This window comes from Oryx dammah, unplaced genomic scaffold, assembly GCF_014754425.2.
Source record: "Oryx dammah isolate SB20612 unplaced genomic scaffold, SCBI_Odam_1.1 HiC_scaffold_3, whole genome shotgun sequence".
Lineage (NCBI taxonomy): Eukaryota > Metazoa > Chordata > Mammalia > Artiodactyla > Bovidae > Oryx > Oryx dammah.
In genome coordinates this window covers 24,702,930-24,773,080 of record NW_024070187.1, presented here as the reverse complement: position 1 = coordinate 24,773,080, position 70,151 = coordinate 24,702,930, and the positions used below count along the sequence as shown (strand labels likewise).

Below are 70,151 nucleotides of genomic sequence, written 5' to 3'. Positions count from 1 at the left end.
ATATATAGAAACAACTATATATATAGAAACAACAACTATTAAAGATACTATCCCATCCACATTATATACACTTTTTACAAATTTACAACAAGTGATTAGACACCGACAGTTTCCATTCTACATTATCCATATTTGGGCTCATACTAACTTACCAGAACCTTTAACAAAAAATAATGCTCAAGCCTTTTACTTCCAACCTTTACAGAGACATCAGCTTTTCATGATCTAACACATTGTAATTCAAAATATTTTAAAAACCAAGTTTCATATCACTTGGACTCAAGCTAAACAGATTATATAGACTTGTTCTACATGTCAGACTGTTGTGATAACCACATCTACAACAAAAGCCAGGGAAATTAATCCCCATGGCCTAAAGCCAAATCAGATCTGGCAGATAGATGTAACTCACATTCCATCCTTTGAAAAGTTTGCTTATATACCTATCACAGTTGATACTAACTCTAAATTTATCTAGACAACTGCTTGCTCTAGAAAATCTACAAAACATGTGATTTCACATTTGCATAGCTGCTTTGCTACTATGGGCCTCCCACAAAATATTAAAACAGACAATGGCCCAGCTTACACTAGTACTGCTTTTAGAGATTTTTTTAAAGTCTTGGTCTGCAAAACATCATGCAAAAATCCCCTATAATCCCCAAGGACAAGCTATTGTAAAATGAGCTAACAGATCTCAAAAAAATATTACAAAAACAAAAAGGGGGAGATGGAATGTCAGCAAAAGTTACATAAAGCATTATTTACTTAAAAATATTTGCATGGAGATAATGATGTCACTGCAGCAGAATGACATTTTACAGAGGAACAAAAAGAAATTCACCCCAAACCATCTGTTAGATGTTATGATCCAGTAACACACTCGTGGCGTAGGAGGGAATCTGATAACCTGGGGAAGGGGTTTCACTTGTGTTTCCCCAGGTGATCCAGAAACATTTGTATTCCCTCACCACCATCTGAAACCGTATCATGAGTGAACTCCCGCAGAAGAGACGCTTTCCATGGGACAGAGAGCACCCAGTAATGAGTTTCAAAGGCCTGAGTCTGAAACAAAGATAACGATTTCCCTCCCTTCGACACATCAGAACAAGATCCCCAATTGGGGACAAATTAAAAGATTAACACAGAAGTCAGAGGAGATCTTAGAAAGTGAAGGGAAAGCTGTCACTCCTAACAATCTGGCTCTTCCCACGTCTGCCATTAGCACCACCACAGTGAGTGTACCCCTAGCAACAGCTGAATCTAAAAATTATACTGACTGGGCATCTATACCTAACCCCCCATTACTAAAACCCGTTGACTGGGGGGATTCTATGATCCCCGTTGATGTTAATGATTCTTCCTGGATACCAGGACCTGAAGATACACACCTTCCTCTTTTTAAACAAGAGGAAGGGACTCCCTTCAATGTTACTTATGGCTATGTATCCTGGCCAATTTGTGTAGGACCAGCTACAGAATGTCTTAAATTATCTACGCAAGCCTGGCTGTTCACTAATTCTCTAAATAGTAACTATACTAAGGTTCAGTTACATCTTCTTTCTGGTCTGAGTTTTGCTTATAACAACTCAGAACCCAATAATGACACCAACTCAGACAGACCTTTATACGAGCATCACAAGCTGTGGACTGAAAAACAAGATCGTATTCAGTGGGATCATTGCCGTGGGACTGAGGGAGTGATTTTGATTAATGGTTTCTATGGAATTGGAAAGGACTGGTGCCCTATTGGGTATGCATTCTCTAACCGCTATCATCAAAATCAGCACTGCAATCCTCACAAAAGCCTGTGTTGGCAGGCACATAAGGTCTTTAACCATACTAATATTACCACTCATTCAAATCATCCAATTATATGACATGGTAATGGCATGTCATCCCCCCTTTACACAACTGGATCAAGAAAGAGGGCCAACAGAGATTTGGAAATTGGCTTTAAGTCTTAAAAAATTCCAAATTTGGGATGGACATTATTCCAATAAAACTAATTATTCATTAACATTTAATACCAGTTCAGTTCAGTTCAGTCACTCAGTCGTGTCCGACTCTTTGCGACCCCATGAATCGCAGCACGCCAGGTCTCCCTGTCCATCACCAACTCCCAGAGTTCACTCAGATTCAAGTCCATCGAGTCAGTGATGCCATCCAGCCATCTCATCCTCTGTCGTCCCCTTCTCCTCCTGCCCCCAATCTCTCCCAGCATCAGAGTCTTTTCCAATGAGTCAACTCTTCACATGAGGTAGCCAAAGTACTGGAGTTTCAGCTTTAGCATCATTCCTTCCAAAGAACACCCAGGGCTTATCTCCTTTAGGATGGACTGGTTGGATCTCCTTGCAGTCCAAGGGACTCTCAAGAGTCTTCTCCAACACCACAGTTCAAAAGCATCAATTCTTCGGCGCTCAACTTTATTCACAGTCCAACTCTCACATCCATACATGACCACTGGAAAAACCAAAGCCTTGTCTAGATGGGTCTCTGTTGGCAAAGTAATGCCTCTGCTTTTTAATATGCTATCTAGGTTGGTCATAACTTTCCTTCCAAGGAGCAAGCGTCTTTTAATTTCATAGCTACAATCACCATCTGCAGTGATTTTGGAGCCCAGAAAAATAAAGCCTGACACTGTTTCTACTGTTTCCCCATCTATTTCCTATGAAGTGATGGGACCAGATGCCATGATCTTCATTTTCTGAATGTTGAGCTTTAAGCCAACTTTTTCAATCTCCTCTTTCACTTTCATTCCTCTTCACTTTCTGCCATAAGGGTGGTGTCATCTGCATATCTGAGGTTATTGATATTTCTCCTGGCAATCTTGATTCCAGCTTGTGCTTCATCCAGCCCAGCATTTCTCATGATGTACCCTGCATAGAAGTTAAAGAAGCTGGGTGACAACATACAGCCTTGACGTACTCCTTTTCCTATTTGGAACCAGTCTGTTGTTCCATGTCCAGTTCTAACTGCTGCTTCCTGACCTGCATATAGGTTTCTCAAGAGGCAGGTCAGGTGGTCTGGTATTCCCATCTCTTGAAGAATTTTCCACAGTTTATTGTGATCCACATAGTCAAAGGCTTTGGCATAGGCAATAAAGCAGAAATAGATGTTTTACTGGAACTCTCTTGCTTTTTCCATGATCCAGCAGATGTTGGCAATTTGATCTCTGGTTCCTCTGCCTTTTCTAAAACCAGCTTAAACATCTGGAAGTTCACGGTTCACGTATTGCTGAAGCCTGGCTTGGAGAATTTTGAGCATTACTTTACTAGTGTGTGAGATGAGTGCAATTGTGCAGTAGTTTGAGCATTCTTTGGCATTGCCTTTCTTTGGGATTGGAATGAAAACGGACCTTTTGCAGTCCTGTGGCCACTGCTGAGTTTTCCAAATTTGCTGGCATATTGAGTGCAGCACTTTCACAGCATCATCTTCCAGGATTTGAAAGAACTCAACTGGAATTCCATCATCTCCACTAGCTTTGTTCATAGTGATGCTTTCTAAGGCCCACTTGACTTCCCATTCCAGGATTTCTGGCTCTAGGTGAGTGATCACACCATCATGATTTAATACCAGTACAAAATATTATTTTCAGGCTTGCATAAGAGATCCTTATGCACTCTTGAAAGGCACAATTTGTATCAATGAGAGTGTACAAGAAGTTTCTTGCCAAGACTGCAAATTATATACCTGTTTAAATTGGTCACTTTATAGTTCTAATCACTCATTTGTTATATTAAGAAGGAGATTGGGAATATGGCTTCTAGTAAATCAAACCAGACTTTGGGAAAACTCTCCTGAAACACATGGTCTTTTAAAGGTTATAAAGAAAGTACTGCAATATTCCAAAAGGTTTATTGGGCTGCTTATAGCAGCTATTGTGGAAATTATTGCTATAGCCATGACTCCAGAAGTAACCGGGGTGGCACTGCATCAAACTATACAAACGACTACATTTATACAGCAGTGGCACCAAAGTGCAAATTCTGCCTGGGGAAGTCAAACCCACATAGACCAAGAAATTAATAAACGATTGATTTAGAAGATGCAGTTCTCCTACTAGGAGATAAAGTAAAAAGATTTAAATTACAAATTCATCTTAAGTATGATTGGAATATCTTCATTTTGTGTCACACCTCATAAGTATAATCAAAGTACATATACTTGGGATCAATTATCTGAACATCTGAGAGGATATTTTCATAATAATCTTTTCTTTGATATTTCCCAATTACAGGCTGCTATTTCTAATATGCAGATTGCTCACTTACAATTACTCCCAGAAACTGATTCATTTGAAAAAATTGAGGAAAGCTTACATAAACTTAACCTCATGGTGTGGATTAAAACTTTAAGAAGAGGATTGCTTGGTACTATAATATCAGGATGTATATGTTTAATTGTTTTATGTCTAGTCCTCAGACACACAAGAGAAACCATCTGAGAATTGATGAAGAAAGAAGTTGTTCAGATAGCATATCAATTCCTGCAAAAACAGAAAGGGGGCTATGTAGTGGGAATTCCTAACAATGTACTTTCACAGCCTTGAGAAATTCCACAGAAATAACACCTGGAAAAACAGCATATATTAAGAAACTATGTTAATGATTATCTTTCATGTTTTTCGTAAGAATAATTGCCTTGTTACAAACCCCAAGGCCAGACCCAGAAGGTAATATGACTAGGATCATAAAAGCATGGACCTTGAAACACTGGGTCGGCATCAGGCATGAACACTGCTTACGCACTTGCTGATTGTTCCCGAGACTACCCCAGAAGGGAATGGACAGTGGTAAAAACAAGGAGATCTAGACTATGTCATTGTAGTCCCTGACATTTAGTAGTACGTGATTAACATAACAGGTGTGTTCAGAAAGATAAGGCCAAAGAAACTCTTGTAGTCTGCAATTAGGAATAAAAGCTGGACTCAGAATGGACTCTGCACCTCAGTCCAATAGAGGCTACAGGTCCCCTGACCCATTGCACCAGATTTCGTGTTCTGTCTTCATTCTCATCACTCGCTCCCAGACCATTAGAGTAACAATATGGCACAACTATGCTATGGAAAACAGTGTGGCAATTCCTCAAAAAATTAAAAACAGAACTATCGTATGAGCCAGCAATCTCATTTCTGGGTATATACCCAAAAGAATGTAAAAGATCGAAAGCACGATCTCAAAGAAAAAAACACGTCCGTGTTTATAGGAGCACTATCTGCAGTAGCCGAGAGGTAGAAGCAATTCAAATGCCTATTGATAGATAAGTGGATAAACAAGTTGTGGTACATACATACAAAGGAATACTATGTAGCTTTTAAAAGGAATGAAATTCTGTCACATACTACAACATAGATGAACCATGAGGATACTTTGCTAAGTTAAACGGTAACAAAAAGAGAAATGCCATTTGATTCCACTTATATGAGGTATCTTAGTAATCAAATTCATATAAATAAAAAGTAAGGTGATAGTTATGGGGAGAGAGGAGTTGTTACTCAATGGATATAGAGTTTCACAATTGCAAAGTGAAAGAGATCTGAACATCTGTTTTACAATAATGTGTATATACTTAACACTACCGACCAGTACATTTAAAAATGGTTAAAATGGTAAATTTTGTGATATGTGCTTTTTAGCACAATGAAGAAGATACAGCTTTTGTCCCATTGAACTTTTAGATGTCTGGGGTAAAAAATAAACTGGATGAGATTAACAACAGATTAGATGTTGCAGGAAAAAAGATTGGTGAATTTTTAAAAACCAGTAAATAAGAGAAACTATCCAAAATTAAAAACAGAAAAAGAATTAAGAAAGCATTGGTGATATGTGAGATAACTTCAGGGGGACTAATACATGTGCAATTTTAGCTCTAGAGGGGAAAAAAAACAGGGAAAGATATTATATTTGAAGACATAGTTGGTTGACAATATTCTATATTTGGTGAAAATTATAAACCCACAGATCCAAGAAGTTCAGTAAACCCCAGGTACAAGATACATAAACTATGCCAAGGCAAATCAGTCACATTGCTCAAAACCGGTGATAAAGAGAAAATTTTAAAAAGAGCCAGAGAATAAAGACTGATGCACAGCTCTTTTTTGGGGTTACAGATGTGTTTTTATCTTGACAGCAAACATATGTAAAGTGTATCAATTGTACATTTTATATTTGTGCAGTTTATTTTTTGTCAACTATAACTCCAAAGAACTTTAGAAAAAGTCGACTGGTTGATCAAAGAAATCTGTCTTCATTACTTCTCTAATAGTTATTGGGCTGGCTTTATCTTCCTTTTATTCAGCTGTGTTCATGGCCCCATAGTAGGGAAATATTTTTTTAAAAAACTGAAACTTCAGATTGCAGTAGGAATGCCTTTGATTAAAGGCATAAAATCATAAATTCATCTTTTTAAAACATAAAATTAAACATTAAAAGACAATCTCTCCTATTTCCTTTACAAAGGAAAAAAATATTTATTTTCCCACATGAATATTTAAAATTTCCCTGGGAGAGGAATTTTTTAAAAAAATTCTCTATTTTTTTAAATTGTAGTATAGTTGATTTACAATGTTGTAGGATTTTACTGAACAGCAAAGTGACTCAGTTATATATACATGTATGTATGCATTCTTTTAAAACATTCTTTTCCATTATGGTTTATCTCAGGAGACTGGGTATAGTTGTATGCCATGCCATAGGGCCTTGTTCTTTATCCGTTCTAAATGTAACGTTAGCATTTACACTCTAAACTCCCAGTCCATCTCTCTCTTTCTTCCTCCCTCCCTCTTGGCAACCATGAATCTGTTCTCTATGTCTGTGAGTCTGTTTCTGTTTCCAAGATAGATTCAGTACTGTCATATTTTAGATTCCACATATAGGAGATATCATATGGTATTTCTTTTTCTGACTTATTTCACTTAGTATGATAATCTCTAGTTGCATCCATGTTGCTGCAAATGGCATTATTTTATTCCTTTTATGGCTGAGTAGTATTTCATTGGATATACATACCACATCTTTCTTATCTATTCATCTGTAGACCTTTATCCATAGTTTGGCTACTCTGAATAGTGCTGCTATGAACATACAGATGAAGGTGAAAGTTTAGTTGCTCAGTCGTGTCCGACTCTTTGTGACCCCATAGATTGTAAACTATCAGGCTCCTCCGTCCACGGGATTTTCCAGGCAAGAGTACTGGAGTGGGTTGTCATTGCCTTCTCCAGGGGGTCTTCCCGAGCCAGGGATGGAACCTGGGCCTCCCACATTGTAGGCAGACGCTTTACCGTCTGAGACACCAGGGAAGTCATGCAGATACATGTATCTTTTTGAATTATAGTTTTGTCTGGGTATTTGTCCAGGAGTGGCGTTGCTGGATCACATGGCAACTCTATTGTAAGGAGCCTCCATACTGTTTTCCACAGTGGCTGTACAAATTTACATTCCCACCAACCCTGTAGGAGCGTTCCCTTTTCTCCACAGTCTCTCTAGCGTTTGTTGTTTGTAGATGTTTTAAAGATGGCTGTTCTGACTTTACTATAACTCTGACTTACCTCTATCTGCTAACTAGTGATGCTGGTCATCTTTTAATGCGTCTCCTGGCATCCGTATGTCTGCTTTGGAGAAATGTCTCTCAAGGTCTTCTGCCCATGTTTTGATTGGGCTGTTTGTTTCTTTGTTGTTGAGTTGTACAAGCTGTTTATCTATTTTGGAGATTAATCCCTTGTCATTCTCATCATTTGCAAATATTTTCTCCCATTCTGTAGGTTGTCTTTTTTTTTTTTTAATGGTTCCCTTTGCTGTACAAAAGCTTGTAAGTTTGATTAAGTATCAATTTGTTTATTTTTGCTTTTCATTCTTTTGCTTTGGGAGACTGACCTACAAAGAAAGCAGTCTGATTAATGTGGAGACATAAGTGACTGATATAAAACACTTTGTAAGAACAACTCTTTAAGGGAGGAGAGAGAGAGTGAAAAGCTAAAGGCAGGGTGACTATATGTTTCAGTTTTTCTGGGACCCTATTGGTTTGTGCTTTTTGTCACAACATAATTATTAATAATACTGCCATTTTTTTCTTAAGATGATATTAGTTTAAATAATAAATTATATGGTCATCTACCAAGTCTGGCTAAGATGTAGGAGATGGGAAAAAGAGGCAGAAGTACATGGAGAAGACAAGTTAAATTTTTCTGCATCTCATAGTTGCCTAAATCCTCTGCTTCCATATCAAGCTATTAAGAGGGCATGAATCAGTGGTAGGAATGGTACTAATCCAAGTATATGGAGAAAACCAGACTTTAGTAAGGGAAAAAGAAGTCAACACACAAATAGAAACAGATAAAATGACAAAAGGAAGTCTGGGCTGAGGCCAAATTCCATTTCTGAGTTCCATTATTGCTGAGGGAGTCCAGCTGTCTTCATATCCTGTTTATTGCTTAGTTGTTTATTCTTCTTTGGATTACATAAGTTAACACATTCTTAATTTGTCAGGGACATCTGCTTTATTTAGTCTGGAACATTCCATTATTTCTTCTTCAGTTAAAAAAATTTTTTTGACTGCTCTGGGTCTTTATTGCTGCATGTGGGCTTTCTCTAATTTTCAGGATTGGTGGCTACTCTCTCCTTGTGGTGAACGGGTTTTTCATTGCAGTGGCTTCTCTTGTTGCAGAGTTGGGTTCTAGAGCACAGACTCAGTAGTTGTGAAAAACGGGCTTAGTGGTCCCACACCATGTGGAATCTTCCGGGACCAGGGATCAAACCCATGTCCCCTGCACTGGCAGGCAGATAATAACCACTGGATCACCAGAGAAGTTCTCCATTGTTTCTTCTTTTGAAGTTAAATCCTTTTTCCTTTGGGAATTACCCTTTCCTGACTCCATGTTTTTCCAGTGGAGCTGCCTCTGCAACATCCTTATTGTGGGGATAAGCTCAAGGCCCAGACCAGGCCAATCATAGCATCTCACCCTTCCGACCAAAGACAGTGACCCTGGGATGGGCTCAGGAACCCTGCCCCACTTGTTTGAGCTTTTCTTTGGGATTTTTGAGTGAGGATCCTTAGAGAGGAAAGTTTTCTTTCTTCTGGGATCTCTATGCTGGGATAACTTGAGCTCTGAGCTGTTCACAGAGAGAGTTGTCATGTGTAAACCAAAGTAAAAATGGACTCAATTAAAATGAAAATAAACATTCAAATCAGCATCACTGATTTCACTTTTTTCTCTCCTCTTGTAGCGCCTGTGGAGGTTTTAGTTAAGGTTACAGGATGTGTGTTAGAATGATTTTACCACTTAGTGACACAGCCTGTGGCTGAGCCTGTGATCTCATTGAGGCTGCGCTTTTATTGCAGAGGTTTTATTGGAGGGCTCTTCAGGTAAAGAGCTAAAGAAGGAAGTACCATCCCTCTTAAAGTCCTTCTCCTCACAGCCTCCTAATAGTGTCTCTGCAGTTCTCCTTTATCCTCTCAAGGGATTTATTGCCTGCTTTTGACCATAAGTTGTATCCACTGATTATCCTCTGTCACTTCACTGCATCCCACCATTACCTCAGCAAGGAGATGGGGTGGTGTTGGAGCTCTGACTAGCAGGCGAATTGGGAGCTTCCAGGGGGAGGCAACTCCCTTCCAGCAGTAGAGGCAATCACCTGCTCTGGTCTCCCCAGGTCTTTGTCAGGGAGCCTCCAAAATCTCAAGGGAGGGGGCTCTGGGTTACTCCATGGGCATAGCAGCTGAGGGCAGGGCGTGATGAGGTCTCCTAGTGTGCATTTGTGCTTTGGAGGATTCTAAATCCTTCCAAAGGAGATGCTCTTCTATACCTAAAGGCTTTTTTATTTTGGTGACTGTTCTTATGCTCATGTAGTTTAAAATATGTAGGATGGAACTAGAAATGCTTTACAGGTAGAACTGGGGTGAAGCCCTTTGAAATATTTATTCACCCAAAAGGGCCTCTTGAGGGCTGAATGCTCCCTGGTCTATATCCTAAGCATACAATAAACAAGGCAGGTTCTCCTACCTTCTCTTGCCCCAGCTCCCAGGGCTGCACTGATCAGCCCTCACCTCACTCACAGTAATAATGAACACATATTGAGATCAGCCAGGATGCAGTCTCACTCTCTTTCTCCATTGCTACACAGGGGCATCAAAGTAAGAAGCATTCAAAAGCTCAAAGGCCAATGGAAAGGGTCCTTCACCCTGACGCAGAGTTGTGTGTGTATCTCCTGTGTGCCCCTGTGTTCTCAGAAGGGCAATGCCTCCCCCAGTTCCTTCCTCCCCCAACCCAGGGAACTCTTCCTTACTTAATGAAATCCATGTTCTCAGCCAGGAGAAGGCTAACTTGTTTGTTGTGTACAAGTCTATTCCAAAAAAAGAGGCCAATTTGGATTTTTATCACAGTCTCTTTTTGCCACATGGTAGGCAGCTGAAGCCAGAAAGGACCCAAGACACCCATATACACAGTGAGCACGTGTCACTTTTCCACTGTGACCAAGCAAAGGGACCCCTTTGGCCCTCCTGAGACCAAGGCCACTTCAATGGAGACTATTGCAGTCACTTCTAGGACACTTCTTTCACTATTCCTGAACTATAACATGACTTCAGTTCTGTACAGTTGAAAGGAAAGCTGCTCTTAGGTTTCCTTGAATCCCACATACCCCTAGGGAATACTCAATCTACAGAGAAGGCCCTTCTTTCAAAGGATCTCTGACTGGCAGGCTTCAATTTTCCCTTTGGGAACACTTGCTAAAATTGAGCAAAGTTTGTCCTGGTGATTTCCACTGTATTTCTGAACTTTTGGTAGATGAAAGGTGAATGAATTATACATAGGATTAGCCATTAAAAGTTGATTGTTAATGAAGAGATAGAGAGCAAACTAGTGGTTACCAGTGGGGAGGGTGTAGGAAGGGAAATTTAGGGGTGGGGAAGAGGGAGGTACAAATTACTGGGTGTAAGATAGGATCAAAAATGTTTTGTACAACATGGGGAATATAGCCAATATTTTGTAATAACTGTAAACAGAAAGTGACCTTTAAAGTTATATAATGTTTTTTTAAAAAGTTAATTGTTAATGATGACAATAATTATGTCCTTGATTCTCCCTGAAACTGGTTTTGGTTTCAAAGTTCAAGAGAGAACCCGGGCAATGCTAGCTCTGAAACAGACTGCAAACTCTGTTACTGCATCTTGAGCCTGTGATAGCTAAAGGACACTGATAACTGAGTATAGTCTTTATATCTGCCCAGAATTTCAAAAGTGTCTTATGTGAAAGAACTAGCCTGAGGCTGATACTAAACGTAGTGCTGCTAAATATACAGAGAATTCTAACCTTGGTTTTCAAAGAACAAGATTTTTATTCCCCTTACATAGAGAAAGAAACTGTTACATAAGACGGATCCAGTGACACAATGAATGGTGGGGATGATTGGAGAAGCTGTGGAAGCAGATGTCCTGTTCAGAGACCTAAGTGTGTTTCATAGATTAGTAGATTAACATAGCAGAGAAAACGGATTCTTCTGTCCCAGTACTTTGTCTTGTCAAGACACAAATCTTCTTTTAAGCACTGCATTATTCTATACCTCTGAAAAAACTAAATGTATATATAGAAATACATCATATATTCATATCATAAAAGGGGAGGATGGTGGTCACAAAGTCAATTACAGATTTCATGCTGGCTTTAATTTCTCCCCAGAACACCAGTTTATCAAATTTCAAGACAATCTATTGGCTCTCCATCTTAGAGATCCTGGAACTGTGAGAACGGAGTAATGGGGGTAAATAGCTCCTTAGGATATTAAACACGCATACATCTTTTCTTGATAAGACTGCTAAGAGGTCAAATTGCTTTTCTTTCCGTTGGGCTATGTAAACTCAGTGTGGTAACCTTAGATATCTTATGCTGATCAGAACCTGGTGACAATGTATGGTTTTATTGATAATAACTGCTTTAAAATTACGTTTGGTAGACAAATTGTTGTAAAACCTAAAGCCCATGAGGGGGTTATAATAATGTAAGGGGAACAGGTGTGAATCATCAGAGACACACTAGGAATATGAAGGAGCACTGTAGTCAAGGCATGCAAGTCTTTGGTTTCATCAGAAATTCTCAGTAACTTTTGGATCAGCTCAGGTTGTCTCTGAATAATTCCAGAAGGAGTCATTTATTTACTAAGTATTTATTGGTGAAACCCTATGGTACTTCCCTGCCATGTCCTCAGCCTGCCTTTTGTCTAAAAAATATTTAGCCAAGGAATAAGTTTAGTCAGAGATGTGAGAAAATGCAGAAATAAAGGGAAATAGTCCAACAAGACCAAATAACAATAGTTTACTCATTAAACATAGTTGAGGATCTCCTCAAGGGCTATAGATAATATTCTGAGCCATATCCTGTGACCTGTCTATTAGGTACTGAAACCTCCACCAGGCGGAAGAAGTTAGCTACGTGATGACTAGACTATAGCCATGACATAAGCTGCCACACTTCCAAGAACTGGCCTCAAGAAAATGGGAAAAAGCTGACCATGGAACTGAAGATCAACTCTACTTTAAGCAATCAAGATGATGCTGATCAGACCACTGATGACCAATTTCACAATGACTGTCTGAGATGACTGTGCTGTTTCTGAATGTAGCCGCCCCTTCCCTCTGTCTATAAAAGCTCTTGCCCACTGGTTGGCAATAGAGGGGGGGAATCAGTCTTTGGATAGGAGTCTGCTTCCCCCCCTACCCCCCTGAAATAAAGCAAACTTTCCTTTCCACCAGCCTTGCCTCTTTGTTGGTTTTTGAGTGGAGAGAAGCCAGACTCCACTTTCAGTTACACTGAGACCTAAGTGACAAGCACTGTGCCAAGTACTGGGAAGAGAAAGAAGAGTGAGGTAGATGCCCCATGCTTATGATACCCTGCCTGACCTTCAGATCATTCTCTGTCGTGTTCTGTGCTCTCAAGAGGCTGATCCCAACAGCTGGAACAATAGGCCTCCCTGGCCTATGGATTCTGGCTGGGCCAAGTCAAAGAGGTTACCAGCAGATGATCAAGGGCGAAGGAGAGAAAGATTGGGATGTTTCTTTCCTGTCTTCCTCATCACCCATCCTGGTTAGGCAGGGACTGTTTTTTCTGCTCTTGGCCACTGCTCCTGCCAGGCAGCCCCTCTGCTATGTCTCCAGCTCTTGCTGGATTCTGGTAACTCTTCTCTGCCCTTGCCCTTCAGGCCTGGAAGTGATAACAGTTTCCCACTGTAATAAGACTTTGAATACTTCATCACCCCTTGTTGGAATGACTCATACTGCCTATGGTTCTTAAAAGAAAAAGAAAAAAAAAAAAACCCTTCCTAAACTTTATTCAGTTAAACTCTAATTTGATTAAGTTTACTGTCTCCTGCTAGGTTCCTGACTGACATTGGTCCTGCCCTCAAGTTGATTACCAAACAAGTCAATAAGCAGCAGCTATTCAATGTGAACATGACTGTGATGAAAATTCTAGTTTCTGGCTTCCTGGGTTAGAAATTCATCAACCTGTGGAAGAAAGACCAGAATATAACATGAAAATTATAGCAACAACCAAGGTAAACATTTAGAGATCACTAAACGAAACCGTCATTTCAACCTACGCTTATTGGTTTAGAACCTATCATAGGTGAGGAAATGTAGAGGTAGGAGGTTTGAAGAACATAAAATAGGAGAATGGGGTCAATTCAGTGGGATTAAAAGCTAATGTTAATAAAGGTAAATAAAGTATAAAAGAAAGACTTGGAGTCACAATGGGCATATAAGCATTTCCCCAATAGCTTCCTCAGTTTTCAAAATCATTTGTAAACTGGAAAATTATTTATATAATGATTAACAAATCATTTTCTATACATTCCCCCTTATTTGTGAAGCAATCCCTAAATCAGGCATGATAAACATGGAAATATTGCTTTGTTCAAGTCACATGGTGATCCAGCATTTCATTTTGGTGTTTTCATCAAGCACAAAATATTTAGCTGTTGCTTCATCCTCAGCTCTACTGCAAGAGAGAAATGAAAAAGGCAGTTGAAAAAGTGTCCCAAAGTACATGTAAAAGGGAGCTGTGGTTTCTGATTTTTCTTCCTATTTTAACTATGAACTTGCTCATAACCCTTTGGCCTAGCTAGACAGTGCCAATTTCAGCCTCTTTCCAAGTCCTGCAGAGGAAACCAGTCCTCAGGGGATCTTTTTTATACTTTTATTTAAGAATCTGTATGCATTTATTTAAGAAACACTATTGTATGTCTGTTCTTGTTAGCCTCTCCTTTGGCAGCTGGAGACAGACACAGAGACTTGTGAGGGAACAAACACACACTGAATACGACAATCTAACATGGCACACACAATGACTGACTCACACTTAGGCTATTGAGAGAGCAGAGAGGCGCTGAGGTCAGAGGAAGTGTTCTTGAGGAGTGAAGACTAAAATGAATCCTAAAGGAGATGTAGGAATTTGCTAAGATGAGGGAGCAAATTGGGGGAATAGTCTAGGAATAGGAATCAGTTCAGTTCAGTCGCTCAGTCGTGTCCAACTCTTTGCGACCCCATGAATCGCAGCACGCCAGGCCTCCCTGTCCATCACCATCTCCTGGAGTTCACCCAGACTCAGGTCCATCAAGTCGGTGATGCCATCCAGCCATCTCATCCTCGGTCATCCCCTTCTCCTCCTGCCCCCAATCCCTCCCAGCATCAGAGTCTTTTCCAATGAGTCAACTCTTTGCATGAGGTGGCCGAAGTACTGGAGCTTCAGCTTTAGCATCACTCCTTCCAAAGAAATCCCAGGGCTGATCTCCTTCAGAATGGACTGGTTGGATCTCCTTGCAGTCCAAGGGACTCTCAAGAGTCTTCTCCAACACCACAGTTCAAACGCATCAATTCTTTGGCGCTCAGCCTTCTACACAGTCCAACTCTCACATCCATCCATGACCACTGGAAAAACCATAGCCTTGACTAGACAGACCTTAGTCGGCAAAGTAATGTCTCTGCTTTTGAATATACTATCTAGGTTGGTCATAACTTTTCTTCCAAGGAGTAAGCGTCTTTTAATTTCATGGCTGCAGTCACCATCTGCAGTGATTTTGGAGCCCCTCAAAATAAAGTCTGACACTGTTTCCACTGTTTCCCCATCTATTTGCCATGAAGTGCTGGGACCAGATGCCATGATCTTCGTTTTCCGAATGTTGAGCTTTAAGCCAACATTTTCACTCTCTTCTTTCACTTTCATCACGAGGCTTTTTAGCTCCTCTTCACTTTCTGCCATAAGGGTGGTGTCATCTGCATATCTGAGGTGATTGATATTTCTCCTGGCAATCTTGATTCCAGCTTGTGTTTCTTCCAGTCCAGTGTTTCTCATGATGTACTCTGCATATAAGTTAAATAAGCAGGGTGAGAGTATACAGTCTTGATCCTTTTGCTATTTGGAAGCAGTCTGTTGTTCCATGTCCAGTTCTAACTGTTGCTTCCTGACCTGCATACAGATTTCTCAAGAGGCAGGTTAGGTAGCCTGGTATTCCCATCTCTTTCAGAATTCCAAAGAATAGCAAGAATAAATAAGAAAGCCTTCTTCAGCGATCAATGCAAAGAAATAGAGGAAAACAACAGAATGGGATAGACTAGAGATCTCTTCAAGAAAATTAGAGATACCAAGGGAATATTTCATGCAAAGATGGGCTCGATAAAGGACAGAAATGGTATGGACCTAACAGAAGCAGAAGATATTAAGAAGAGGTGGCAAGAATACACAGAAGAACTGTACAAAAAAGATCTTCATGACCAAGATAATCATGATGATGTGATCACTCATCTAGAGCCAGACATCCTGGAATGTGAAGTCAAGTGGGCCTTAGAAAGCATCACTATGAATAAAGCTAGTGGAGGTGATAGAATTCCAGTAGAGCTGTTTCAAATCCTGAAAGATGATGCTGTGAAAGTGCTGCACTCAATATGCCAGCAAATTTGGAAAACTCAGCAGTGGCCACAGGACTGCAAAAGGTCAGTTTTCATTCCAATCCCAAAGAAAGGCAATGCCAAAGAATGCTCAAACTACTGCACAATTACACTCATCTCACACGCTAGTAAAGTAATGCTCAAAATTCTCCAAGCCAGGCTTCAGCAATACGTGAACTGTGAACTCCCTGAGGTTCAAGCTGGTTTTAGAAAAGGCAGAGGAACCAGAGATCAAATTACCAACATCTGCTGGATCATGGAAAAAGCAAGAGAGTTCTAGAAAAACATCTATTTCTGCTTTATTGACTATGCCAAAGCCTTTGACTGTGTGGATCACAAGGAATAGAAATAGCAAGAGAAAAGCAAGCAGGAAAAAGACACCCAAACATGGTGAGTACAGGAGAACCCCAAGCATTTTAGTGTTGCCAGAGTGTGGTGGGAAGGAGGGCCCTTCAGGAAGGGCCTTAGACTCATGTTCATGTCCAGGAAGCAAAGTGAAGTTCTGGAATCACTTGTAAATAAAGGAGCAGCTTGTTCAGATTTGCTCCTTGGCTGTCTCATTCTGGAGACTGTGGGAAAGACAATTCTGAGGGGAATAAGACAAGAGGCAGGGTATAGGGAATTTCCCAAAGCTCTCTCTGTAATTACCTTAGAGGAAGATAATAGGATTTCAAAACATTTCTCTTTAAGTAGGTAATTTCCCAAAGATTAGGGAAAATGAAGTTACACAGACTGTGTTTTGGTTGAGTACATTCATCCCTTGATATCCATGGGGAATTCGTTCTAGTACCCATTGTGGATGCTCAGATTCCATCATCTTCCTTCCATATCCACATGTTTGACATCCAAGGATATGGAGGGCTGACTCAGAAAACTTACATTTAAAAACTCAGTAAATCAGCAACTTCGCTGGTGGTCCAGTGGTTAAGACTTCACCTTCCAATGCTGGGTGCCAGGGACCTAAGATCCCACATACCTCCTGGCCAAAGAAACCAAAAACATAAAACAGAAATGGTATTAAATGGCTTACAACAAAATAACAACAACAAACCCAAACTCAGTAAATCTAACTAAAACAAAGCCATGATTCCCAAAGTATCACTAAGCTTGTTTTTGGTAAAAGATAAAGCAGTTAAGTCCATGGTATTTAGACTCAGAATCCTCAATCTTGGTTTTCAGGGGAAATAAACCAGTGAAAGATGAATCTACTTTTTAAGAGAAAGGGAGCAATAAGTTCTTGCTCTGATAGGAAGCTCTCACACCAGCGAGGTCTGTCAATCAAGTGCACCTGAGCTCAGCATTGTCCCCTCCCTTTTCAGGTGATGTCCATTCCTCTCACACTCGCCTAACAGGAGTCAACCAGGGCGGAAGCCGAGCTGCTCCACAGTGAACAGGTCTTCAGTGGAGACCCTGCACTTCCTGTCCATGCGGAGGCTGTGAGATATCCTGCTCTGAGCCTCAGGTAAGAGAACGTAGTACAAGGAGGTTGGTGCCATTTTCCTACTTTGCTCTCAAAAGGCTTTTTGGTATTTTAAAGAACAGAAAAAGAGTGCTCATTGTGAGCCTTCCTGTGGATGAACTGGAAGGATCTGGACAAGTCTGTTCAAAGCTGTACTGTAACAGGCAGGGACTCGTGTTGATGTTTGTTGTAGGAATTTGGGCAAGGGATGAGGGAATAAATCACAAACCGGGGAAACTTGGTAGTAGGGAAGAGGGCAAGGGAATTGACTGGTTCATGGTCTTGGAGGTAAAATCAAGAGGTCTTAATAAATCATTTGCTGTGGAAGCTGGTAGAAAGGGAAGATTCCAGCAAGGGGCCTGGCTTTTGAGTTTGAGTGGATGGTAGGGCCACAGACCAAAGTGAGGAACCAGTAGGCAGATCAACTTTGGAGAAAACGAAGGGTTTAGTTTTGGCCATGTTAGTTTGCATTGCCCATGGAGTAGTGAGGTGGTTATTCCCAGGAAGTGGAGAGACAACCCATATGGGTGTGGTCAAATGCCAGGCTAGTCTCTGGGTAAAGTAATCGGGATATAGATGCTCAGGGATATTTCCTTGTGTAAATTTTAAAAAAGAGAAAAATATTCTTGGTTAAAAGGGGAGAGACCTCATGGGGGAGGCCTCCTAAGTGCGGTGTGGAGACTTCTGGGGATGGCTGCTGCTACTGCTGCTGTTAAGTCACTTCAGTAGTGTCCGACTCTGTGCGACCCCATAGACGGCAGCCCACCAGGCTCTGCCATCCCTGGGAATCTCCAGGCAAGAACACTGGAGTGGGTTGCCATTTCCTTCTCCACTGTGTGAAAGTGAAAAGTGAAAGTGAAGTCGCTCAGTCACGTCTGACTCGTAACGACCCCATGGACTGCAGCCTACCAGGCTCCTCCATCCATGGGATTTTCTAGGCAAGAGTACTGGAGTGGCTTTCTATTGCCTTCTCTGCTGGGGATGGTTAGGTGTTTTCTTTCAGGGCCTGTTGCTGTTCCTACAAGCACTGCCTGCTGCACCAACACCAAAGGAATGGGGTTGATCTCTTCTGTGAAAGTCCTAAGTCTGGTGACTGGGGGCCGGTTGATCCTCTGAAATATATGTCCAATGTAGGGAAGTTGCCCAGTTTCTTCATTTTTACTCTGACTATAATTAGAGGAAATCATTTGGATGAACTGAGATATTCAAAGCAACGAGAAGAAAAAGATAGATATTTATATCCTTCACACAAGATAAACTGTAGAATTTGGGGAAATTGGCATTCTTACAAAATGACATGTTATGATGACCATTTGTTTCGAAGGGACAACCCTTTGAACAACAGCCCAGATTAGGCTAGAATTCTGCCATACCAAGCTTCTAGAAGCAGGTAGAGGTGAAATAGGGCCTCTTGGTACTGCCAGGGCTGAGTTCCTGATGAGAAAACTTTGTTCTCTCTTTCTCTGCGTAGTGTTCATTGGGCATAGAATGTTTTACTAGGTACTATTTCAAGAAAAAAAATTTTAGCACAGTTTCTATCTTCTAAAACTTTGCATGTATAGTGGGTTGAATTCTCAGAGAAAAGACATAATTCACTTCTCTGTAGCCTGTTGGGTGACTGGCAATGTCAGAAGAGTGGTGGAAAGGATTACAGTAATCTAAGGCTGATTGGTGAAAGGACTCCAGTTCTATAAGGGAGTCAGAAACAAGAAGATGAATAAAATAGATATGCAAGAAGGAGGTGAATATGGCAAGCTAGTTTACACGGCCTCAGTCAGCTAACTGTTACAGAGGAACAGGAAAACTTTTTGATACAGAGAGGAGTGAGAAATAAAATGCTGATGGGAAGAATTTTGCAGGTTGGAGTTAAGGTCATGGGGGAAAGAGTATTCCTGGGAAAGCTATATCTATCTATCTATAGCCATTTTCTTCTTCTAAGTAAAAATCATTTAATGTTAATCTTGGTAATAGCTAAAGCACGTTCTTTTCTGGACAAGTGCATATAAAAGCTGACTATTGAGATAAATATATAAAAGTCTTCATAAGGAATCAGCATTTAGAATATTATTAGTGTTTTGAGGCCATTTTGACCTGTTCTCAGTTCCCAGTAGGAGATGGTCAATTTTTCCATATTACTGGCCTTTGGATATGTAGTTCCTCCAACTGGGAGAATTCTGCCCCTTTCTTCATGGGGCCTGTTCCAGCTCATCCTTCAGATGTGAGCTTAAATTGTACCTACTCAGAATGGCCTTCTAAGACACCTTATAGAAAGTTGGAAGATTCCTTCCTTTCATTTTTTTTCTCTAACAGTGCTTTAGTCACTGTCCTACTTAACACATCATGTGTTTAAGTGATATATTTGTATGATTATTTACTTTCTTATTAAGTGGGTGTCTTGCTACACTCTATGCTCTGTTAGGGCAGAGGCCACATCTGTTTTACTCACCACCATGAGCTACATGTTTACCTAACTCATTGCTTGGTATGTGGTTGAAATGAAAAGAAAAATTGCATAATAAATTAATACCTTTCACTCATGATTTAAGTAGATAAAATAATAAATTATTTTTTAAACAAGAAGTTGGATATTTATTTAACATTCTTATAGCTATTTCTTTAATCCTCTGATTTAACAGCCAAGAACTCAGTTTGATACTGCTTCATGGCTTTGTTGATTAGAAGTGAAAAATACATAAAAACTATCCATTTCCTGATCTCTCCTTAGGACCAGCATTTTCTGTGATATGAAAAACTGCTCATAGGCAGGTTTCCCTGGGAAGATTGAAGAAGGTCTTTCTGTCCACTGTTTGGTCATGGCGAGCTCAGAAGTGAGAAATGATTTCACAAAGTTTCATAATAAGCACTAAAAATATAAAATTGTGACATATACAACATTTTTAAAAATAAAATTTATAAGAAACTCTAGGCATAAAGTGGAGTTCATTTAAAAGCTGGTCTGAGAGAGATAAAGGTTTATTCCTTTTTAGATTCATTTCTTCTGGTGTAACTATATTTGAATATAACTTTATATATCCTTGCGTAACAAGTTTTCTCAAAATTTGAGGTAGGGTCATAAACATTAATATACTTTATGTACTTTTCTGGTTAAAAATGCTTTGGGGGATCAATTTTCCTTCATTAGGTGTTTGGGTTGTAACTGTAGACATTGCTAATGGATGAGGGAAGTCTCTGAATGATTCTTAGGTGGAGAGTGTTTGTGTGTATTGTGTATATGTATATATTTTCTAATAAATTGTAACTATAAGTACTTTGAGAAGTGCCATAGATGAACAGCTGATGGTGAAGTTACTTCACAAAGGAATTTAATATACCTTTTAAGATATTTCTGCTGTTTTTTGTTTTGCTTTGTTTTTCAAACCTAGATTAAGTGTAGATCAAGAAACTGGCAAAGGAAAGAAATTTTACTCCTTGGGTTTGCCGGGGTCCCTGGTGGATCCAGGGAATTTGAAGAGGAGATGGTGTCAGCGAGGAGAGATTTATTTATTTAGAAATATAGAGAGATTAGGAAAGAATAGTGTGGTAGGAAAATTAGTGGAGAAAAGATGCTGAATAATTTGGTTTACACAGAGAACCAATAAAACTCCAAGACAAGGGGTTTGCAGCGTCTACGTAGGCCACCAGCGCCCACTTGAACAGCAGAGGGTGCCCCGCCTTGGGCTCCCTCTCACATGGGTCTTAGAAGCCAGGGCAAATAAGTAGACACAGTGAGCCTCCATGCTCCAGATGGAAATTCAGCCAGAAAATGGAGAAAAGAACAACATGGGGGAGCCAAGCATCGGTGCCAGACCCATAACTTTATTTTCAAAAGCAGCTTATATACCCCAAGTTGTACATAAAGAAATAATGGAATATGCAGGGGCAGCAGTCCTGACCCTTATTGAGACTAGGTTTGTTTTTTTTTTTTTTTTTTTAACATATCTTCCCGTATACAAAAGGTCTTAGGTGGTTTTACATCATCTTCTGGCCAGGGGGCCTGTTAACATTTTTATGGCTCTTTTCCTAGATAAATGTCTATCAACCAGAAAACTCTTTTTCCCTTGAAGTGTTTTTTCTTTAATCTGCATCACCCTCAAAGTGCTAAATAAAGTTACATTCCTGTAGAACACAGGTGCAGTCTGTTATAACAAAGAAAGTACTTAACTCAAAGATCTAATGTTGCTAATACCAGGGCTACTACCTGTTTTTTCTATATACCAACTATATCAACAAATAAAAGATATGAAAACTTGGCAGCAAGTATTGGCTCAAAAAAATGAAACCCTTAATCAGTCCTATTCTAATGATTTTGACTCCTTGGAAGCCCCTACATTCCTAGGATGTTTTAAGCTTCCTGTGCCTCTGGTGGTCAGGAGGCCGCAAACAATCACATGTGCAGCTGTAAGAATCCGGCAGGCAGGCTAGAAAGCCATCAGAGGGGTTTTTGCATTGAAACACTCTTATTATGCCCAGGAGACTTATTATCTAAAAGCTCTAAATTAACTTTTTCAAGAAAAAGGTGGTGGGGGGACAGCCCCCCGTTGATGTCAGAAGAGTAGGTGGAAAGCATAACACAGTAAAGCAGGCAGACTCTGGTTTTGGAGGTAGATGCTCGAGAAAATCCAGGGGGGACCCCTGAGGCCTGATCCTGCCTTTGCATTTTGTCAGTCCCCCTTCCTCATGACCTTTTCCATGGGCAGGAAAAGTAAATACTCTTAAGTACCTAGACTTCTGTGCAATCTCCCAAGGCAGGAATGTACAAGCTGTATTGTAACCTTATATTGAAACTTCCAATTTCTGTTGTACTCACATTACTTACTTTTCTTACAAAGTATTTCATATGTTTCATATAGGTGTCTTAATGCTTTACCCATAGAGAATAAAAGTTTTACAATAAATAGAACTACCCTCTTAAAAAATCACCACAAAACATTTTATAAAATCTTTAAATTTTATTAAGAATTAAGTATATTGTATATATAGATACGGGGCCTCCCCAGTGGCTCAGAGGTAAAGAATCCACCTGCAGTACAGCAGACTTGAGTTCAATCCCTTGGTCAAGAAGATCCCCTGGAGAAGGAAATGACAACCCATTCTTGCCTGGAGACATGGACAGAGAAGCCTGGTGGGCCATGGTGTCACAAACAGTTGGACACGACTTAGCAACTAGACAGCAAAAATGTAAATAGATATAGCAAGCTGTGCCAGTATAGATGTATACAATTAAAAACATTATTTTGTTAAATGGAGTCATTACTAAGCAAATCAGGACTAGGGACTGCTTTATTGAACTGACTATTAAGATATATATGTAATATATATATTACACTGTGATTGTAGCTGAACTTGTTTGCTTAATAGTATCATCAGTTCAGTCCGACTCTTTGTAACCCCATGGACTGCAGCACACCAGGCCTCCCTGTTTATCGCCAACTCCCGGGGTTTACTCAAACTCATGTCCATTGAGTTGGTGATGCCAGCCAACCCCAGCTCCCAACTCATCCTCTGTCATCCCCTTCTCCTCCTGCCTTCAATCTTTCCCAGCATCAGGGTCTTTTCCAAGGAGTCAGTTCTTTGCATCAGGTTGCCAAAGTACTGGAGCTTCAGCTTCAACATCAGTCCTTCCAATGAATATTCAGAACTGGTTTCCTATAGGATAGACTGGTCTGATCTCTTTGCAGTCCAAGGGACTCTCAAGAGTCTTCTCCAACACCACAGTTCAAAAGTATCAATTCTATGGCACTCAGCTTTCTTTATAGCCCAACTCTCACATCCACACATGACTACTGAAAGAACCATAACTTTGACTAGATGGACCAGCAGTGATTTTGGAGTGCAAAATAAAGTCTGTCACTGTTTCCACTGTTTCCCCATCTATTTGCTATGAAGTGATGGGACCAGATGCCATGATCTTTGTTTTCTGAATGTTGAGTTTTAAGCCAACTTTTTCACTCTCCTCTTTCACTTTCCTCAAGAAGCTCTTTAGTTCCTCTTCACTTTCTACCATAAGGGTGGTGTCATCTGCATATCTGAGGTGATTGATATTTCTCCCGGCAATCCTGATTCCAGCTTGTGCTTCATCCAGCCCAGCATTTCTCATGATGTACTCTGCATAGAAGTTAAATAAGCAGGGTGACAATATATAGCCTTGACATATTCCTTTCCCAATTTAGAAATAGTATTATGAAAAGACATATTTTCCTGAAATATTCATGTATGCTAACAAATCTCTTATACTATGCTTTTCAGTTTCATCTAGTTATAAAATGATTCTTAAAGTTAATCACTTAAAATATGCTCCTCCCTTGTATCCTCCCTTTCACTATTTCTTTCCTAATCAAGTAACTTACATTATGCAATGAGCTGTTTTCAAAACCTAATTCAACTTATTTTGTAACAAGTGCTTTTTAAAAATATTTACATTTGAATCCAAAATGAATGGTTACAATGTGTTAAAGGCTATCCATAAAATTAATATTAGTGTAGGAAATACATGGAGAAGGCAATGGCACCCCACTCCAGTACTCTTGCCTGGCAAATCGCATGGATGGAGGAGTCTGGTGGGCTGCAGTCCATGGGGTCGCTGTGGGTCAGACACGGCTGAGCGACTTCACTTTCAGTTTTCACTTTCATGCATTGGAGAAGGAAATGGCAACCCACTCCAGTGTTCTTGCCTGGAGATTCCAGGGATGGGGGAGCCTGTTGGGCTGCCGTCTATGGGGTCACACAGAGTCGGACACGACTGAAGTGACTTAGCAGCAGCAGCAGTAGGAAATACATGTGTCATATCTTTATGGCTAAATCTGCTGGGTAAAATTCTTTTAAAAAGTCTTTATTCCAACATAAAAATCCAAGTATATATATATATATATGTGACTGACTGACTGACTGAAGTCGCTCAGTTGTGTCTGACTCTGCGATCCCATAGACTGTAGCCTATCAGGCTCCTCTGTCCATGGGATTCTCCAGGCAATAGTACTGGAGTGGATTGCCATTTCCTTCTCCAGGGGATCTTCCCAACCCAGGGCTCGAACCCGGGTCTCCCACATTGTAGACAGACGCTTGACCGTCTGAGCCACCAGGGAAGCCCATATATATATATATATATATGTACTTGATATATATTATATATGTACTTATATAAATATTATATATTATATATATACAATCTTAAAATATACAATTTTGGCTTTAGAACGTGTAAGTTAAAATTTTTAATATTGTTGACCTGCTAATTCCCAGGTGCTCATAAGACACTGAATGTTTATTTCATGAAGACTATATATCTTCATATATATATCTGTCTTCAGTCTTGTGCTTCTGCTTGTATTTATGAAACAGATCCATGGTCACAGCAAAGAAAGTGTAAAAAGGGAAGGCCCAGGTCACCATCATACAACACAGACCTTCTGTCACCTAGAACCTCAAAATGTGAGGACAGTTTGAATGCTGAAATGTAAAATGACAGTTTTTAGTGATTTGTTTCTATACCTTCCAAACAAAAACATTTCATGCAATTGTCCTTCCTGCCTGATTTAGGAAACTTCAGGTCAGTTCTGCTATTGGAAATCCTTCCGGGCCTGAGGTCTCCACCATTCATTTTCTTTCTGTGGGTCTCTGATATGAGTATCTAAGCTGATTCTTGAAGCATCAGTACAATTGCAAAAGCTGACAAGAGTAAAGGGATTTCCTGAAGGGAAAGTCTGAAGGAAAAGGATGAATAAGGTTATAAAGATGTGAACAGGAAGGGTTATCCAGTGAGCTTAGACTTCTGGGTGTCTAGGAGAAAAGTAGGTGAGTGCTACTCCCTGGCTTTATCCCCAGAGCCTAGCACAGAGGCTGTGATAGGGTGGGTGCTAAATTCTTAGCTGTTAAATGACTCAATATATTAACAAAAAAAAGTAGGTTGTGGTCTAATAGTAAAGGCTTTCAAAACCATGCTAAGGCATTGATATTTTGGGGCAATTTGAGTTTTAGCAGTTTAGTGAAGTTCTGGCCAATATGGTAAAATATAGTAGGCAGGAGACCTATTATCACATGACTGTGTTAACATAGTCAGTGAGAGATAACTGAATTTAACTAAGGTAACAACTGTGCGAAATGAGAGCGAGCACGCCCGTGTTCACAGCAGCACTGTTTACAATAGTCAAGAAAAGGAAACAACCTGTGTCCATGAACAGATGAATGAAGTGTGAGTGTGTGAATAGTGGAATATTTAGTTTTAAAAGAATTAAATTTTGCCATTTACAACAAAACGGATGGCCTCAAGGGCATTATGCTAAGTGAATGAGTCAGTCAAAGACAAATGCTATATGATCTCACTTGTATGTGGAATGTGGAATCTAAAATAACAAGAACAACTTCATAGATACAGAGAACAGATTCAGTTCAGTTCAGTTCAGTTGCTCAGTCTGAACTGTCCGACTGTTTGCGACCCCATGAATTGCAGGACGCCAGGCCTCCCTGTCCATCCCAACTCCTGGAGTTCACTCAGACTCACGTCCATCGAGTCCTTGATGCCATCCAGCCATCTCATCCTCTGTCGTCCCCTTCTCCTCCTGCCCCCAATCCCTCCCAGCATCAGAGTCTTTTCCAATGAGTCAACTCTTCACATGAGGTGGCCAAAGTATTGGAGTTTCAGATCACCCAGGACTGATCTCCTTTAGAATGGATTAGTGGTTGCCATAAGCAGGAGTATGGCATGGTAGAAATAGGTGAAAGGAATCAAAAGTTAAAAAAAACAAGTAAGGAAACAAAATCTAATCTTCAAGGATCAGAAGAAAACACACTTTATAAAGCACTTTAAAAACTATAAAGTAAGGAAATTTTGTGGCAATACTTGAAGAAGTGAGGGGGTTTGTGATGAAATAAAAATACCTAAGATGAAATCAATCTATTAAAAAAATCAAAGTACAGAGGTTTTAAAAATTGGTTCTATAGGACAATGACACAATAAGTCTATGAAAAAGACATTCTTTTTGTAAGTCTATACAAATCTTGCTATATAAAATAATATAAAATATGAAGGAAACATACATTTATAAATATTAAATTTAAAAAGTAACCTATGAGGAGAAGACAAGATAACCATAAAAAGGCAAGCACCTTTGTCCTGAGTTGAGCAATTCAAATCTTTTATTGATTTTTTTTAAAAACTAAATCATGTGTTATCAATTGGTCCAGGTCAAATTTCTTTTCCAGGAAATCAGTCACTAGTTTTGGAACATAATCTCTGCTTTCCCAACCTGTAAATAAGCACACGTGTTCTCTTTAGACTTTACTAAATGATTTTTATATTTTATTATCTTATATTTGTTCCTTCTCTCTTTTGCACTGTTACCTTTACCTTGGATGATACTATTCTCAGCAGCACACAACGGAACTGCATTTCTCCCTTCTTAAGGAACAAACGCAGAAACTCCATGAAAAACCTTTCTTGCCCCCACATCTTCTAGCTATCCCATATCTCTTCTCCTTTTAGAGAAAAACTACTTTACAGGAAGAATTGTCTCCAGTTCAGGGTTCTCAGTTCCACTGCCTTTTCTCTTATTTTCTCTTGAGCCCACTCAGTGCCTGGCTGCTATAGCTCTTGTCAAGGTCACCAGAGACATAGAGTGTGGTCAGTGTGAGGCCAAGCCTTTTCTCTTTCCACAGTACCTGGGATACAACAAATGAGAGGCCAGTTGGTACAGATGAGATTCTTCAGAGAGGGCTCCTTAGAGAAAATAAGACTCGTTGAGAAATGAACAATAAGAGATATAAGTTGAGCTTCCTCACTTTGACTATTTGTGTGATGGGGATATTATGGATTACTGATGAGTTCGAAGTAGAATTCACATATTCACTGAATGTCTTTTGAGTATATGCTAAGTGCCAGGTGGCTTCCCTCATGGCTCAGATGGTAAAGAATCCACCTGCAGTGTAGGAGACGTGGGTTCAATCCCTTGGTCGAGAAGATAACCTGGAGAAGAAAATGGCAACCCGCTCCAGTATTCTTCCCTGGAGAATCCCGTGGACAGAGAAGCCTGGCAGGCTACAGTCCACGGGGTTGCAAAGAGTTGGACATGACTGAGTGACTAACACTTTCACTTTAAGTACCATGTACCATTTCAGAGATGGGAACACAATGGGGGCAAAAAATGCCCTGTCCCTGATCTCAGGAAGAACAGGAAGCCCAAGAATCCTCTCCCTTTAGTGCAGGGAGACTGACAGTAAACAAATATTGCAGAGTACATCATCAATGACGAGAACGTAGGAGAAAAAGAGAGTAGGGGCAATAGGTTGTGCAGAGGCCGAGGTTATGCAGGTGGGGAGGGAGTGTGATTTTTTAAAGCTTAGGGAAGGCCAGTCTGAACAAAAACATAAAGAACAGGAACTATCCAGAGATCTTGGGGTAAAGTAGTTTGAGGAGAAGGCAGAGTAATTATAAAGGTGTCGAGGTGAAGTGTTGGCTAATGAGAACGGTGAGGAGGCCAGTGTGTCAAGAATAGAGGGAGAGCAGTAGTAGCCGCTGGGGTCAGAGGGCTGGATCATAGGGGGGCTTTCGGCCATTGCATGCTTGAGATTTTATTCTGAGTGAGAAAGGAAGACATTAGAGGTGTCTGGGAGAAGGGTGACTTGATCGGATTTCCCTTTTAATAGTCTCACTCTCTGGCTGCTCTGTAGGGAATACTCTAGAAGACAAAGGGCAAAAGCAGGGAGACCATTGACCAAGTCACTGATGTCACGCAGGAAGAGGTGATGGTGACTTGGATGAGTGATGGTGCTGGTGAGAAATGATCAATCCTGGGCATACTTTGAAGGTAGAGACAACAGGCTTTGCTGAAATACTCATGGTACAAGAGAAAAAGCATAACCCAGGGTTTGAGGCCTGATTAACAGGAATGATGGAGTCGTCATTTATTGAGATGGGAAGGCTGGGAGGCAGGAGTGGTTTGGGGCAGGTAAAGTTCACATGTCTACCAACTATCCAAGTGGACATGCCAGGTAGGCAACCTTTATATCTTCAGGTCTAGGCTGAAGATATAAACTTAAGTGTTATGGGTAGAGTGTATTTAAAGTCTTGAGACCACAGAAGATCACCAGGGAAGGAAGTGTAAATAAAGAGGAGAAGAGGACTGAACACTGAAACTTAGGACACACCAAAGTTAGAATCTTAAGGATGTAGGGGAACCCAGCAAAGATTCCTGGAGGGAGTGACCAATGAGGAAGGAAGAGGAGGAAGAATAAAGGAGAAAGAGAAGGAGGAGGAAGGGAGGAGGAAGAACAATAGCAGCAACAACAGAGTAATATCTAGAAGTGAGGTGAACAGAGTGTTTGGGGAAAAGGGAGCCACCAGCTATATCAAACCCTGCTGATAGTTCATTTAAGACCCGGACTTACACTGTTGGTGGGAATGCAAACTAGTACAGCCACTATGGAGAACAGTGTGGAGATTCCTTAAAAAACTTCAAATAGATCTGCCTTATGACCCAGCAATCCCACTGCTGGGCATACACACTGAGGAAACCAGAATTGAAAGAGACACGTGTACCCCAATGTTCATCACAGCACTGTTTATAATAGCCAGGACATGGAAGCAACCTAGATGTCCATCAGCAGGTGAATGGATAAGAAAGCTGTGGTACATATACACAATGGAGTATTACTCGGCCGTTAAAAAGAATACATTTGAATCAGTTCTAATGAGGTGGATGAAACTGGAGCCTATTATACAGAGAAGTAAGCCAGAAAGAAAAACACCAATACAGTATACTAACGCATATATATAGAATTTAGAAAGATGGTAACGATAACCCTGTATGTGAGACAGCAAAAGAGACACAGATGTATAGAACAGTCCTTTGGACTCTGTGGGAGAGGGCAAGGGTGGGATGATATGGGAGAATGGCACTGAAACATGTATAATATCATATATGAAACGAATTGCCAGTTCAAGTTCGATGCAGGATACAGGATGCTTGGGGCTGGTGCACTGGGATGACCCAGAGGGATGGGATGGGGAGAGAGGATGGAGGGGGATTCAGGATGGGGAACATGTGTACACCCATGTTGGATTCATGTTGATGTATGGCAAAACCAATACAATATTGTAAAGTAATTAGCCTCCAATTAAAATAAATAAATTTATAAAAATAAAAATGTGTATGATTAAAAAAAAAAAAAAAACAGGACTGAGTTGACCATTGTGTGTGTCAGTCTTTCTGTGTTAATTTCAATCATCCCCATAAAATGGGACAATCCCTTTTATTTTGGCTTTAGATCCAGAACTTTCTGTCAATGCTATTTAGTGAATCAAATAAATTCTATTTTTCATACACATTCTCATGTATGTTGAAAATAATAGATTAAATCAGAAATTTCTGTTCCATAAAATCATCCCAACAGGGAGTGCTGGAGCCTCTCAGTCAGGCCTTTGGAGAACTTGAGTTGCAGATGCTAATACTAAAAATATACCCACCAATATTAGCACTAAATCAGGGTAGGGGGATCATCTTTTGTATCATCATGGCCACAGTCTCATTTTAGATCACTTCATATCCATTCTTGGAAGAATTTTCAGGGAGGATATGATGAGTAAACAGACTTCTCTCATTGTCAACAGGGTTAAAGCCACACTCTCAGGCTGGAGGCTCTGTTGTTCTTACCTTCAAAAATGCATCCCTTCCACATGCATCCAGTGAAGAGCAGCACTGAGTGTAAGTGAGCATCTTGGCTGATGGAGGGGCCCCTACCACCACGTTGACCACTTAGTTCTTATTGCAGATGCAAAGGCATCAATCCAAGTTTAGAATGAAAGAGAATGTTTATTTCTCATCTCATGTTATGGACTCAGAAATACCCTGCGTACATTGCGGTTCTAATAGTTGATTTATTTTCTAAGTCATGAAGTAAAATTAGGCCCACATGCCTTTTGCTTTATGCTTACTTTAAAAAATTCTCAACACAATTTTAGTCACAACTTAAACTTGTTCATACATTTGACTTTTAAGGCAGAAAGTAGAAATTAATGTGGTCAGTGTTCATGGCATTTTCAGTTTACCATGGACCAAAATGCAGGGGGAAATTTCCTATATTTTCAGAACAATATCACCACTTGAGAAGGTTTAGAAAGCCATTTGAACTAAACTAAATCAAATTATCTATACTGAATCAATTGACCCAGTTTTTTTTTAATTAAACTTTAATATGAAAATTAAATCAAATGTTAAAATGTAGGAAAAAGGAATCCCTTTCTTGGTTGCATCTCTGAGACTAATCCCACATTTGCTGGTCATCCGCCCATTAACTATTTGTTAATAGTTTTTCTGAATATTTGATAGTGACAGGGTAACAGGCAGGAAGGCCAGGAGTCTCCAAACGGAGGAAATAGCCTGCAAGTGTCAGACATTTTTATCTCTCTTAAGCAGCAGGAGGAAACAAACTAGCGATATTTTTTCCTTCTCTATACAAATTTAAAAGGAGGTTTTTCTTAAAATTCTGTGTTGCCATGACACCTGGTTTCACCTGAAGTTAACCAATGCCTTTTTCTTATGGAAATATTTATCTTAAGCTATGCTAATGTACTATGCATTTACCCCAAACTCTGTCTTCAAGTCGGTTCTGCCTTTCGGCTCAGAACCTACTTGACAAACCAGTATGTTATACTCAGATATTGTTCCTCTACTACGTAAATGAAACTATTTGTATGGTGATCTGCCCTTCTTTAAGATTCAAGTTAATCATTTTATGGCCCAAGATGAACCATTTGGTGCCAAGATTATCACAAAATGCATCTTATGGGTGAGGGGGCCTGGTGCCATTCTGAGTTTTAAGATATTCCTTTCTTTCATTAACAGACTGCTAGTGACTATATAACATCCAGCTAAAGACTAGCAGGGGGGCACTCTTTCTGCCCCCTTCTGATGTCTATGTCAGAAGCTTTCTCCATCTCCTTTATAGTTTAATGAAACTTTATTACACAAAAGCTCTGAGTGATCAAGCCTCATCTCTGGCCCTGGATTGAATTCTTCTCCTCCGGGGGCCAAGAATCCCGGCGTCATGATTCAACAACAACCTTTCAATAAGTTGTAGCAATAGATGTTATGTATTAGAGACCCATGTTCGTTAAAGTATCATCTGGAAATCAACAGAACCTAACAATATCCAGTGTTGCATACTGAGTGTGTAAATGTGGTATTGGTTGTTATGTAATAATTCTAAGTGACACCAGGGAAGGGGAATGACATCAGTGGTAAGGACTACTTATTCCTAAGGTGCCAAAGGTATTAGGGCGAATTTAGGCTACTGCTCAACTGGGAGCAGAATTGATTGTGTCCCATATTGTCCCATATTGCAGTTCTCCTTTCCTACCCTAGCACAGACTGGGGCTTTCTAGTCCAGGAGATCTGACCTCAGATCTAAGCAGAAGTCTGGTGCTACTGACTGCCACAAGGGAGGCATATTTTAGAGAACTGAGGGCTTCTATTTTGAGAGATTTCAGATAAGAGATGGAGAAGGCACTGGCACCCCACTCCAGTTCTCTTGCCTGGAAAATCCCATGGACAGAGGAGCCTGGTGGGCTGCAAGTCCATGGGGTTGCGAAGAGTCAGTCACGACTGAATGACTTCCCTTTCACTTTTCACTTTCATGCATTGGAGAAGGAAATGGCAACCCACTCCAGTGTTCTTGCCTGGAGAATCCCAGGGACGGGGGAGCCTGGTGGGCTGCTGTCTCTGGGGTTGCACAGAGTCGGACACAACTGAAGCGACATAGCAGCAGCAGCAGCAGATAAGAGGAAGCAAAGCTCAGGTATAGAGTGAGAAATTGGCTACACCATGGTTTTGAGGGAAGACGGCCAAATTAGGAATAGCCCCTCCACCCATGCCTTTTGCTCCTGCTCTCTCCCCAGAGAGTCACTTTAGGCTATTTGGCTTACTAATGTTCAAGAGATGTAATCATTGTTGCAAAAAAAAAAAAAAGCCATATATACAAAGCAGAGTAATACTTGAGCAATTTGCCCTGATGGTTGACTTACTCGCAGTCTGGTCACATGAGAGTGGTATGATGTGATACTTAACTTTACAGGCAGACCTGCACGTAAGTTTTCATGTGGCTTTAGGCACAACTGCTTCGCGATTACCAGGTATTTTGCCTAATAGGTAGTTCCTATTAGTAAAGCTACGGAAAATGAGTTTCCCTCTGTGTGATCAAGGTAGCTTGTGTATTGCGTGGCTCCCATTATCCTGGCTCTTACCATAGTTTCAAGATGCCCAATAACTTCAAAACGGTAGCCCATAGGGTCACCTGTCATTTCTGACAGCACCTCACTGATGGGCTTGGTGAAGTTCTTGGGGCTGAGGCACTCAGTGGCTCCTACAGCCACAGCCTTTTCAAATTTGTCTTTGCTGAGGTCAGCCCCAACAATCCTGGATGCACCAGCTGACTTACAGTCCATGATGACCGAAAGGCCAACTCCTCCCAGGCCAAAGACCACACACATTGAGCCAGGGGTGACCTGTGGGGAGACAAGTCCTGTAAATGCTAGACCTAGGGTAAAAAAAGGTAGAACCTGCAAAGCATCTCCAATCATAGAACATGAAATTCAGGAGATCACTTTGATGAGTTACTAGGACCGAATGGCTCATTCTCCATGACAGTGCCACAAAGAGAACCAGAAACAGCACAAACCCATGCCAAACTTGTTTTAGATTTGGTTTAACCAGCATGTTCTTAGTGATCATAACTGGGTCTTTCGTAAATAAATTGTTTTTCATCAAAGTTGAACCTCCATGTTGCAGTGATTATCGATCCATGTATAGCTTCAGGAAGAAAATGTAGTTAAATCGGTTGGGGGATTTTTACCCATACTATGTGTTATTAGGGTTTCCCTGGTGGCTCATATGGTAAGGAATCTGCCTGTCATGCAGGAGACTCAGGTTCAATCCCTGGGTTGGGAAGATCCCTTAGAGAAGGGAATGGCTACTGATTCCAGTACTGTTGCCTGGAGAATTCCAGTGGACTATGCAACCAGCACATAGTCCCTGGGTTGCGAAGAGTCAGATGTGACTGAGCAACTAACACTTTTACTTCATGCTATATTAAAGAAGATTCTAGCCAAAATTCATCTCCTAGATGAACACTCTTAATCCTATTACACAACAGGGAACAAGGAAACCTGAAAACAGAAAGACCTGTATCTATATATGCATGTGTTTTGAAATGTCTAAACTTATAAACAGAGATTTATGTGGGTACAGAGGTGCCATACCCACTCTCCATGAGCTGTAATTTCAGCTGTGGCCTCCCAAGCTCTCAGTTCAGTTCCTGAACTTGGAGCTTTGAAATCCATGTGGCCATTCTCTCAAGTATCATTAATCATTCACTCATCCGACAACACATTTTATTGATGAGTTATTTGTGGTCAGAAACTAAACTGGGCATGTTCTGCCTTTTCTTGTAATTTCTCTGGTAGTTTTACTAGCACAGTGAAAAAGTAGAATACTAATTTAAACTATATCCAATGTCCCTTCTCTCATCTCTTTCTTGGAATAAATCTGTTTCAACAGCCATATGTATATTTTCTACAAACTCCTCACTTTTTAGTCTTCCACATATTTGGACATCCCTTTCCTTTATTCATTCATACTTTTCCAAGTATTATTTATTGAGTCATTACTATGTCCAAGCTCCTTGCTAAGCAGTGCAGGGAACAGAGACTCGGTCCACACCTTCCTGGAGCTTGTGGGCTAACGAAAAGTAAAGGCACAAGAATTTGAGATTTGGGACCATACTATTAATGAAGCAGTCATGTTACCTTGAATAACAGGAAGAGATTCCTGCTTAGATGGAGGGGATAGAAAGAAATAAAGAACTTCTTTGAGCAAGCAGGTAATTTTTTTTTTTGAGAACCATTTCAGCTCAATTCAGTTCAGTTGCTCAGTCGTGTTCAACTCTGCGACCCCATGAATTTCAGCACGCCAGGCCTCCCTGTCCGTCGCCAACTCCCGGAGTTCACTCAAACTTACGTCCATCGAGTCGACGATGCCATCCAGCCATCTCATCCTCTGTTGTCCCCTTCTCCTCCTGCCCCCAATCCCTCCCAGCATCAGAGTCTTTTCCAATGAGTCAATTCTTTGCATGAAGAGGCCAAAGTACTGGAGTTTCAACTTTAGCATCATTTCTTCCAAAGAACACCCAGGACCGACCTCTTTTAGAATGGACTGGTTGGATCTCCTTGCAGTCCAAGGGACTCTCAAGAGTATTCTCCAACACCACAGTTCAAAAGCATCAATTCTTTGGTGCTCAACTTTCTTCACAGTCCAAATCTCATATCCATACAAGACCACTGGAAAAACCATAGCCTTGACTACATGGACCTTTGTTGGCAAAGTAATGTCTCTGCTTTTGAATATGCTGTCTAGGTTGGTCATAACTTTCCTTCCAAGGAGTAAGTGTCTTTAAATTTCATGGCTGCAATCACCACCTGCAGTGATTTTGGAGCCCCCAAAATAAAGTCTGACACTGTTTCCCCATCAATTTCCCATGGAGTGATTGGACCAGATGCCATGATCTTAGTTTTCTGAATGTTGAGCTTTCAGCCAACTTTTCACTCTCCTCCAGAGAAACCATTTATTTCTCCTTAATTTTTAGATTATATTTCACTAGGATGCAAATCTAAATTGGTAGTCTTTCTGTTTCTTCCCTGGTGGCTCAGTGATGCAGGAGACCTGGGTTCAATTTCTGGCTCAGGAAGAACCCCTGGAGACAGGAATGGCTACCCAGGAATGGCCATCCAGTATTCTTGCCAAGAGAATCCCATGGACAGAGGAGTCTGGCAGTCTACAGTCCATGGGGTCGCAAAGAGTCAGGCACGACTGAGCGACTAACACTTTCACTTTTCTGTTTCTTCCAGTATTGTAACTTTTCCCAACAGGTGACCTTTAAACTGAGAATAATGTCAAGGAAGCAGCCACGTAAGGGCTCAGTAGATGAGCGTTCCAGACAATCAGAATACCTCGTGTAAATATTTTCATGCAAGACAGGGACAGCTCAGCAGGCTTACAGATCTCATGAGAGGTGAGTGTGAGTGGATCATAGTGGGTTAGATGAGATTGTTCCAAGAATGGAAGCTATTGAAGGATTTTTAGCAAAGATGTAATGCAGACCAATTTATGTTTTATAAAATTACTCTGATTTGTAAGTGGAGAATTACTGGAGATGGAGAGGAGTAATGAAAACAATAAAAGGAAGGCCATTGCATCCAATGAAGATATGATGATGGTAGTGAGACGAAGAAAATGGAGAGATTTAAAATCTACCTTGTAGGTAGAGTTAGCAGGACTTGCCGTTGGATTGTATATAAGGTGATGGAGAGAGAAGATCGAGGAAGAAGAAAATTAGAGTAGGCATAAATATGTCTGGGTGACAGGGAGGAAGAAAATTAAGAATTCCATTTGATACATACTCAGTTTGAGATACCTGTGAGATTCTCAAAGGGAGATGTCAGGTATGGCATTGGATGAAAGAATTTGGGGTTCAGAGAGAGTACTGGAGATAGAAATTTCAACTCAACTAACATATGGACAATTTTTAAGACTTCAGAGTTGGATGAGACCACCACATACGGGATTGTTTGGGGAATGATTTTAGTAGTTATGAATTGTGTGTTATTTTACCCACTTCTTCTACTTATTAAGAGTGACGTAGAGAGTCAGTTTAGTCGCTCAGTTGTGTCTGACTCTTCGCAACCCCATGCACTGCAGCATGCCGGGCTTCCCTGTCCATCACCAATTCCTGGAACCTGCTCAAACTCCTGTCCATTGAATTGGTCATGCCGTCCAACCATCTTATCCTCAGCCATCTTCTTCTCCTCCTGTCTTCAACCTTTCCCAGCTTCAGGGTCTTTTCCAGTGAGTGAGTTCTTTGCATCAAGTGGCCAAAGTACTGGAGCTTCAGCTTCAGCGTCAGTCCTTCTAATGAATATTCAGGACTAATTTCCTTTAGAATTGACTGGTTTGATCTCCTTGCAGTCCAAGAGACTCTCAAGAGTCTTCTCCAACACCACAGTTCAAAAGCATCAATTCTTCAGCACTCAGCCTTCTTTATGGTCCACATCCATACATGACTACTGGAAAAACCATAGCTTTGACTCTATAGTGGACTTTTGAAGGCAAAGTGATGTCTCTGCTTTTTAGTATGCTGTCTAGATTGATCACAGCTTTTCTTCGAAGAAGCAAGTGTCTCTTAGTTTCATGGCTGCAGTCAGCAACTGAAGTGATTTTGGAGCCCAAGAAAATAAAAGTCTATCACTGTTTCCATTGCTTCCTTATCTATTTGCCATGAAGTGATGGGCCCAAATGCCATGATCTTAGTTTTTTGAATGCTGAGTTTTAAGCCAGATTTTTCACTCTCCTCTTTCAGTTTCATCAAGAGGCTCCTCAGTTCCTCTGACATAAGCTGAGTCCAAATAATCACTCTTAAGATTTCACGTTTTCATACTATATGCTAGCTGTTAGAGGTTGCATTTTGTCCCCCACCTAGCTACTTATTCATACATTGAAGTCTTAACTCCCAGTACCGCAGAATGTGATCTCATTTGGAGATAAGGTTTTGGCAAAAGTAATAAACTTTAAAATAAGGTAATTAGATAGGTTCTAATCCAGTATGATTGATGTCCTTATAAAAAGGGAAAATTTGGATAAAAAGACTGGCATAGAAGGAAGGTGATAGGAGACATTGGGAGAAGATGGCCAAGGAGAGAGACCTGGAACAGATCTTTCATTCACAGCTCTTAGAAGAAACCAGTCCTGCCAACACTTTGATTTGGGATTCCTAGTTTCCAGAATGTGATACAATAAGTTTCTGTTGTTTAAGCCACCAAGTCTGTGGCAGTTTGCTACAACAGCCCTAGCAAGTTAACACAACAGCATTAATAGTTATTTTGTGAAAAAGATTAATTTTAGATGTGAATCTAAATTTTAGAAAAGAACCTGAAGGAAATACAGAGGAAACAAAATTAAATCTAGAGATTTTATTTTCACTTATTCAGAAATAAAATTTTGAATCTGAATTTTTCATTTTCTTCTAATTGATTTGGCATTGTGTAGAAACACCCTGCATATGAGATGCTTTCAAGGGTTTTGTTTTATAAAAAAACTTCAGTTTTCCTTAAAAAAAAAAAAAGCATTTAAAAAATAAAATAGGAACTAGCCCACCCTGCTTCTTACCTTGCCAATCTTAATAGTGGCCCTGTATCCAGTGGAAAATCCACATCCAGTTAAACAGACTTTCTCAGGAGGAGCTGCATCATCAGTCTTAGCGACGGAAGTTTCATCCACCGGCATGTACTCAGTGAACGTACTGGTGCTCAAGAAGTGATAGACTGGCTTGCCCTTGCATGTACATCTGGTGCTGCCATCAGCCAGGACTCCATGACCAGTGATGCTGTTTGATACAGCAAATACTCAGGTTAATTCAATTCAAAAATTAGCACAGGAACAATTAAATGGCATTAGAGAAAAGTGACTGAAACCTACTCTGTCCTTATACAAAGTTGCCATCTGGGTTGTGACAAGCATTGCAATCTCTACACTGAGGCAGAAAGTGGGGGATGACTTTGTCATCCAGAGAGAAAACATGATATAATGTGTTGGTCATTAACATTAAAGGATGAAATAGACGAATGTGAATTGAGCCCATGCCATATGCAAGAAGCCTAAGAGTAGAGGCATGCCTTGGAGATATCACAGGTTCAGTTCTAGACCATTGTTGTAAAGTGAGTCACACAAATTTTTTGGTTTCCCAGTGCATAAAAAAAATCATGCTTATACTATCCTGTAGTCTATTATGTATGCCAAAGCATTGTGTAAAATAGCAGTGTATATATCTTAATTTAAAATTTTGCTATTGGAAGAATGGCACTGATAGACTTGCTTGAGGCTGGATTGCCTCAAACTTTCAATTTGTTTAAAAAAAAATGCATTTCCTTAGAAGCGTAATAAAGCAAAGTGCAATAAAACAAGGTATGCCTGTATTCTAAAGTTTATAACCACATCAAATTTGTTTGCTAAAGGTTCAGACTTTGCCAAATTAAATTTCACTCTATACAACCCATTTTCCTTGTGTTCTTTTATCCTCCTCAATTCATTAATGCTCCTCTAATAATTCCTAGTTGCACTATTTCCTTTGATAGGATAGACAGCCCTACTTATCTCAGACTTGTGGCTCAACATTTGCACGCCTAGTTTCATTGTAGTGACTCCTTCTCTAACGCTGTCTACAACGCCAGTGGCTTCATATCCCACAATCACTGAAAACTTAGACACTATTGCTCCTTTTCATCACATGGGCATCTGTTTGACAGATTCCCATTGCCAACACCTGGGTTCAAAGAAAAGAATATTCACCAACCAGCAAAGGGGTTGTTTTACAGTTGGGAAGACATTTATCTCTTTCTTGAAAAGACTATGATTATTTATGCTGGATGACTGCCCGATATAATAGTGTTGATTCTCAAATTCTGAGCTGAGGATCAACCATCAAACCAAAATCTCTCTCTTTAAGGAATTTATAGTACTGCTGCCTCTGGCTGTATTTTTGAATCTCAGTCTTTTTGAAGTAAACTGATGGTCCTGTGAGGGAACTAGAATGCAGTTTGTTACCCGGCACAGAAGTAGATTTTTAGTTAGTTCCTCCTCTTGATGAAAGATAGAGGGAATGGGAATGGTGTGCAGAAGAGAAGGGAGCAAAATTGTATGTTACCACAGTGCTCAAATAACAAGAGATGGTCAAAGAAAGATGGCAGCAATGACTATTCAATAACCTGGTGATCAAAACAATGGTTAGGCTCTGTCCAAAGAAGTTGGGGGAGTGTTCCAGGAAGCTGTCATTTCTCCAGGCACAAATGAGTTTCTTATTCTTTGTGAAAAGTAATCTCAATGTTATTTGATACCCAGAAGATTTTTAAAATATTCATTAGTCATAATGATTAACCATTTTTATCACTGTGTTAATAAAAATTCAACAAATAAAAGTTATACAGAGCAGATTAGTAGAACCATTTTTTAATCAATAACTAAGTTATTAATTTTATACCCGCTATGGCCTTATCAATTTAAAAAAAAAACCAGAATGAGAGTTAGTAACTGAAAATTGGGAATCATTTCCTTATTTAAGGATCCAATCTCACAATAATATATACTCAAAGTAGGGGTGATAACATTTTAGGCTTATACGCACTCTCAGGTTACTTTAATACAGACTTCTTTTGCCTTTGGTGGAGCAACGTCCATCTCCTCAATGGAAAAGCATTTCTTCTGTTCCCATAGCACAGTCACTTTATGTTTAATAACCTAAGAAATTGGTGAGAGTTATAAACAGGCTCCAACTTTTCTTTACAGTTACAGACTCTCTGAACGATACAAATCTGGACAGATCACTTTGTAATCCTTAGAGATCATCTTATGTACACCTGTGATATATGAGGAGTGCAGCCCAGAGATACTGACAACTGGATCCGTGGTCACAGGGCACGTGGTAAGCAGGGCTTGACCAGATTCTGAGGTACACCCTTTCCGGCCCTTTGCCTTTTCTCTGTCTGTGCTCACATAATATTTAACTAAACTAGGTTTTTTTTTACTACCATTTCAAGGTAACAAAATGTCACCTGTGTATCACTTATTCACAAGAGCAGATTTATAAAACAGAAAATGTTGTTGATATATCTTCAAGAATCTAAGCCAGTATTTAATAGCTGTATAATCATGTAGCAATGGTGAGGATATTAGAAAATTAGCTTGTTTAGAGATGAAGGGAACCATGAATCAAGATGCATATAGACTGCGAATTCCTGGATGACTGTGTCTTTGCATCTCCTAATCCCTTTTTGTACCCAGCCCAGTTCTTGCATCTCATGGGTCTAGATAGGTGAGGTAAAGCTTCTCATCTCTGCTGCTGCTAAGTTGCTTCAGTCGTGTCCAACCCTGTGCGACCCCATGGACATCAGCCCACCAGGCTCCTCCCCTCACAGAAGCGGAAATTAAAGGGTGGAGCATCTCAGTGAAGAACCTTCAGCTGTTCAACTGGTTTGGGTAGTTATTTAATTAAAGAATTTTGCTGATATTATTGAAATCAGAGAAGGGGAAAGAGAGAGATTGTTTTCTTGATTTCCCATCTTCAAATCTGTTTAAGAATCCTATGAAATATTTTAATTCATTTGTTCAGACACCAAATGAGTTATCAGTTATTTCATCTTATTTGCCAACTAATACACCATTTCTAAGATCTGCTTTAGATGGATAGTTACTACAAGAGATTTTGAGAAATGATGAAAGCCATCAGTGATTTTAACACTCACCCTCTGCCTCTCTGAGGCAAATGTCATGGGGCACAGTGTTGCTGACTCTGTTGTTTTATTCCTGCCCTCTTTGTTGTTGTTGTTCAGTCACTCAGTCATGTCTGACTCTTTGTGACCCCATGGACTGCAGCACACCAGGCTTCCCTGTCCTTCACCATCTCCTGGAGCTTGCTCAAACTCCTGTCCATTGAATCAGTGATGCCATCCAACCATCTCATCATCTGTCGTCCCCTTCTCCATCTGCCTTCTATCTTTTCTACCTCTGTCAGCAAGTAATGTCTCTGCTTTTTAATACACTGTCTAGGTTTGGCATAGCTTTTCTTCTAAGGAGCAAGTGTCTTTTAAATTCATGGCTCCAGTCACTGTCTGCAGTGATGACCCCATATGAAAAGGGTTACAGTGCAATGTGGTCCAATCTTGATGCTAGAAATTTCACATCACAATCCTACACTAATTCCTGCTGGATTAATAGTTGAGATTTAAAGTCAAACTATAAATATAAACTACGTGGAGCATTGAGGCGTTTTTGTGCTTGAGAATGACAGAAAAAAGTTATACTGGAAACATCTAAGAATGAACATTTTGTGTCTTGAGAAGTAGTAAATAGCAGTATGTGTCATTGAAAGTCAATTTATGGAAACATTTTGCTTACCAGAACAATTGCCCAGCTATCCTGAAATTCAGTTATTAATAATGTCAATAGAAGCCACATTTTTCCATTTTTCTTTCTGAAAAAGCTCCCATATGCTGTTTTATCCTGTTTCTACTGGCATTCTCTGAAATCCTAACCCATTGCTCTCCCTCATCCCCCAGGGTATGCTTGCTCAACAGGCATTTAATTCCCCAAGAAATATCCCCAAGTATTTAATTATGTTAAGATATTCAAGTTCTAACAACCAGACCCACATTAGTAGATCATGAGGATACAGAAATGTTCTGCTCACATTCCCAGCGGTGCCCATTCTGTCACTCTTTTTGTGCTGTATTTCAGTAAACAGACTTTTTCTGCCTGTTGTTTAGCTCAGTTTGCTGTAAATAACAGCGTCTTGTGCCCTCAGATAAATGGTCTGGCTCAAAAGTTCTGCCTTGAGTGATATGACTCATGTCTTCAAGACTTCCAATGAGCCATAACCCTCACCCTTGGCAGTCAATTTTGAAAAGAAATATGGTAACCTGCAATGATCAAACCATGAGTAGAGCTCTAACAAAAAAGACAAGATAGTCAATCCTATTGAAAATGACTGAAAGCTTTCTTATCCATCTTATTTCTGGGGATATAAAAACATATAAGGTTAGTTCAGCTCAACATAACTCAGTAAAAAATGGATTGTGTGCTTCTTTAGCTTTTCTGCAAGGCACAGCTGAGTTTAGGGATGTGTGTGTATTTATCAATGTATATTGTATTTATTGATGTTCTAGTAATACTTCACAACACAGAGACTTGATGTAGTTTGTGGAAAACATGTAATTAAACATAAATGAAAACAAGGCCAAGAAAATGTAAAAGATTGGAATAGAAGGTCAAAATTAGAAAAGAGGAGTCAAGGATATATAGAACATGGGTATGGATAACTATGGTTTCTAGATATTTGAGGGAATGAAAGATGTGTAAAATTTGTTAGCTCTGCATGTGGACAGATTATGGACTGAGCTCGAGTCACCATTACACACAGCTGTCTCGTACAGCTGTATAAGTTGTGCATGGCACAGAGGCATACAGTGCAGAGGAGCAAGGGAGCTGAAGCCCAGCCTGTATCCGGCTCTCAAATGTTAAGGGTTTTCATTTCCTTGGCAAGTGTTTCACTCTTCTGAAGTAGTTGTTTAACTACTTCAAGGGACTTTTTCTGAAAATAAGATACAATGGAGCTGGAATCTTTCGGATTTACTGACTATTGATAGGAGAATACCCAGGATGGATTTTATTTTTTATACTATTTGGGAGTGCACTGGCAAATTCACTTCCAAGTAAATTCATTTTACACAAAGGAGATTTTACTCTTGTGGAATCAGTCAGTAGTTTATAAAGCTGTTCAGATCGTGAAATATACGTTTAGACAACAGATATGAGCAAAATTTTCTTTTAAAAATCTGGCATAAGCTTTGCCCACAGATACCTCTCTCAGTGTAATATTTTAATGTTGTAGGTCCACCTTAAAATCTGCATACCTAATTCAGGATTATGAACTAGAAGGACCTTGTTTATCCATCCCATATGTAGCACTTACGTCTGCTAACTCCTGTCTCCCACTTCAACCCTCAACCTCTGTCCCAGTCAGCAATCACGAGTCTGTTCTCCATGTCTGTGGGTCTGTTTCTGTTTTGTAGTTAGATTCATTTGTGCCAATTTAAGGTTTCACATAGAAGTGATATGGTATTCTCTTTCTTTTTACTTCACTTAGTACGATAATCTCGAGATGTATCCATGTTGCTGCAAGCATCACTATTTCACTCTTTCTTATGTCTGAGTAGTATTCCATTGTACATATGTGCCACATCTTTGCCCATTCATCTGCCGATATACCTTTAGGTTGCTTCCATGTCTTGATGATTGTGAATAGTGCTGCTGTGAATACAGGGGTGCATGTATCTGTTTGAATTACAGTTTTGTCCAGAATATGCCCAGGAATGAGATTGCTAATATATTAAAAAAAAAAAAAAAGAAGAAGAAGAAGAAAGTACATGAAAGAAAAAAAAAATCAATTAGAATTAGTCATGCTAACTCACTGGCCAAATTAAATCCACAGATAAAAGCATTACCAGTCAATCAGCCTTGACTGGGAGCACCATTTTCTTAGCAGCCAAACACTGAAGAAATCCAGCATGTCTCACAGGTATTACCAGACAGAGTTAAGAGGTAAGTGAACCAAACATCTATTCTGAGTCTTAATCTTCAAATCAAAGATGGCAAAGTTTATGTCAGCAACAAAAAGTTGTTTACTTATGAACAAAGACAAAAGAGTACCAATATGCGAGGTGCCAGCACAAATATGGAAGTCCTCACTTGGTAAACTCCCTCATGTGAAATTCGCTCAGTCATGTCCAACTCTTGGCGAGTCATCCTGGTTTCCAGGATTGAGGGGGTTCCCAGGACACTGGAGTCTCAGTGTTAAAGCCAGGACAGTCCCAGGCAGCTAAGTTGGTCACCCCTATGCACCAGCATCATCACACAGTCTGTGTATGTGGTGGGCAGAGTCACGTGAACTTCAGGGTGTCAGCTGTCCTCTCTGAGGCCTGGTTCTTCCCCTCCATCCTCCGTCATGGACCTCAGTCATGAGTCAGATCACCTAGTCTCACACTGACAGCAAGGGAGTCGTACTAGTTAGTGGAGTCAGGAGAACTAGGTCTGACTATCAGCTCTAGCAGTGACTTGTAAGTGCTCGTGACAAGACACTAAATGCTCTGAACTTTCCAGTGAAAGAAAATTATTTGACTTCAGGGCTTGTCATGAAGCTGAAGTGAGGTACTGTGTGTGGAAGTGCCCATCAAACTGTGGAACACTCAGTGTATGAAAAGTACACTAAATGATATCCCTAAGGTTAAAAAAGTAGGAAAGAGGCCTTTGTGTCCACAGGGAAATGGACCTCTGTTTATTGCTGAATCATTCTTAATAAGCAGAAATAGTTACACAATTGGAATTTTCCAAGGCATTAAAAAATCTGCTAATAACTTGAGCCACAGTGACTTTTGTTCTGCCTTAGCAAGCCAAACCTGAAGGTGGAACTTCACTGTGGCCTAAGTGGCTAAAATTTTCAAACACTACAAACTCAGGTGGTAAGTCAAACAACCAGCTGCAAGCTGAAACTTATCCTTTAATCCTTGAGCTATGCCAAGCCAGGAGCAGATGAGGAAAAGCTGGAAAGCAGGGTTGAGATGGGGTTTCTGCAGCTTTGCCCTGACAGGTGAAGATTTTGCTAATCCTTTTTCAGGTACGCAGTGACAGCTCTCAGAACTGCAGTGTGAGATTATGCTTGGCAGTTTCAGAAAATTTTCTACTGCACGCAGAACCTGAGTAGGGAAAGAATCCTGAGAAGATATTTCATAATAATGCCAGGGCTTCACATCACTCCAGCACATCTCCATTGTGCTCAGCTCGCCAGCCCAGTGTGCTGGTTGATGAGAATTTCCATTTAAAAAGGTCAGGAATTGGGGGGAAAGTATAAATCCAAGTTGTTTTGTCCTCCTGTTGAGCTTCCCTTAAGAATAAAACAAAGCAGATAGGGAAATTGGTTTTGCTATGTGTCAGGCTGAGGACTAGTTGAAAATAATTCTAGAGCACCAAGGCCTGGCAGTGCTTCATTACAGACATGGCCTATGGATTGCTTCTATTTCTAGAGTTCCTTTCAGGGCTTGTCTGGATAAAACATGGAGTAAGAGTCCAGAATATTAGCACCAGAAGTACCCACAGACCACTTCTCTATTACAAAAGCCCACTCCATATTCAGAAGGAACTCTGCCTGGCACAAGAAGAATTTGGCTCTCATAGTCAATCAGCTTTTTCTGCAGTTCCACCCAGGCTCTCCTTGTGTTTTAAATTATCATTAAGATGGTTAGAGGGTAGATCCAGGGGAATGTTGAATCCCATCTCCATGGGTTCTGTGGCCTAGGAACATCTCAGCTTTGCAAGTTCAACAACTTGATTCTATTAGTACGCCTAAGTTTGATTAGATTCTGAAGGCTGATTCACATGAACCACACTCATGACGAATTGATAAACTATATACCAATTCATCACTTATTAATTTATAATACTAACCACTATAACTTTGAACAGATTCTGCACAAGGAACATAATAGACAGATGTAATATCAAAAATATTTATCAGACCTGAAAGGCAGAAGCACCGATTAATCAGAATGGGTCCACAATCCATTGTAATAGATACCAGCTGGCCCTGGAAATAGAGGCAAGAGTTAATATTTAAGTAACCCACTACCTGCTAGATACTAACATGTGATCAGTTCACTTGGATTTTTAAAATCAAAACCTTACAATGATCCTTTGAGGAAGGCATTAAAAAACTGACTATAGAAGGTTTCAGACAATCTGTCCTTGGTCCCACAGGTGGTTAGATAATCTGGGTTTACATGCAGGCGCATGTGTATGATACGGCAAAAGTAAATCCACCTTACCCCATCCCCCTAGTACATTCATACTGGAAGCAAATTTAGATCATATGGTCAGCTAGTGTTGCTATTATAAGAGGAAAGGGATTAAAGGAATTCTTTAAATTCTTAAGGTTTTCCTTAAGAATGCCAAGATTGTCTAAAAAAAAAAAAAAAACAGATTTAGACTTGTTTTATTTTGGGTCAGTTGGGCTAGAAAAGCTAACCTTCCTGGACCTGCATGGTTATCCTGCATAGGACAGAGTTGACTGTGTGTCCATGCTTGGCAAGAATGAAGCTAAAATAAAAGTGAGGCATTTAACTCTGGAGCAATGGGCTAAGTATTTAGAAAACTTTATAGCAACTTGACAGAATAAGTATATATCTATTGAATCTAATAATTAAAAAAATACAGGCTAGTATTTTTATATCTTTGTTTTTTATTTCATTTTTCTGGTAATTCATTTCTATTATATTGTACAAGAGGATCAGTCCATGATGGAGTGGGGGAGGGAAGGTAAGGGTTTTTCACCATAGATGGTTTGGAAAGCACAGCTCGAAACCATCTCTATGGATAACCTTGGGTATGTATTAGTTGCTCAGTCATAAACGACTCTGTGACCCATGGACTGTAGCCCGCCAGGCTCCTTTGTCCATGGAATTCTCCAGGCAAAAATACTGGAGTGAGTAGCTGTTCCTTTCTCCAGGGGGTCTTCCCAGGATCAAACGCATGTCTCCTGCATTGCAGGCAGATTCTTTACTGTCTGAACCACCAGGAAAGCCCTTGGATTACCTTGTGTCATGCTAAAGGCCACACTTTGAGGGAGATTCTACCTGTACCTGCTGCCCTTCTGAGGCTATCATTGGATCCTTTACTATCTTTGGTTTCATTATCAGGGTCAAGCGTAACATCCTCAAGGGTTGGCTTATCTTTGCCAGTTTTTCTCAGAGGACACAGTTGCAGCACTCTTTCACTTCTATAATATACCTGGGAAAAAAGGCAATATATAAGTATAAAACATGAATCTCCACTAAGTGGTAAAAGAAAAAGGCAGGGCTCAGTTGTGCTTGGAGATTAGCAGTGGGTGCCTGGGTGTCTAAGGCTGACTTGGAGGCTCCTCAGCCAGCTGCATTTCGGGGGGGAAGAGCCCAGGGCATTGTTGACGATCTGTGATCAGGCAGAATCCTGGTCATGCTTTTCTTTTCTGGTCTGAGGAATGATGGTATGTGACAGGACGCAGCCGTATGGCAGTTCTCCCTGAGGACAAGAGCCAGGGTTGCATAACGTGGGAGAGCCAGTGGCTAAATGAGGTCTGAGCTATTCTGTGGGGAGGACTAAACTGTGAATAACTCTGCAGCTTGTCCTGGATCCTTTCAAATCAAGAAACTTCTGACTTAAAAACAAAAGGTTTAATTATGCCCCCAATATAGTGAATTTTCTTTTCCTAATTAAAAAAATCAACAGAGTCTAGGACTTCCCTGGTGGTGCAGTGGATATGAATCCACCTGCCAGTACAAGGGACATGGGTTCAATCCTCGGTCTATGAAGATTCCACATGCTGCGGAGCAGCTAAGCCCACGGCCCACAATTGCTGAGCCTGAGTGCTGCAGCTGCTGAGGCCATGTGCCTTGAGCCTGTGCTCTGCAAGAAGAGAAGCTGCTGCAGTGAGAAGCGCAAGCCCCACTACAAAGAGTAGCCTCTGCTCATCACAACTAGAGAAAGCCCATACACAGCAACAAAGACTCAGAGCAACCAGAAATAAACAAATAAAAATTTAAAAAAAATAATAACAAATAATTGTTCTTAATATAAAAAAATCAAAACAGTCTAGTTAAGGGTTTGGTTTTGATGCTGAGGCTTCCCAGGTGGCCCTACTTGTAAAGAACCCACCTGCCAATGCAGGAGACATAAGAGACATGGGTTTAATCCCTGGGTCAGGAAGATCCCCTGGAGGAGGAAATGGCAACCCACTCCAGTATTCTTGCCTGGGAAATCCCATGGACAGAGGATTCTGGCAGGCTATCATACATAGGGTCACAAAGAGTTGGATACAACTGAAGCAACGTAGCAAGCAAGCAAGATATCACTTCCTTTAATGCTTGAGATCTCATCTTGGAAGTATAATTTGGACACACATGATAATTTTCTGAAACATTTTAGTGCATAAAGCACTAAGGAAGGACAGAAAAATAGAGTATTTTGTATCAGAATATGCTTGAAAATAAGAGATATAGCCACATTTCTGCCAGCATGATCTCTGATTCCTCTGCCTTTTCTTAATCTAGCTTGAACATCTGGAAGTTCTTGGTTCACCTGCTGTTGAAGCCTCAGTTGGAGAATTTGGAGTATTACTTTGCTAGCGTGTGAAATGAGTGCAATTGTGCAGTGGTTTGAACATTCAAAGCTATGGTTTTTCCAGTAGTCTTGTATGGTTGTGAGAACTGGACCATTAAGAAGGCTGAGAGCCGAAGAATTGATGCTATTGAGCTGTGGTGTTGGAGAAGACTCCTGAGAATCCCTTGGACTGCAAGATCAAACCAGTCAATCCTCAAGGAAATCAGTCCTGAATATTCATTGGAAGGACTGATGCTCAGGGTGAAGCTCCAATACTTTGGCCACCTGATGGGAAGAGCCGACTTACTGGAAAGGACCCTGATGCTGGGAAAGATTGAAGGCAGGAGGAGAAGGGGATGACAGAGGATCTGGTGGTTTGATGGCATCACTGACTCAATGGACATGAGTTTGAGCAGACTCTGGGAGATAGTGAAAGACAGGAAAGCTTGGTGTGCTGCAGTCCATGGGGTTGCAAAGAGTCGGACATGACTTAGTGACTGAACAACAACTTCGGTCACATCTGTTTCTTTCTCTTTTTAACTGAATATTCTTTCAATTAATGGTAGTGAATATTTATTATCTCATTAATTCATTATCTCATTTAATATTCATAAACTCCCTCCAAGGAAAATGGTGTTACTATGTTGTTTATCAATTTTATACATAGTAGTGTATATCTGTTAATCCCAAATTCCAAGTTGATCCCCACCCCATCTCCCACCCCCCACCCCCTGAACTCTTTCTCCTTTGGTAACCGTAAGTTCGTTTTCTATGTTTGTGAGTCTATTTGTTTTGTAAATAAGTTCATTTCTATCATTTGTTTAGATTCTACTTATAAGTGACATCATATGATATTTATCTTTGTCTGACTTACTGCACTTAGTATGATAATCTCTAGGTCCATCCATGTTGCTGCAAATGGCATTATTTCATTCTTTTTTGTGGCTAACGTTCCATTGTGTGTGTATATATATATCACGTCTTCTTTATTCATCTGTTGATGGAAATTTGGATTGCTTCTGTGTCTTGGCTGCTGAAATAGTGTTGCTGTGAACATTGGGGTGCATATATCTTTTCAAATTAATTTTTGTCTTTTCCAGAATTATGCCCAGGACTGGGATTGGTAGATCATATGGTAACTTTTTAGTTTTTTAAGAGAGCTCCATACTATTTTCCCATAGTGGCTGCACCAGTTTATATTCCCACTAACAGTTTAGGAAGGTTCCCTTTTCTCCACACCCTCTCCAGCATTTATTATTTGTAGACTTTCTGATGATGGCCATTCTAACAGGTGGGAAGTGATACCTCATTGTGGTTTTGATTCATATTTCTCTAATAATTAGCAACATGGAGCATCTTTTAATATGCCTATTGGCCATCTCTATGTTTTCTTTAGAGAAATGTCTACTTAGTTTTTCTGCCTATTTTTCGATCAGGTTTTTTTTCTGTTGTTGTTGACATTGAGTTGTATGAGCTGTTTGTATATTTAGAAATTAAGCCCTGTTGGTTGCATTATTTGCAAATATTTTCTCCCATTCCATAGATTATCTTTTCATTTTGTTTATGGTTTCATTTGCTGTACAGAAGCTTGTAAGTTTGATTAGGTCCAATTTATTTTTGCTTTTATTTATAGTGCCCAGGGAGACTGACTTAAGAAAAATTGCTATGATTTATGTCAGAATGTTTTGCCTGTGTTCTCTTCTAGGAGTTTTGTGGTGCCGTCTGTCATGTCTTATGTTTAAGTCTTTAAGACATTTTGAGTTGAGTTTTGTGTATGGTGTGACAGAGTGTTCTGACTTCAGTGATTTGCATGTAGCTCTGTCCAGCTTCCTCAATACCACTTGCTGCGGAGACTGACTTTTCTCCGTTGTATATTTGTGCCTCCTTAGTTAAAGATTAATTGACCATAGATGTGTGGGATTACTAAACCCATTTTAGAGATGAGGAATATAAGTTAAATAAACCTCAAAGGTAATCTCAAAGGGGAAACGAGGTACTACTTGAGTGACATGAAAACTAAGTGTGGGTTATGGAAGTGTTTCTAGGACAACTGAACAAAGGTAAGAAGATGAGGAGAAGAAAAGGGAAAGGAAAAGAGCTGGAAGACAAGTAGTCTGAGTTCTAAAATCAAGTTCTACATTGAGCCGTCATTCACAGCATGAAGAACCCTGTACAACAGTCTGAGTGGCCCTAAATCTGAGGAGCAGAGAGCAGCATGAAGCCCTTGTTGGCTTGCTCACCCACACACAGAGTCAGCCTCAAGGAGGAAGGAAGCACTCTTGAATACAAACTACGAGGCACACCCAGGCTAGGGTAAACACACCCAGACCCAGGTCATCATCTGTGGTTCTACCTCATTTTAAAAAAATCATCTCTATTCTCAAAGAGTTAGCCACCCTCTTTTCCCCATTGCTTTCATCACTGGGCACTATAGAGCCTAAATAGCTAGTCAAGTGCTGTATAAACAATTTAGATGTAAGCAAAACAGATTTCAGCAGGTTTGCATTTCAGACTTAACTGGCTAGGAAACTTCAGGCAGTTGATGTAATTTCTTATACCCACATTTTGCTTATCTGCTAAATGGAGGAGCTAATGTCTTTCTTGTAGGGAGACTGCATTGAACAGTGCTTAAGAGCTCGGTCTCTGGACTCTGACATCCATTTGAGAATGCCTCTCCCTTTGATAAATTACCTGATTTCTTCAAGCCTTAATTTCTTCATCTATAAAATAAGAATAACACTAAAAGCACCTCTTTCACAGAATGGTTATGAGAATTGAATGAGATACCATATACTTTACACATTCCCTGAGAAATGGTTAATGATCAACACATATTAGCTTTTATCATTATTACTGAAGATCACACACAGTTTAGATCTGTCCAATGCATGATAACTACCCTTAATAGGATTCACATGGTGAGATTTGAGTTTTCTTTTTTTTTTTTGGCTGCATTCGATCTTGATCGCAGCATTCAGGATCTTGGTTGCAGAGTGCTGGATCTTTAGTTGCAGCATGTGGGCTCTAGTTCCCTGACCAGGGATCGAACCTGGGCCCGCTGCATTGGGAGCTCAGAGTCTTAACTGCTTAACTGTCAGACCACCAGGGAATTCTCAGCTTTGAGTGATTTTTATGCACGTTATTTTCTCTGAACTGCCATTCTTGTTAATACATGTGTGTTCGATGATGAAAGGCTGGTTTTCTAGATCTCTTCTCTTTAGATATGTAAGCCTTCACACAGATATAGGCTCAAGGTATGGGGAAAGTCTTAAGCAAGCTTGAATACTGCTCTATACACCTGGGAGGTCTAGCTCAGAAGAAAGCAGTGGGTTGAATATTCTCTTGACATTCATGTCCACCAGAACCTCAGAATACAATCTTTTTTTTTTTTTAACATTTTACAGGTTTTTTTTTTGTTTTGTATTTTTTTATTTATTTATTTTTAATTTTTAAAGTGGGGTCTTTGTGATGTAAATAATTGAGGTCATGCTGTGTCTGCTAAGTTGCTCAGTCATGTCCAACTCTTCACAACACTTTGGACTGTAGCCCATCAGGCTCATCTGTCCATGGGGTTCTCCAGGCAAGAATACTGGAGTGGGTTGTGATGCCCTCTTCCAGGGGGTCTTCCATACCCTGGCTGGTGGGTTCTTTACCACTAGCACCACCTGGGAAGCCCAAATCCAATGCTGCTGCTGCTGCTGCTGCTGCTAAGTTGCTTCAGTCGTGTCCGACTCTGTGCGACCCCATAGACAGCAGCCCACCAGGCTCCACCGTCCCCGAGATTCTCCAGGCAAGAACACTGGAGTGGGTTGCCATTGCCTTCTCCAAATCTAAGGCCATAAAAAGGCCATGTGAAGATACAAAGTGGGAGACACAGACAAGAATGTGCTGTGACTACAGCAACAGAGATCAGAGCCATGCAAGTACAAGCCAAGGATGCCAAGGAGTGCTGACGACCGCTGAAATCTAGAAGGGAGGTTGGGGCAAAGGTCCGTCTAGTCAAGGCTATGGTTTTTCCAGTGGTCATGTGTGGGTGTGAGAGCTGGACTATAAAGAAAGCTGAGAGCTGAAGAATTGATGCTTTTGAACTGTGGTGTTGGAGAAGACTCTTGAGAGTCCCTTGGACTGCAAGGAGATCCAACCAGTCCATCCTAAAGGAGATCAGTCCTGGACCGATGTTGAAGCTGAAACTCCAATACTTTGGCCACCTGATGCAAAGAGCTGACTCATTGGAAAAGACTCTGATGCTGGGAAAGATTGAGGGCAGGAGGAGAAGGGGATGACAGAGGATGAGATGGTTGGATGGCATCACTGACTCAATGGACATGGGTTTGGGTAGGCTCCAGGAGTTGGTGATGGACAGGGAGGCCTGGCGTGCTGTGATTCATGGGGTTGCAAAGAGTCGGACGTGACTGAGCTACTGAACTGAAATGTCTCAATGACTCTAGAAGAATCCAACCCTGTGGAGAGTTTGATTTTGAATTTCTGGCCTCCAGAAACTATGAGAGAACAAATGCCTATTGCTTTAACCCACCAAGTTTGTGTAATTTGTTAGCGTAGCCCTAGGAACTGATACATGAGGGATCTCCATCCAAAAGAGGGAGTAAGTATCACAGTATCTCTCTTCTCCAGCAAGGAGGAGTGAAGGGGCACATGTGGGGTCCTGAATGGCACACCAAAAAATGGGTCCCAGTAAGGGCAGGTGCAAAGAGCTGACTCATTGGAAAAGACCCTGATGCTGGGAAAGATTGACAGCAAAAGGAGAAGGGGACAACAGAGGATGAGACGGTTGGATGCCATCACTGGCTCAATGGACATGAGTTTGAGCAAACTCTGGGAGATGGTGGAGGCCAGAGGAGCCTGGCATGCTGCAGTCCATAGGCTCACAGAGAGCTGGACACGACTGAGCGACTGAACAACAATGACGACCAGAGGGCAGGTGTGTGTTCTCTCAGTGGCCTGTTGGGTGTCTGGGCGTAGTGCTATGGCATGAGGAGCTGAGCGCCAGGCAGGAAGGGGCAGTGAATTATGATCACACTGAAAGGGACAGATGAGCTGAAATTGGGCCACTGAAGTTCTCCAGGGTGACCCACCACACAGATTCGGGGGCTGCGACACACTAGGAAACACTCACTCACAAATGAATCCTTTTAAGTATAAAGCCGAAAGCTGACTACCTTCTTATGCTGCAATGACAGCACTGACATTCAATTACTGTATTAAAACAAGTTCTATCAGCCAGTTTTAAATTTAATGCTAACAAATTTTAACGCAGAGATAGCCTGTTAACAAAACAACTAAAAAAAGAATTTTTTTTAATGAAAGCTTTTTCTGCTTTAGATATCCCAGGGCTCAGAATGGGGACTGTCCTGAGTTGTCTTACCAAGACTTCATTTTAACATCTCCTAAGAAACCTTTCTTGCCAAATTCAAACAGGGGAATCTATTCAAAAAGTAGCAAATCAAACAAGCATTCAGAAAGAGCTAAGTCATGGTAAGAGTGGAACCTCCCTCCAGCAGCTAGAAAAACACAAAGGATGTAAGTGCTTGACTAGTTTTACAATCAGGATGGCTTTGACTGGGCAGCTGAGAAAGGGAAGAACTAAATCAAATCGGAGTCTTGGAAACTCAGTTCAGCCAAATCTCCTTTTTAAGTCACAAATGTCACCAGTATAAATGGTGGTTCAATTATCCCAGCACTCAGTGAATCTTCCACACATTCAGTGAGGTTTTGTTGGTTTCTACTACGGTATAGGTGCTGGGATATTGGTGGAGGGTACTGAAGTGATTAAGAGGTACTCTCTGTTCCAAGAAACTTAGAATAGAATAGGTTATCAATAATTTTTTTTGTCTCATCTAAATAACCCTAAATTTTTTTAAAGAATAAATAGAGTGACAAAGCACGGCCACTCCAGCAGATGTACACATGCATATATATACACACACACTAAGAACATTGCTCAAATCACAAAAATGACCAAACATTCTACTTTCCTACTTTGGTGATTTAAAAAGCATGTCCACACATTTTTGGATACTCTTCCCTTGAGGCGGTGGAGCTTCCCCTCTCCTTGAGTAACTTGGACATAGTGACTTGATTGGGCTTCCCCCATAACTCAGTCAGTGAAGAGACTGCCTGCAATGCAGGAGACCTGGGTTTGATCCCTGGGTCAGGAAGATCCCCTGGAGAAGGAAATGGCAACCCACTCCAGCATTCTTGCCTGCAAAATCCCATGGACAGAGGAGCCTGCCGGGCTACAGTCTATGGAGTCGCAAGAGCTGGACACGACTAAGCGACTAAGCACATAAGTCAGTGACTTGATTCTAAGGTATAGGCTGAGGTGGAGGTGATGAAGTGCAGTTCTGAGACTAAACCATAAAAGTCACTGGAATATATTCCTTCCATGCTCTCTGTCTTGGGTTACAAGGGAAGCCCTGTACCGAACAGCCCCATGGAGAGGACCTGAAGCTCCCTGCCAGGAGCCATGTGAGTGAGACTGGAAGCTGGACTTTGACCCTGGTCAAGTCTTCAGGGACTGCAACCCCAGCTGACCGTTTGAAGAAGACCCCAAGAGAAACCCTGAGCCAGAACCACCAAGCTAAGCCTTCCTGGATTCCAGATCCTCAGAAACTGCTGTCATTGTTTAGTCACTAAGTCGTGTCCAACTGTTTTACAACCCCATGTACTATAGCCCACCAGGCTCCTCTGTCCATGGGATTTTGCAGGCAAGAATACTGGAGTGGGTTGCCATTTCCTTCTCCATTTTCTTTCTCCTCCCTTTACTAACTCCAGGGGATCTTACCAACCTAGGGATTGAATTCACGTCTCCTGTGTTTGCAGGTGGATTCTTTTGTGTGAGGTCATAATGGGTTGTTCTTTTAAGCTGCTAAAATTGGGGATGATTTGTTGCACAGGAAAGATAACTAAAGCAGCTGGTTAAAATGAATACTGCTTCCTTACCAATTACAACAGATTCATTTCTGTTGCCTTCTTGATAAGTGTTGTCTTGATAGATGTTATTCCTGATAAATGTTTTTGAAATGCTCAGTCAGAATTATTTCTGTTTCCTGACAGCGCCCAATCCAGGACAAAGCTCCACTTCCTGAAACCCTCCTGAGACTCACCTAACAGAAGCCCAAATCTTAGAAATTTTTTCTAACATCCTCTTGTTAAGATGGCTCATGCTCCTGATGACACACTATCTCTTACCACAACAGGTGGATAAATCCAAACCTTCGTTACAGCGCATTCCTGGTGGACTTGGACTAACGGTGTCACAATAGTGTGGCGCTGTACCGGGCAGCAAACTTCCGGTACTGTGCATGGATAAAAATCAATTCAGGCTGTTAATAGATACAATTATAAAAATATTAGCTAATATTTACTGAATGCTCACCATATGCCAGACATAGTGCTAAGTGCTTTACACGCATTATATTAGTTTAGTAAAATAACTTTAGGTAGTGGCTGATGTTATTATCCCCATATTAGAAATGAGTCAATTGAGGTGTTGAGAGGTTAGGAACTGACCTGATGTCACACAGCTAGGAAGCAGTGGAATTTAAATCCAAACTTTCTCCAGACCGCCATTCCTAACCATCAGTGGATTTCTATCAATGTATATTATAATATTCACTTAAAATCAGATAGCCAGTGATCCCATAGTATCTCCTTCAGCCTGGTTGCAACCTACCCCACTAACTGGCAGTATGTCTGGAGTGCTACCTTTTCTAATCATCTAAAAGCAGATTTAAAATGTTTTTTATTAAGTTCTCAGCAGAAGAGAAGAGTGGGGAGGGTTCAATGGCTAAAGAAAGTTTGAAAGCCATGAATCTAACCTTCTCTTCTATAATCATCATGAATCTGGACTCCAAATACCCTACAGACTCTTGTTCTTAGGAGATTTAAATATAAAAATCTTTTCTTGGAAATAAAATATGATTTCTGTTTTCTTCCAACCCAGTAAGTAATTGAAGTAATAATAAACACACTAAGAAACTTCCTAAGCAGTTAATCTAATTTCCCATTTGCTTCTCAATTATCACGTCTCATAAAAAATAATGTTCCTGCAGAGTTAGAAAAATAAAGTATGAGAGACTTGGGGCAGTGTTGGCATGACAACCAGGGAAGAGGAGAGCCTTGGGATAAATGACAGTGATTGAGGAAGAGGAATTAATTCCAAGGAGCAGGCTCTGAGAGAAGAGTTACATGCATTTAAGCCAGAAGAAGGAAACCAGAAAGCTGGAGTTGTCTGATGAACAATCATGCCTAAGGAGCTGTGAAATGAAACATGATCACTGCTTCAGATTCCCCTTCACACCTCTTCCCACTCTGCCCTTGTCTGCAAAGACACTTCATCATCCCTTCATTCCACTCATTCATTTAGATATTCATTCTTATCACACTACATGCAAAATAAAAGACACATGTAAAATATGGTCCAAAAAAAAGGCATAGTCACATAAAAAAATGTAGTGAGAATGTTAAACAAGGAGTGTTGCTTTAATTCAGAGGACAGGGGCACAGTTTAACACAGCCTCAGAGACAAGCCATCCCACAGATGGCTTTTGCCTATGGCTACTCCCAGATATAATTATTCGGATTTTTTCACACATCTCCTCCATTTCATCAGTCTTTGCCATGTCTCCCCATTAATTGCATCATACAACTTGGGTCCCCCAAGTAGAGTTCCCTTCTTTACATGTTTTGGGGTCTGAGGCTTTCCTACATCTAACTCCCCAGACAAATTCTCTTCCTTCCTGCCTGTCTTTGTTCTGTGCAAGGACAGGACTCACCAACCCATCTAAGAAATGAATTTAGGTGCAGGAATTAAAGGAAATGTGCTGGCTCCCGATTTCTTCTACTACTCGATACCTTTCAAAATGGTAATCACGTTTGGGGATAGCCTGAGTCATGCCACAGTCACACCATATTCTGCCTATTCTGTTCGTTTTTTAATCTTGACTTCCAGAAGCCCAGCCTGAGTTCACACTCTATAGCACAGCCACCATGGAAATGCAGATTCTGCTCCTCCCCTCTCCATGCACCCCAGTAGAAACGTGAAAGTCAATAAAACAAATTAGGTAATATAAAATTATTCATCAGGATAAACAAATTATCAACTTTTTCAAGTGCACCATGAAGTTGGAATAGTTCCTTTTAAAGAGAAAAATGAAATTAGACTAAGCAACATAAATTAATTTTATATTTGAATGCATGTGTGCCAAGTCACTTCAGTCATATCTGACTCTGCAACCCTGTGGACTGTAGCCTGCCAGGCTCCTCTGTCCATGGGATTCTCCAGGTAAGAATACTGGAGTGGGTTGCCATGCTCTCTTCCAGGGGAATCTTCCCAACCTGGAGATCGAACCCGTGTATCTTAGGTCTCCCCCAGTGGCAGGTGGGTTCTTTACCCCTAGTGCCACATGGGAAGCCATATATTTCAATGATCCATTCTAAAAACTTAAGAATTCATCTGAAAATATTAACTGTATTTCCTTCCTCCTATCCTTTTTGTTATTCAGTTGCTCAGTTATGTCTGACTTTGTGATCCCATGGACTGCATCACAACAGGCTTCCCCGTCCTTCACCCTCCCTATGAGTTTGCTAAAACTCATGTCCACTGAACCATCTCGTCTTCTCTTGTCTCCTTCTCCTCTTGCCTTCTCTCTTTCTTAGCATTAAGGTCTTTTCCAGTGAGTCAGTTCTTCACATCAGGAGGCCAAAGTATTGGAGCTTCAGTATCAGTCCTTCCAATGAATACTGAGTACTGATTTCCTTTAGGATTGACTGATTGGATCTCCTTGGAGTCCAAGGGACGTTCAAGAGTCTTCTCTAAAACCACAGTTCAAAAGCATCAATTTTTCGGCGCTCAGCTTTCTTTATAGTCCAACTCTCACATCTATACATGACTACTGGAAAAACCATAGCCTTGACTAGATGGTCCTTTGTTGGCAAAGCAATGTCTCTGCTTTTTAATATGCTGTCTAGGTTGGTCATGGCTTTTCTTCCAAGGAGTAAGCATCTTTTAATTTCATGGCTGCAGTCACCATCCTCAGTGGTTTTTGAGCCCCCCAAAATAAAGTCTGTCACTGTTTCCATGGTTTCCCCATCTATTTGCCATGAAGTTATGGGACCAGATGCCATGATCTTAGTCTTCTGAATGTTGAGTTTTAAGCCAACTTTTTCACTCTTCTCTTTTATCAAGAGGCCTTTTAATTCTTCTCTTTCTGCCATAAGGGTGGTGTATCTGCATATCTGAGGTTATTGATATTTCTCCTGGCAATCTTGATTCCAGCTTGTGCTTCATCCAGCCCAGTGTTTCAGAAGATATACTCTGCATATAAGTTAAATAAGCAGGGTGACAATATACAGCCTTGATGTACTCCTTTCCCTATTTGGAAGCAGTCTGTTGTTACATGTCCAGTTCTAACTGCTGCTTCTTAAGTGCATACAGATTTCTCAGAAGGCAAGTAAGGTGGTCTGGTATTCTCATCTCTTGAAGAATTTTCCACAGTTGTTGTGATCCACACAGTCAAAGGCTTTGACATAGTCAATAAAGCAGGAATAGATGTTTTTCTGGAACTCGCTTGCTTTATCAATGATTCAATGGATGTTGGCAATTTGATCTCTGGTTCCTCCGCCTTTTCTAAATCCAGCTTGAACATCTGGAAGTTCATGGTTCACGAACTGTTGAAACCTTGCTTGGAGAATTTTGAGCATTACTTTGCTAGCACGTGAGATGAGTGCAATTGTGCGATAGTTTGAACATCCTTTGGCATTGCAATGAAAACTGACCTTTTCCAGCCCTGTGGCCACTCCTGAGTTTTCCAAATTTTCCGACATATTGAGTGCAGCACTTTCACAGCATCATCTTTTAGGATTTGAAATAGCTCAACTGGAATTCCATCACCTCCACTAGTTTTATTTGCAGTGATGCTTCCTAAGGCCCACTTTACTTCACATTCCAGGATGTCTGGCTCTAGGTGAGTGATCACACCATTATGGTTTTCTGGGTCATGAAGATCTTTTTTGTATAGTTCTTCTGTGTATTCTTGCCACCTCTTCCTGATATCTTCTGCTTCTGTTAGGTGCATACCATTTCTGTCCTTTATTGTTGCCCATCTTTCATGAAATGTTTCCTTGGTATCTCTAATTTTCTTGACAAGATCTCTAGCCTTTCTCGTTATATTCTTTCCCTCTGTTTCTTTGCATTGATCACTGAGGAAGGCTTTCTTATCTCTCCTTGCTAGTCTTCAGAACTCTGCATTCAAATGGATATATCTTTTCTTTTCTCCTTTACCTTTTGCTTCTCTTCTTTTCTCAGCTATTTGTAAGGCCTCCTCAGACAATCATTTTGCCTTTTTGCATTTCTTTTTCTTGGGGATGGTTTTGATCTCTACCTGCTGTACAATGTTACAAACCTCCGTCTATTGTTCTTCAGTCACTCTGTCTGTCAGATCTAATCCCTTGAATCTATTTGTTACTTCCACTGTATACTCATAAGGGATTTGATTTAGGTCATACCTGAATGGTCTAGTGGTTTTCCCTTCTTTCTTTAATTTAAGCCTGAATTTTGCAATAAGGTGTTCATGGTCTGAGCCACAGTCAGCTCCTGGTCTTATTTTTGTGACTGTATAGAGCTTTTCCATCTTTGACTGCAAAGAATATAATCAATCTGATTTTGGTATTGACTATCTGGTGATGTCCATGTGTAGAGTCTTCTCTTGTGTTGTTGGAAGAGGGCGTTTGCTATGACCAGTGCGTTCTCTTGGCAAAACTCTGTTAGCCTTTGCCCTGCTTCATTCCATATTCCAAGGCCAAATTTGCCTATTACTCCAGGTATCTCTTGACTTCCTACTTTTGCATTCCAGTTCCCTATAGTGAAAAGGACATCTTTTTTGGGTGTTAGTTCTAGAAGGTCTTGTAGGGATTCATAGAAACATTCACCTTCAGCTCCTTCAGCATTACTGATTGGGGCATAGACTTGAATTACTGTGATATTGAATGGTTTGCCTTGGAAACGAACAGAAATTGTTCTGTTGTTTTTGAAACTGCACCTAAGTACTGAATTTTGGACTCTTTTGTTGACCATGATGGCTACTCCATTTCTTCTAAGGGATTCTTGCCCACAGTAGTAGATATAATGGTCATCTGAGTTAAATTCATCATTCCAGTCCATATTAGTTCCCTGATCCTAAAATGTCAATGTTCACTCTTGCCATCTCCTATTTGACCGTTTCCTATTTACCTTGATTCGTGGACCTAACATTCCAGGTTCCTGTGCAATATTGTTCTTTACAGCATCAGACTTCACTTCCATCAGCAGTCACATCAACAACTGGGCATTGTATTTGCTTTGGTTTCATCTCTTCATTCTTTCTGGTGTTATTTCTCCAGCCTTCTCCAGTAGCATGTTGGGCACTTACCGATCCGGAGAGTTCATCTTTTGTGTCTTATCTTTTTGCCTTTTCATACTGTTCATGGGATTCTAAAGGCAAGAATACTGAAGTGGTTTGCCATTGCCTTCTCCATTTTCAGTTTGGTTCATTTTCAGTGTTTTAGAGGGAAAAGCAAATCATAGCTTTGGGATCAGTGACTGAGCTTGGCTGGGTACTAGCCATAAACCTTGACCTAGTTACCACATTTTTTCTGAGCTCCAGGAAATGAGGCATGTCTTGAAGGAGTGTTTTAAAGATAATGTAATTAATATGCACCTTGTAATAGGTAGTTATTAGGGTAGTTCTATTTATTTTTGATTGCTAATCATTATTTTGTAGTGTAATACTTCTTATTTGTCAACCGACTGCCTACAGACATAGTTTAAGTTCATACAAATCTTCCAGGTATAAACTGCTTACTCTCCAAGGTTCCCCCTCCCCCTGCTCTGTCCTCAGGGAAGGCTCACTAGCTGGTTTAGTTGAAGAACTCTCTTGCCCTCTGGTTGGGATTTGGCCAAGTGGGGAACATAAGCAGAAGAAAGGAGGAGTCAGGTTGAGGGTTGATCCCCAGGAGACCCCTGTGGGTCCTGCTACCAAAGGCCAGAGCTACTGTCGGGAAGCCCCTCTGTGTAGCCACCCCTCTCTCTTTCTCAGTTCCGTAAACACTCCCCAGCTCTTCCCCCTACTAACTTCAGAGTACTAGACCACTTCTTGTTTGCTGCTTAAAGCAAAAAAAAAAAAAAAAATGCTGTCCGCAACTTTATAATCTATTGAAGTCTTCTCAGTAATTCAGCTTGGAGGTAGCATCTGTTTCCTGCTGGTGTGCATATGTGCATGCTAACTTGATTTAGCAGTCTCTGATTCTTTGTGACCCCACGGACTGTGGCTCTCCACAGGATTCTCTAAGCAAGAATACTGGAGTGGGTTGCCATGATCCAAGACCCTCCAGGGGATCTTCTGATCCAGGGATCAAACCCACATCTCTTATGTCTCCTGCACTGGCAGCGGGTTCTTTACCATTAGTGCCACCTGGGAAGCTCATTTCCTGCTAGAGCTAGAAATAATACAAGGGTTTTTACACTCCCACTATTATTACTTCCAAATTTCATTAGATTTTGTTTAATGTATGTGTATAGTTATAGTCATCAATCAGGTTCTTCCATGAGGCCTTCCATCATAGCTAACAGAAGCACATTATGAAGGTTTGGCTGGACAGAAGCTTTGGTTTTAAACAACTGGGTTCTGGTTATGATTCTGCATTTCTGAGCTCTGTAGTGTATCCCAGACTTCTGTCTAAGCCTCAGTTCTTTCATCTGTGAAATAGGGATAATAGTAGTTCCTATCTCATGGGTTGGTTAGAATACATGTAACTGTTCAATTAATGTCAAGTGTTATGTTACTATTATTATGCCAAAAATAAGAAAAGAATATCCAGCTGGTCATGAATCAGCAGCAGAGCTGTCAAGTCTGTCTTCAATACTGTAACATTTCAGGCCAAGGTGGAGGTGCTTAAAACTCAGGACTTGTGTGAACCCAGTGTGAACAGGAACCAGGTGGCTGGAAGAAGAGTCAACACCCTCTGGCTACAGGACAAGTCTTGCAGGAAGCCTGGTTCCACTGCTATTTTTTTTTCCAACCCAGACTGTGCATCAACCTACCAGGAAAGGTTTTTTAAAACAAACTGTAGGCTGTATTACAGAGCTTTAGAATTTTCACAAAGCTACTCAAGTGCTTCTGATATTCAGCCTGGGCTATCAACCTCACCCCAAGGAGCAAGGTATTACCCTGGGTAGAGGTCCCCCCACTGCTGTACCCTGTGACTCTCCTCTGCTCCATAGCCACACAGGGACCAATCGTATCAGTCTTAAAAGAAAGCAAATAATTAGACAATTTTTAGGGCTAGGATTTACCCTAGGATTACCAGCCATAGATTATAAGCGGGAGTTGTTTCTTCAACTCAGATATAGAGTCCTAGTGCCAGGTATTAATAAACTCAGTATTCTCTGGTGGGGGAGAGGGGAATCTCAGCCTACTGACTTCTTTTTTTGAATGTGTTTTTTCAGCCTACTGATTTCTGACATGGTCAGGTAGGCCAAGATGTAGAAGGTCAGTTTTGCTAGTGTAAGCAATCTATTGCAAATTTCCAATTTATCAAGAGTATCTTATCAAAAGGGCTATACGTAAGTCTTCACGGAGTTTTACCCTTCTAAATGGTTTATTAGTTTAGGAAATAGAATGGCATAGCAGTTCCTGTTTCTGAAGGCTTCCATTCCAGCTCTTCCTGCCCTAGCTGACCGGAGCGTGGGCAAGTCTGTGGATAGCATGTTGCCGCCACCTAGTGGTGAATGTATCACTTTAACTTTGTGACGGGAATAAAAATCTCTTTAGAGGAAAACTAGGATTCCCGGGTGGCTCAGCTGGTAAAGAATCCGCCTGCGATGTGGGAGACCTGGGTTTGATCCCTGGGTTGGGAAGATCCCCTGGCCTGGAGAATTCCATGGACTATATGGGGTCGCAAAGAGTTTACAAGACTGAGCAACTTTCACTTCATTTCACTTCTCTTTTTAGGAGAGAATTGGGAGAGCTGGATTAGCAACATCATTTTGAAAACAATGTTGAATCCCCTATTACCTTCCAATAAATAAATAAAACCCACCCAATATATCCCTCTGACAAATTTAGATATTCTATAACTAGCTGTCTTAAAAAAAAAAAAGCTATAATCGTTTCCCCTCTTTTCTCTATTCACACACACTATAAGTAATTTTTCCTTAATTAAAAAAATCAGGAATAAACTATCACCCTAACTTCTTAATATTTGTAAAATATCTAATGTGGATATACCAGTGACAGACAACGCTCTTTCAACCTTTTTAATGAACACTTAATATCAAATGCCTAGCACTTCTGATGAACGAAATGTCTCTTCTCAGAGCCAGGAGAGCAGTTGAGAAGCACTTGGTTTTGAGTTCTAACAGAGATGAATCTCACCTTCAGAGAGATCACTTGATAGGAATTGATAGTAATTAGATTTACAAGCTGGAAAAAGTCAAGATATCACCTCCCCTTTGCTATTTTGTTGGTTGGTGATCTGATGTAAGCTCATCCATCCTGAATTTCCCCAAAGAACTCAGAAAACATTTCTAATTTTTTTTCTCTCTTACTCAGATGAGGGACTAGAAGTGTGAGAGAGAAATCGCTCACTCATTTAAGTCTGAGTTCTGTGGCGCTGTCAGCGTTCTCAGGCTGATGATGCCGCTCTTCGTTCAGTTCTTCTCAACGTGGTACCGGTTTTGCCGCCGGCTGTCTGTGTGATCCTGGGGAACTTGTGCATATCAGCTGCATTTCAGCTGGACACACTAGAGGAAGAATGTTTTCCAGGTAATTATATTGGGGGTGAGATGGGAAGTCTGGAATCCAGAACAGAATCACTGTGAGATCCTTAGGCTGATTTTTTATTTTATTACTTTATTACTTATTTAAAAATTCATTTGCTTGCTTTATCTTTTAAATTCCACATATAAGTGGTAACATGCAGTACTTTTCTTTCTCTGCCTGACGTATTTCACTTGACATAATACCCTCCAGGTTCACCATGTCACTGCAGTATCTTTTGGCTGTTTGAAATGGATGGGCCTCAGAGCAGGCTAGGGAACTGGATTTCAGGGCTGGCACTCAGCTCTCCTCTCCCAGCCCTGACCAGCACGTTCAGAGCCTGTGCATGGCACTTTGTGCTTTGAGCAAAGCCTCTTGAGAAACCTGTATGCAGGTCAGGAAGCAACAGTTAGAACTGGACATGGAACAACAGACTGCTTCCAAATAGGAAAAGGAGTACGTCAAGGCTGTATATTCTCACCCTGCTTATTTAACTTATATGCAGAGTACATCATGAGAAACGCTGGGCTGGAGGAAGCACAAGCTGGAATCAAGATTGCCGGGAGAAATATCAATAGCCTCAGATATGCAGATGACACCACCTTTACGGCAGAAAGTGAAGAGGAGCTAAAAAGCCTCTTGATGAAAATGAAAGAGGAGAGTAAAAAAGTTGGCTTAAAGCTCAACATTCAGAAAACAAAGATCATGGCATCTGGTCCCATCACTTCATGGCAAATAGATGGGGAAACAGTGGAAACAGTGTCAGACTTTATTTTTCTGAGCTCCAAAATCACTGCAGATGGTGATTGCAGCCATGAAATTAAAAGACGCTTACTCCTTGGAAGAAAAGTTATGACCAACCTAGATAGCATATTCAAAAGCAGAGACATTACTTTGCCAACAAAGGTCCATCTCGTCAAGGCTATGGTTTTTCCAGTGGTCTTGTATGGATATGAGAGTTGGACTGTGAAGAAAGCTGAGTGCCGAAGAATTGATGCTTTTGAACTGTGGCGTTGGAGAAGACTCTTGAGAGTCCCTTGGACTGCAAGGAGATCCAACCAGTCCATTCTGAAGGAGATCAGCCCTGGGTGTTCTTTGGAAGGACTGATGCTAAAGCTGAAACTCCAGGACTTTGGCCAGCTCATGCAAAGAGCTGACTCATCAGAAAAGACTCTGATGCTGGGTAGGATTGGGAGCAGGAGGAGAAGAGGATGACAGAGGAGATGGCTGGATGGCATCACTGACTCGATGGGCGTGAGTCTGAGTGAACTCTGGGAGTTGGTGATGGACAGAGAGGCCTGGCGTGCTGCAATTCATGGGGTTGCAAAAAGTCAGACATGACTGAGCGACTGAACTGAACTGAAAGTACTCTTCCGTGTTTACAAAAAAAAAAAAAAAAAAATTCTACCATATTTGCCATGTTCCAGACGTTGTGCATGATCACATTCCATTCTAAAGATTTCTGAGGCTGAGAGTTTTATTGTGTACAATGAACAGATAAAGAGACTAAAGCCTGGGTAGTGAAGTAAACTGACCCGGAATCACACAGGGAGTATTGAAGCTGAAACATAAGCGTATTTTGACCCAGGCTCAAAATCATTTGGTTTTACAATCTGTCTGCTGCATAAATTAGCACCTAAGAAATCTTTTATAGAAAGCCACTTGCTTTTAAACCAAGAATATGCTGTCCCTATGTGCTACCTTATAAGAAAGAAGTAACTTGGTGCAGAGGAGGCACAGTACACACTCAATAAATGTTTGTTGAATTAATGAATAATTAGTTTATAATTGCATATCTTGCAGTGTGATATAGCTGAAAACTTCAGCTGCATATTAATAATTTTACATCCCCAGATTTTAGAATTCTTCCTTAATGACTTATAAAGAACTCTACTCTGAAGACAGAGATCAGAAGCCATGTAGAAAATAAATTATAAAAAAAAAAAAAGAAAGAAAATAAATTATAGACAGCCAAAATGAATATGCTTAATCTGTGAGATACATTTCTTTTTTCCATCTTTCCTCTCTTCACAAGTTTTCACTTTTATTGTCATTTTCTGAATGCTGCAAAGAAATGTGTAATGTCCTACAATTACAGATATTAATAGCATGATACAATTCAACAAATCATTTTATTTAGTGAACTCAATTAAAATACACTATTTTTCAGAGGTAAGCACTAGCTAGAGATGTCATGCAGAGAAAAAAATCTAGGGGTGATCAAGTTTGGGGAAATATTGCAGTCTGAAGCTGTCAGTGATTGGAGAAAATTTTAGGATGTGGTAAATATGGCATTGAGGGATGTGGCTAAACATGGGCTCAGATTAAGTAGAAAGTTTGTAAGCTCAGGATGCAGCTAACAATCTAGGGGTAAGAGGTTGAGTTGTCTTGACTCCTACTGAGAATAGTTCAGATTTGGTTAAATGGAGGAATAGGAAAAAAAGTTATAATTGGAAAACAAAGCCACAATGATCCAAACATTCCAGATTTTTCCTTTTGTAAAAATTGTGATGATTTCATATCACCACATGCTTTCTTTTCCCCAGAAAGGAACTCGTGACATAATGGGACCATTATAGGCCCCCATTTAGGAAATTTAATGACATAGCAGGCATAAAGTTTATTATTGGGGGGGCACTTTAAATGGCAACCCACTCCAGTATTCTTGCCTGGAGAATCCCATGGACGGAGGAGCCTGGTAGGCTGCAATCCATGGGGTCGCAAAGAGTCGGACACGACTTAGCGACTTCACTTTCACTTTCTATGTATACCACAATGAAAGCATTTTCTAGTCATTATTGTAAAACATTTTTTAATTGTAATAAAATACATATAACAAGATTTACTACCTTTACCATTTTGAAGTATACAATTTAGTGGCATTAAACAGTTCACATCATGCAACCATCACCATGATAGCTTATGGTGAAAGGTGTTGGATTCTTGATCTGTAAGGAGGAAGATTTAGCTTCAGGACCAAAGACTTGATCACTCAAGAGCTTTTGTGTAGCAGAGTTTCATTAAAGTGAAAAGGGACAGAGAAAGATTCTGACATAGACATCAGAAGGGGGATGGAGAATGCCTCCTTGCTAATCTTTAGCAAGCTGTTTTATGTCTGTTAGAACATTATTGATCAGATAAGAGCGACACCTCAAGGCTGAGGGAGTTTCACCAGGCCCCTCACCCACAAAATGCATTTTTGAGATAGGATGGCAGGAGGTGTGTCATCTCCCAACCATAAAACAACTGATATGAATACTGGTTTGTTGAGCGACTATCAGCCAAAAGTTAGTCTTAGGTGGAACCATTTTGAAGAAAGGCAAGTTCCAAAGCAAATACATAATTTCATTAACATAGCTTAAGAAAACTATTTCCATAAGAAAAATGAATTGGTTAGCTCAAGGTTTGAGAAAAGTTAAGTTCAGGTGGAACCAGGTATTGTCGTAGCAACACAGAATTTTAAGAGAAAAAGATCAGACACTTGTAGTTTGTTTCCTCCTGCCGCTTAGTTCAGTTCAGTCACTCAGTTGTGTCTGACTCTTTGTGACCCCATGGACGGCAGCACGCCAGGCCTCCCTGTCCATCACAAACTCCCAGAGTCCACCCAAACCCATGTCCATTGAGTTGGCGATGCCATCCAACCAAATCAACTTCTGTTGTCCCGTTCTCCTCCCGCCTTCAATCTTTCTCAGCAGCAGGGTCTTTTCTAATAAGGCAGTTCTTCACATCAGGTAGCCAAAGAATTGGAGTTTCAGCTTTAGCATCAGTCCTTTCAATGAATATTCAGGACTGATTTCCTTTAGGATGGACTGGTGGGATCTCCTTGCAGTCCAAGGGACTCTCAAGAGTCTTCTCCAACACCACAGTTCAAAAGCATCAGTTCTTCAGTTCTCAGCTTTCTTCACAGTCCAACTCTCACATTCATACATGACCACTGAAAACCATAGCCTTGACTAGACAGACCTTATTAAAATAATATTTCAGATACTTATAAAATCATCCAGTCCATTTTGAAGGAGATCAGCCCTGGGATTTCTTTGGAAGGAATGATGCTGAAGCTGAAACTCCAGTACTTTGGCCACCTCATGAGAGTTGGGTCATTGGAAAAGACTCTGATGCTGGGAGGGATTGTGGCAGGAGGAGAAGGGACAACAGAGGATGAGATGGCTGGATGGCATCACTGACTCGATGGACGTGAGTCTGAGTGAACTCCAGGAGATGGTGATGGACAGGGAGGCCTGGTGTGCTGCGATTCAAGGGGTCACAAAGGGTCGGACATGACTGAGTGACTGAACTGAACTGAACATTTATTGTTCTTGATCACTTTATCTTTTCATAGCATTTTTAAATTTTTATATTTGTATGTCTGTGGGTCATATACACATACACATACCCATCCCCCAACACACATAATAAATTGATCATTATTTATGCATTGGAGCAGGACCAAAGGAGAATTCTGGCTTCTGTTATTTCCATGGGTCTCTTCAATTCAGAGATGCAGTGGCCGGCTGTTTGAATGTGAGTACCTTGTAACTTGGGCCCCTGTGGGGCCACCCAAGATGGGTGGGTCATGGTGGAGTGGTCTGACAGAATGTGGTCCACTGGAGAAGGCAATGACAAACCACTTCAGTATTCTTGCCTTGAGAACCCCATGAACAGTATGAAAAGGCAAAATGATAGGATACTGAAAGAGGAACTCCCCAGGTCAGTAGGTGCCCAATATGCTACCAGAGATCAGTGGGAAAATAACTCCAGAAAGAATGAAGGGACAGAGCCAAAGCAAAAACAATACCCAGTTGTGGATGTGACTGGTGATAGAAGCAAGGTCCGATGCTGTAAAGAACAATATTGCATAGGAACCTAGAATGTTAGGTCCATGAATCAAGGCAAATTGGAAGTGGTCAAACAGGAGATAGCAAGAGTGAACATCAACATTCTAAGAATCAGCAAACTAAAATGGACTGGAATGGGTGAATTTAACTCAGATGACCATTATATCTACTACTGTGGGCAAGAATCCCTTAGAAAAAATGGAGTAGCCATCATGGTCAACAAAAGAGTCCAAAATGCAGTACTTGGATGCAATCTCAAAAACGACAGAATGATCTCTGTTCATTTCCAAAGCAAACAAAACCATTCAATATCACAGTAATCCAAGTCTATGCCCCAGCCAATAACACTGAAGAAGCTGAAGTTGAACTGTTCTATGAAGACCTACAAGACCTTTTAGAACTAACACCCCAAAAGATGTCCTTTTCATTATAGGGACTGGAATGCAAAAGTAGGAAGTCAAGAAACACCTGGAGTAACAGACAAATTTGGCCTTGGAATACGGAAGGAAGCAGGGCAAAGGCTAATAGAGTTTTGCCAAGAGAATGCACTGGTCATAGCAAACACCCTCTTCCAACAACACAAGAGAAGACTCTACACATGGACATCACCAGATGGTCAACACCAAAATCAGATTGATTCTATTCTTTGCAGCCAAAGATGGAGAAGCTCTATACAGTCAGCAAAAACAAGACCAGGAGCTGACTGTGGCTCAGATCATGAACTCCTTATTGCCAAATTCAGAACTTAAATAGAAGAAAGTAGGGAAAACAGCTAGACCATTCAGGTATGACCTAAATCAAATCCCTTATGATTATACAGTGGAAGTGAGAAATAGATGTAAGGGACTAGATCTGATAGATAGAATGCCTAATGAACTATGGAATGAGGTTCGTGACATTGTACAGGAGACAGGGATCAAGACCATCCCCATGGAAAAGAAATGCAAAAAAGCAAAATGGCTGTCTGGGGAGGACTTAAAAATAGCTGTGAAAAGAAGAGAAGTGAAAAGCCAAGGAGAAAAGGAAAGATATAAGCATCCGAATGCAGAGTTCCAAAGAATAGCAAGAAGAGATAAGAAAGCCTTCCTCAGCGATTAATGCAAAGAAATAGAGGAAAAGAACAGAATGGGAAAGACTAGAGATCTCTTCAAGAAAATTAGAGATACCAAGGGAACATTTCATGCAAAGATGAGCTCGATAAAGGACAGAAATGGTATGGACCTAACAGAAGCAGAAGATATTAAGAGGAGGTGCAAGAATACACAGAAGAACTGTACAAAAAAGATCTTCACGACCCAGATAATCACGATGGTGTGATCACTCACCTAGAGCCAGATAT

At 40.6% G+C, this 70,151-nt stretch overlaps 1 long non-coding RNA gene and 1 pseudogene across 1 annotated transcript in view; one reads left to right on the top strand and one right to left on the bottom strand.

Annotated features, from left to right (window-relative positions):
• Positions 1-24,813: 24,813 nt before the first annotated feature.
• Positions 24,814-41,716, bottom strand: LOC120861901 (annotated as a pseudogene).
• Positions 41,717-63,775: 22,059 nt separating this feature from the next.
• LOC120861900 overlaps positions 63,776-70,151 on the top strand; it is a 13,437-nt gene continuing 7,061 nt past the window's right edge. Inside the window, exons 1-2 of the long non-coding RNA XR_005720652.1 lie at positions 63,776-63,983; positions 68,422-68,498. This is a non-coding gene — a long non-coding RNA (uncharacterized LOC120861900). The remainder of the gene's footprint in view (positions 63,984-68,421; positions 68,499-70,151) is intronic.